General features: G+C 40.4%; 5 protein-coding genes and 1 long non-coding RNA gene across 7 annotated transcripts in view; 1 reads left to right on the top strand and 5 right to left on the bottom strand.

Moving 5' to 3' along the window:
• Positions 1 to 3,465: 3,465 nt before the first annotated feature.
• PSMC4 (proteasome 26S subunit, ATPase 4) lies at positions 3,466 to 11,034 on the bottom strand. The gene is made up of 11 exons (XM_072425692.1): positions 10,510 to 11,034; positions 8,963 to 9,061; positions 8,110 to 8,296; positions 7,759 to 7,905; positions 7,018 to 7,127; positions 6,826 to 6,919; positions 6,183 to 6,350; positions 5,461 to 5,537; positions 5,127 to 5,295; positions 4,421 to 4,476; positions 3,466 to 3,699 (listed from the first exon to the last, which is right to left on the bottom strand). Exons 1-11 carry the CDS (start codon positions 10,549 to 10,551, stop codon positions 3,586 to 3,588), a joined length of 1,263 nt encoding a protein of 420 aa, XP_072281793.1. The 5' UTR covers positions 10,552 to 11,034; the 3' UTR covers positions 3,466 to 3,585.
• Positions 11,035 to 15,377: 4,343 nt separating this feature from the next.
• TRNAU1AP (tRNA selenocysteine 1 associated protein 1) lies at positions 15,378 to 22,572 on the bottom strand. Of its 2 annotated transcripts, XM_072426418.1 has the most exons (7): positions 22,505 to 22,572; positions 20,276 to 20,373; positions 18,963 to 19,062; positions 18,479 to 18,531; positions 16,843 to 16,993; positions 16,536 to 16,569; positions 15,378 to 15,666 (listed from the first exon to the last, which is right to left on the bottom strand). In XM_072426418.1, exons 1-7 carry the CDS (start codon positions 22,526 to 22,528, stop codon positions 15,530 to 15,532), a joined length of 597 nt encoding a protein of 198 aa, XP_072282519.1. In that variant the 5' UTR covers positions 22,529 to 22,572; the 3' UTR covers positions 15,378 to 15,529. The 2 variants fall into 2 exon arrangements, with proteins under 2 accessions (XP_072282519.1, XP_072282520.1); XM_072426419.1 differs by lacking the exon at positions 16,536 to 16,569.
• Positions 22,573 to 22,806: 234 nt separating this feature from the next.
• LOC140340554 (E3 ubiquitin-protein ligase TRIM39-like) lies at positions 22,807 to 36,965 on the top strand. The gene is made up of 3 exons (XM_072425830.1): positions 22,807 to 22,938; positions 33,576 to 33,705; positions 34,828 to 36,965. The coding sequence occupies exon 3, from the start codon at positions 34,842 to 34,844 to the stop codon at positions 36,240 to 36,242; it is 1,401 nt and encodes a 466-aa protein (XP_072281931.1). The 5' UTR covers positions 22,807 to 22,938; positions 33,576 to 33,705; positions 34,828 to 34,841; the 3' UTR covers positions 36,243 to 36,965.
• Positions 25,566 to 27,500, bottom strand: LOC140340951 (chymotrypsin inhibitor-like). The gene is made up of 5 exons (XM_072426416.1): positions 27,463 to 27,500; positions 27,341 to 27,392; positions 27,180 to 27,206; positions 26,429 to 26,455; positions 25,566 to 25,818 (listed from the first exon to the last, which is right to left on the bottom strand). The coding sequence occupies exons 2-5, from the start codon at positions 27,375 to 27,377 to the stop codon at positions 25,640 to 25,642; spliced, it is 270 nt and encodes an 89-aa protein (XP_072282517.1). The 5' UTR covers positions 27,378 to 27,392; positions 27,463 to 27,500; the 3' UTR covers positions 25,566 to 25,639.
• On the bottom strand, positions 31,095 to 33,460 carry LOC140341035 (venom peptide SjAPI-like). Its single transcript, XM_072426537.1, has 4 exons — positions 33,100 to 33,460; positions 32,503 to 32,529; positions 31,977 to 32,003; positions 31,095 to 31,372 (listed from the first exon to the last, which is right to left on the bottom strand). Exons 1-4 carry the CDS (start codon positions 33,134 to 33,136, stop codon positions 31,194 to 31,196), a joined length of 270 nt encoding a protein of 89 aa, XP_072282638.1. The 5' UTR covers positions 33,137 to 33,460; the 3' UTR covers positions 31,095 to 31,193.
• A 7,937-nt stretch (positions 36,966 to 44,902) lies between the features above and the next one.
• The window catches only part of LOC140341224 (uncharacterized), a 30,036-nt gene continuing 18,183 nt past the window's right edge, over positions 44,903 to 56,755 (bottom strand). Inside the window, exon 4 of the long non-coding RNA XR_011922831.1 lies at positions 44,903 to 45,670. This is a non-coding gene — a long non-coding RNA (uncharacterized lncRNA). The remainder of the gene's footprint in view (positions 45,671 to 56,755) is intronic.

Here is a 56,755-nt window from a genome sequence, read left to right as displayed (position 1 = left end):
CTGCTGGAGGACTCTGCTCCTTCCTCTATAACTCTCCTCTCCTGAAATACTCTGCTGTGCTGGGGGACTCTGCTCCTTCTCAGACGCTGGTATTATTTAAGCTGCAAACATTTGGACAATCCATAAGATCCAGAAATACAAGTGGAGGAAAAAATGTTGGGTTTCATTCTGTTCCATCGCTGTGTGTTGATTGGCATATCTTCTGTGATTTGTGTAACCTTCATATGTGGCGTTCTCTTTTAATCATTTATCTTACTTATCCTAAATTCACAGAACACTCACAATCTGCATTGTTCCCTTTATGGAGGCTGTGAAAGCATCATTAGAGTCATTCTATTCTACTGCTGTTTAATGACAGAAGAAAGGAAATGAAGAATCTTTGATTTGTGGATACTTCAATGTGAATGTATAGAATTGGGAGATCAATGCGTCAAATATTATTCTGGGTGCGGTGACAAAAGACATGTACACTCATCTAGCTCTTTATTGTGAGTCTGACTTGTCAGGGAGTCACCCAATTGCTGATCTGTCTACTGTCGGATCTCACACTCTGCACAGAGGTCAGAGACAGGCAATAATATTATGCAGAGCCGGAATATTGTGCAGTGCTCAGAACCCATGGACAGGTCATTAACACTGCCAGTGCTCACACTCTACCACAGTTGTATTCTATAGATATAACAATATTATTTTCACCCTTTCTATTAGTTTTAGATTATATAACCACTCTAAGGCTATCTCTATAAAAATGTATTTTACTAGAGGGGAGTCATTTTCATTCAACCTATATCACAAAACTTATATTTATTCCTGGGAAAGTCTATTTATTTTCATTCAACGCATTTACCAGAATATTAATTCCTGAGGAAGCAGCCCAAGTTCTGTGAAACGTTAAGAATGAAAACGACTCCCCTCTACTTTGTCCTCTAGAGGGGTTATATAATCTAAAACAAATATAAAGGGTCAAATAATTATGGGCTATCAGTGATTTTATTGTGGACTTAGCCATTTTAACATGTTTAAATAATACATTTTTGTTTTTAATATTTTTTTAAATTCCCGGTTTCTGTGAACACAGTCTAAGGCTAAGTTTTGGGATGAAGCCTACTAACCTATCAGTATTTTTTTGGGATGTGAGAGGAAACCCATAAAATATAGGGAAAGCATATAAACTTTATCCAAATAATGCTCCTGCAAACTGCAGCTGTCCTTTAACGGTGTACAAAGCCATCTCCCTAAAGACATGGTTTGACCTGGTTTCTATGGAGTCACTGGGGTGTCAAAAACAGATCTCTAATCAAGTCCACAGAACACCTTTGGGACGAATAGGAATGGTGAGTAAGGTATCCCTATTCAACATCAGTACCTGGCCTCAAAAATGGGTTCCACAGGCATCAAAAAGTCTTCACAGAAGAACGGAGGCCAAGCCCATACTGATGCCCATAGTTTTGGAATGGGGTATCCAACAAACTCATATAGGTGTGATGTCAGAGGTCCACAAACGGGCAATATGATTCAGGAAGCAGACTGGTGCTAAAGAAAGAATGCTGTGCAATTGTCTATTTGAGCCAATATGAATTACACTTCCCCCCTAACATACTTAAGATACCACCTCCACATACTCTTTTAAGCCTTGACTATGACAAGGTCTGATCCTCACCTCATCACCAAACATTGGGATTTGATCTGTAAAATTTCCTTAATTTTACTTTGAATGTGGACTTCAAATTGTGCAGCATGGTGCATCAATTGCAGATATATTCCTTGCATCATATACCATGAATTGCCCTTCACAGCAGTCCTATTACACAATGGTAAGCTCATACCTTGGTAGTAAATATCCCAAGTTTTTAGGCTTTTATTTGCCTCCCTTGATGTGCTTCTCATGCACTGCTAGTCCGTGTGTTTATGTTTCACTAAAATCTGCACAGTAAGTAGATGCCAGGTATAACTAACCCTAAATGATTCATGAATATCACTTTTTGCATGGTATAGCTGTTACTTAACCAGAAGTCCTGCAGACTTCTGGGGGGATCTGAGATACTGAGTATTCAGAGAGGAAACATGTAAATTTGTTAATGTAATGTTATGTAATAATTTGTTGACCCTTTATAAAGTTTAAAAACAAGAAGTGTATGTCCAATCAAAACGTTACCTAGCTTTGGACAGAGTTGGAAAAGGTCCAATGAAGTGAGTCCCTGTCATAAAGATGGCTCCATTGGAATGCCAACCCCTTACTTTTCAAGTGGCCTCAGTGACAACAGCTGATTACCTACAGATTGAAGAGCCATAGTTACTCTTACATGAATGTTCACATATTTTTCCATATCTGCAAAAGAGTCAGGCTTTGTAAACGTCAGATAAGTAGTCGTAAAAGAAATGATTAATGATTGATGGAAAGATCGTATAGCGCAAAATGTATAGATAGATAGATACATAGATAGATAGAGCGCTGGAAAGGAATGGAGAAGGAGGAGGATAGGAAACAGCGCTGGAAAGGATGGAGGATGAGAACAGCGCATGGAATTAAAAAAAAAAAAAATTGATTATCTAATATACACCCAATGTCTAAACAGAGGGGGAGAGAGAGAGACAGAGAAAAAAAAATAAATAAAAAAATAGACAGAGACAAGATATTTATTACAAATCTTGTGTGCTGGTGTGTTGCAACAAACGTTTATTCTTCGTGCATGCAAGTTATTGTGCACAAAACAGTAAACAACTGTACACACGGTAGATAGCAACCCATCAACACACGAAAAGATCCGCCAGGATGGTCGTTTATTACAAGTGACATCCCTTGTTTTGCTGTCATTAGGCATTATTCTTGTCAACGATTGGTAGTTTATCGTTTGTTTCAAACAACTTTTATCTGACGTGTACATAGCCTTAGTGTTAATTTTTTTACTTTGTAGTAAATCCTTAGTGAATAAGGAGCAGTCATTGCCGTTATGCCTCCTTGTGCAGAGTTACTAGTCTTATATCATTTCCTACAGGCAGCCTGTAGTGGGTGGGCCTGGTGGGGTACCTCCAATAGCTTTGCTACCTCTCCCAGGTTTGTGCAGCTTTTTTATAATGTCACGGCTACTTTTATAAGGTAATATCTAGGTTTCATGCTCATAATATTATTACACAGTATTTATATAGCACTGACATATTACACAGCACTTTACAAAGTCTTTAGCCTTATAAGTGAGCATTACTCGATCGAGGAGTACTGTGAGCCTACAAATTGTGATAATGCAACCCCATAGAGTGGCAGGAATAAGTGAAGGTTAGGGACACCGCTGAAGCCCAATATGTTGGCGCTATATAAATCCTGTTTAATAGTAATAATAATAAGTGTGGAAAGGGCAGAGAAGGGATGGGGGAAGGGGAAAACCTAAAAAGAGGTTTTCTAAATACTAATAGAATGAGAAGTAATAACTAACTTTTGACCGACAGTACCAACAATGTAAAACCACGGACCTTCACCAGCTGACCAGAGCTTTTTTATTATTTGACATACCGCCCAAACAGACGCTAATAAAATGAAAGAAAACAGGAAAAACCAATCAGGCTTGACACAGAGAAGTCGGGTAACGGTTACTTGTAGAACTCGTGTTCTTGCTCATCCTTTTTGATCACGGTCTTGTATGCTTTCTCAAAGTCCTTGGCCAGAACTATATAGCGGTTCTCACGTACAGCGAGCATACCACCCTGGAAATGGAGAAATGCATTATGAGGAGTGCAACATGTCTAGTTGATCAATACAGGAACAGGACAGAATTCTCAGGCCTTTAGAATTGAGACACAGATATACTAGTCGATTGCAATCATTAAGTCATCCATGCAAAATTGCCATTTACCTGTTTTGTGGCGAGGAAATAGACCTGGTTTAAAGCTGAAGTATAGGAAATTATAAAAAACACAAATTAACCTGTGCTAAGAAATAGAATATAACCTAAAATTAGCCTCTTGCAAACCCTGTATAGCTGAACCACCATAATGATTCAATCAGGTGTGCTGATGTACAAGGAACAAGCTCCTAGGGGGGGAGTAATGACAGAGATGAATTCCTTAATTTGCTGCTTTTCCCTATACTGTCCTGTCACAGGTCTGTGCGCATTACTGAGCTGCAGAACAAAAAAAAGACCTAGATCTCCTGCAGTGCAGCATAATATGTTGGGTTGCAAAGCTGTGTAAATACTGGGAAAACAGAAATACAAATCCTTTGGCAGGTAAAAGAACTCCATATATCTATTTCACCTGTATTGTTTGGAGTTCACACCTAAATGTCATGACAGATTGAGTAATTTATATTTTCAGAGATAAGAGAGATTTTGGTTATAGCAGTAGGAACAAGCTAAAAGCACATCTCTTACAACTGAAGTATGGGTGATGGGTGATTTAGGTCACTTCTTGAGAAAATTGTACCTACCTCTTGGCAAATAGAGTTGATATCTGCTCCAGAAATTTTATCGGGACGCGCAACATCTGCGGAGCAGTCAAGGAGTTCAACTTGATTTAATCCACTCTACAGATGCTTACCGTATTATATCTAACACTGAGCGAACACACATGCAAAGAAGAAATTTAACATCCTTTATGTATATAGTTTCCTTGTTTACTCCTCCCATCTCATCAACATGCTGATGACATTTTTCATTACGTATCCATGGTGTCTTTGTGCTTGTCTATGCATTTTAGGCAGATAATGGTTGGTGATGGAGGCTAAGAGGGTGCTGTACATATCTTCAAAAACATCACAGCTCCCCAACAGGAGACACTATGATTGAACTAAAATGCAATAAATGAAAGGGCTGGCAAGAGCCAGCTGAGCTTGGGAGTGACAGGCTAAAAGAAGCTGAGCATCCTGGAGCCAGGAAATGAGGAGGGTTTACTTGTTGTCAAGCACTTTCACCCACAAACTGCTAAATGTGTAGAACTTCTCACGTCACGCAGACCACCTAAATCAATATGGAATATTTAGAACTAAATGCACGAGCTACTGAAAGTCAAATTTCTAACAGAGGGTCCCAGAAATGGGACACAGAGGATGAAAATATAAAATCATCCAGGCCTTAAATTTCCCCAAAGAATGCCAAGCAACCCAGCTCTTAGTAACAGCCCTGCACAAAGGATACAATCTTCCAGGTCCACTTCTTCAGACAAGTTCATCTTACTGGTGATGGTGGTAAAGATGAGACGTTTCTGCCTTCGGTCGGGCAGTGGGAATTCGATCTTTCGATCCAAGCGGCCAGGTCGTAGAAGCGCTGGATCCAAAGTGTCAGCTCTGTTTGTGGCCATGATGACCTGGGGGGTAGGAAAATGAAGGCAATATTTTAAAAAAGCTGCTCGGGATGTCTTTATATCAGCCCCCCTCTAAAAAAGAGTAGGTCTTGCACCTTAACCCATCCAAGTATTAAAGCATCTGATTCTTTTAAGTTCATTTGAAATCAGCAGACAAGGCTACCTTACCTTCACATTGACATTCTGATCAAAGCCATCCATCTGATTCAGGAGCTCCAGCAGAATTCTCTGTACCTCTCTGTCAGCTGTAAGGACAGAAACAGATGTGATGAAGCTAGTGAGGACTGAAGCTATAATCAAGCCTAAACCTTTCATCTTGAATTGGATAACACAGAGAAAGGTTTGCATGTTTTATGCTAGGTCTGTAAAAAGAATAAAAGAAGGAAGGAAGAGGTGAAAATCCCTATGGGTTCATTGTTGGAATTAAACCCACTCACTCAAAAACAAAACCAGGAAACTAGCAAAAACAACCTTTAAATGTTTTAATAACCCCAAAATTGGGTATATAAACATTCAAGTGGATGACTTAACAAGATGCAGACATATAAATGCTTCCCGTGGTGAGATGCATTGTTCACCATAGACATTAGTTCTGTAATCCAGCAGGAAAAAAGGCAAGGCTGTGCAATGAAGGCAGTTTTGTTATTCCTGCTAGAATTTTGTGGACATTCTCCCAATGTATGGAGCAAATAGGAAATTCTGTAGTTCAGCAGAGATGAACTGTGACAACACTCTTGGCATTTCAGTGCAGCTATAGCCATGATCAGCCAAGAGTAGTAGTTGGGGGGAACAATGAATTGTTGACAGGTTTATTTCAATCTCCCATATGTTTAGAGGGATAAAAATGTGGCACACAACACATTTACCTTTGAAGATTTAAATCTACTCACCTCCTGTCTGTGCATCAAACCGCTTTGTGGCAATAGCATCAATTTCATCAATAAATATGATGGCCGGGGCGTTCTCTTTGGCGAGCCTGAAGACGTCTCTCACCATACGAGGACCCTCACCCAGGTATTTCTGGACAAACTCTGAGCCCACCACACGAATGAAAGCAGCTGTGATTTTACAAAGGTGAGATTGTCAGTAGATATTCCAAGGGCAACTATACTCAAATTTAGAAAAAAAAAACAGACTAAAGTAAAGGAAGGTCGTGAGGAAGAAAGCTAAACCTCAGGCAACCTGATATGAAATAGGATGGTGACTTGACTTTTGCCTGCTGCTGCCAAGCAATTAGGATTGATCATTTCCAAACCCACATTGAATGGAATAAATGAATAGAACATGGATCAGTTTCCCTCTCTCATCATGTCACCCTGACTGGCACCTACCCCCCCAACCCACTCCAAAGTCCAGTCTGCTGCTGATTATTAAATAGGCCAAAGTTATACCTGCATTACAAAAAGACATGTAAAAATTTTCAGTGACATGTTAATACATGTTGGGAATTCATCTTTAAGTAGTAAAATGCTTTATTTAGGTCAGGTTGAACCCTGAAGAATACCTATGCAACCATTGTATATGTTAACACACCTGTAGTGTGATGAGCCACAGCTTTGGCCAGCATAGTCTTCCCACAACCAGGAGGTCCGTACATCAGCACTCCGCGGGGTGGATCAATACCGATCTGAACAGCACAAGGAAAGGAAAGCCAGTTTAGCATTGGCGTCATAATCATTTATGATTCCAGTGAATGTCCCCTGTATAACCTGGGGCAAAACCTACCTGTTTATAGAGCTCAAAGTGTGTTAATGGCAACTCCACAGCCTCACGGACTTCCTGTTTCTGGATATCCATGCCTCCGATGTCTGAATACAAGACGTCTGGTTTCTGGTCTGCGGAGGCAACAACACATCACTGAGACATGCGTGATACTGAAAGGTTAATAATAATGGAGAGCAGAGACCACAGCAAATTGTTCACAAAATGCAAGCCATGGTGTGAGGCCTTATGACGCTCTTGCCACTTCGGCATAAATAACACTATCTCTGGAAGAGAGGGTAGTTACCTGACCAGGGTCACGGTTCATATTAGTGTTGTAAGTGCTTAAGTCGCAAAACAAGTGAAGAGTAATGCACATTTATGGAGTTCTCCCCAGACCCATTTTGAGCGGGTGCACCACCCGGCAATTTTCAGTGACTACCCAGCTGTTTATGGGTGGTTTTTGAAGAGTTGGGTCACAATACAGGGGCTGACACCCACTTACAATTTCTAATATGTTCTATTTTATTAAAATATATTAGGCACTGGGCCAAATATATAGTACCCAAAAATAAAGGTATTTTTTTTTCTCAACAATAAAACCTAGACAAAATGGTATCAGAGATACAGCAGTACCTTTCCATATAAATATTAATTTACTGGTAACTTGCAAGGAACCTGTCAGACAGGGTAAGCTCACAACCAGATCTATCGTCCAGGCTTTTGCAGGATATAAACTATTGGTGCCCATTGAAGGAGTGTTACCTGATGTCAGCATCATAATACTACTGTCAGCCTCCGGAGGAAGAACATCAACCAGAGCATTGCTGTGCTTGTGAAGAGCGACGGAGGCATTTGGCTTAAGCAGCTCCCGATCGATGGTACTCAATATCCGCACATAATAATTGGAACCTATGGAAAAAATTTGCACAGCTCAGTAAAGATGGTAAAGAGGGAATTTTTACCTACTAAACTACATATTAAAGAGAACCTGTTACTTCATGATATACAGACTAGAAAAAAAATATAAAGACAGGTATACAAAACTTATGCCAAGGCAGAGGTTGTATAGTTTGAAACATCAGGATATTTGGTCAACAGAATGATGGTTCGTACCGGTTGTGGATCCTACAATGGCTGTGTTCTGATCCACCGCCTCCAGAAACTGTCCAATGACCAGAGGAATACTCTGGATACGCTTCACCTCCTCCTGGGCATGGAGGAATTCCTTCTTCAGGTTCTTCTGCTCATCTTTAATGTACTCTTCCTGAACCTCCAGGAATTCCAACTCTTGTTGCAGTTTCTGACACAAACACAAAAAAAAAAAAAATCGTACAAAGGCTTTACAATATTGTTTTGGAAAACATCTACCATTTTGGTTGGCAATCTATTAACTTTGTCCTGTGAATGTTCTCAAGCTTGATTGGTTCAGACCTGTAAACACTTTAAGAATCTGATTGGATGCATCAGTCATGTCACTAGCTGTCCCTCAAAGAAGATCACAATTTAATGTCCCTACCATAGTTATATGTCATTATCACAGTCTAAAGACAATTTTGAGAGGAAGCCAATTAATCTAACTGCATGTTTTTTGGAATGTGGGAGGAAACTGGAGCACCCGGAGGAAACCCACACAAACACAGGGAGAACCTGCAAACTCCATGCAGATAGTGTCCTGGCTGAGATTCAAACCTGGGACCCGGCGCTGCACAGACCAGAGTGCTAACCAATGAGCCACCATGCTGCCCTTTTTTTTTTATTTGGTTAACATGAGTAGTGCATAAAGTGTTATAATAAGTTCATATTTCAGGATAGCAGAGCCATCAGACCTCCATAAAGAGAATCTGTTGTGTTCATCATAACCCTTAGTTGTTGGTCAGCCCCTCCCCTTTGTGACAGTAATAAAGTTCACTGAGAGAACACAAATCTAAGACTAAGATTTTTTGTAAAATGTTTAAGGAAAGTTCACCTTGTACCGGCTGTACAGATCCTCCAAATCTTCCGGCTCCGGACCGAGGAAGGAGAGAGCCGTGACGGGACGAGAAGATGTCAGGGAGGGAACATCATCCTGGTATAGAGAAACAGGAAATATAAAGATGCTTCTTGTATTCAGACATTAAAAAAACATAATTTACACATCTGCACTCATTGGGGCATAAGAAAGAAATTTATAACTTTGCCCATCTGGGTTGCTTTCCTTTCTCTGTATAAGTCAATAGGAACAGAAACAGAGCACATAGGAAAAATCTCCAAAGCAATCAAGGGACGGCATTACACCCGATCTACATCTGAGCCTCAGCTGAGCTTCCCAGCCTTGTGGTATATTTATTCATGCCATGTGTATTGCCATGTATCAGCAAGAACCTGACGATACCTTATTCAGCATATTACAAGGTCACATACTGCATTAGGATAAGCAAAGCTGATATATTGCAATTGTTTTAAAATCTAGTTTTAGAGAACTCTTATGGGCGCCGTTATCTTCTTTTTTTCGTCTTCCAGCTTCTGCCAATGTCATCGGTTCTGGCATATTATGCAGCAAAATACATTTATTAGCCATGCGTGTGATGAGGTTATGAGTGAGGAAGTCATTAGCAGGCCATTGGCGGAGCGAAAAGAAGCTAGGGGGATATTTTTCTATCAGGACAGAAAGGTAAGTGGGATCTAGGAGGTGGGGGCAGTATAACACAACAATTCTATATACACATGCATACATACATGTATGTCATGCAATCCAAAGCTGTTGTGAATTTTAATAGACTGCCCAGTGTATAACCTGAGAATCAAATTCATCTCCTGTGCTTTGCCCTCAAATCCCTCCTTAGTTCTTGGCACCCTTACCTTTCTGCCCTGATAGGAAAATTGCCCCCTAGCCGCTCTCTCCGCTACTCCAATGACCTACTAATGACTTCCTCACTCATAACCTCATCACACGCAGGGCTCCAAGACTTTTCTAGAGCTGCCCCGACTCTCCGGAATGGTATTCCTCATCCTATTCGGCTTTCTCCAACTTTCTGCTCATTTAAAAAAAAAAAACAACGCTTCAACCTCATCTACCGATCTTCTTCTGTCTCCTAAACCCTCACTACTTCCCACCATTCCATATCCCCCTCCTATTGTGTGACACTTCCCCCACCTCCTAGATTGTAAGCTCTTCGGGTCCTCTCCTCCTCCTGTATCACTGTCATATGTCACCCCTATTTAATGTACAGCGCTGTGTAATATGTTGGCGCTATATAAATCCTGTTTAATAATAATAACCCCCTCCCCCCATGTGTTGCCCTCCTAGAAGTGACTGTACATTGTATGATTGGCTTAGCTGAGTCTGCACATTGTGAATGAGCCTTGCAGAAAAGGGAGGACACCCTCCCGGTATTATAAGACAGCCAGCCATGACAGCCCGGCCTCTGCTCTTCCTCCACGGGGTTATGTCAGTATCTTACTATAGGTGAATGGTTAGTTAGGACAATAGAGAATTCCCATAAACCCGTCCACCGCACTCCGAGTCCCCACTACCTGTCCGCTGCTTTTCTCTATCACGATACCGATCTCCTCCATTCTCCGAGTTTCCCTGTGTCACTGCGGGGCCGACCAATACAGACTACTTCCGGTGCGACGGTGACGTCATATGAACAGCGCCATCAAACTCTTCGTCATATGAACAGCGCCATCAAGCTCTTCGTCACGTGGTGTGCAGACGTTACTTGTTACTCAAGTGGTAGAGCTCAGGTCACGTGAGCAGAACCCAGAAGTAAACAACCCAGTGAAAATAAATGTATGGGTCAAGTTTTACAGTTTTGGGAGGCCTGGAGCTTACTGTCAGTGTTACAATAAATTAGCATCAGAAGGGAAACGTTGCAGAAATTTAGTTTCTCTTCCGGTTGTGTAACCAGAGAAATTGGACTTGTTTTGATATGTAAAAAAGTCAATATCTAGCGTTAATCCTGATTTGTACGTAGTCCGCCCCCAAGAGGGCCTGAAGACCATCACCTAGAGACTGTTACCTAGAGACTGTTGCTAGGGAGATACAGCTCCAGGGGCGGTGGAGCTGTATTGTATTGAGTTGGTGGAGGTTACCTGTGATTGGATGACGAGTGGATGACAGTGGAGGGGTTTAAACAACAAGCGCCAGGCTGCAGTCTGCCAGAGGAAGAGGAGAGAGAAGACGTGGGCACCGCCTCAGCACCGGGAAGAAGAGCAATTCCAGGACAAGGCGGGAGGACCCAGCAGGATTAAAGCTAAGTGTCATTCATTTGCTTTAGTTCCACTTTGAGGCCTTATTGCCACTCAGAGTGGATCGCCTTTAATCAGATGGGCATAGGGTGCTGCCATTAGTTTGCCGGTCAGCACTTCAGCTGGGGTCCCAACCTACGGCCCGCAGGGCACATTGGCCCCCGGAGCGGTAAGATCCGGCCCTCTCCTCTCTGCCTGCACTTGCATCTTCTATGTTTCTGTATTGAGATGGTGCTGCCAGCAGAGGGAGCTGTTCCCCACCCACCTTGTATAATTCCCTTTGCACCACTCCAGTATAAACCGAAGAGCTTACAATCTGGCAGTTTGCACCTCTCAGATCAGTTTAGGTGACACCAGTGATGTTTTTGGGTATCTGTAATGGTGACATTCTTTCCAATGGCCAGCAATGTAAGAGGAATTCTTCCTACTGACCACCACACTAATATATTGTGATCTGTGGATATGGGAACTATAGAAGGGGTTTTCCCTGAAGACCTGATGGGTATTTCAGGTCTTCAAGTCCCTTCACAGTTTTTGTCCCACTTACCTTTCTGCCCTGATAGAAAAATCCCCCCCTAGCCGCTCTCTTCACTCCTCCAATGACCTACTAACGACTTCCTCACTCATAACCTCCTCACACGCACGACTTTTCTAGAGCTGCCCCCTTTCTCTGGAATGGTCTCCTCGTCCTATTCCACTTGCGCCTACTTTCTGCTCATTTAAAAAACACCTAGAACCCAACGCTTCAACCTCACCTACCCGTCTCCTTCTGTCTCCTCACCCTCACTACTTCCAACCATTCCATATCCCCCTCCTATGTGTGATACTTCCCCCACCTCCTAGATTGTAAGCTCTTTGGGGCAGCGTCCTCTCCTCCTCCTGTGTCTGTCTCTGTCTGTCATTTACATTCCCTATATATTGTACAGCGCTGGTAAGATATTATATGAATCATGTTTATTAATATTAATCATTGGATGTGATGGGTGAAAATGTATCATTCGATGTCTCATGGCATTGCAGAGCAATTTGCATTGTGGGAGCACTAAATGACCGACCACTAAGAGGGCTTTTGTTGTCCCCTTATGGGTCACCGTCTGTTGGTCCTCCCCCCTCCCCGCTCGTCCTTTCTTCTTCCATCACTAAAGAACAGAACACGCAGCTTGGCAGTAGCAGAGCAATAAAACCTTCATAAAACTCATCCAATTGTATTGCGTGTCTATAATTGTGCGTCCCTACAAAGTTTCATGCCAGATACTCGCTCATAGTTCTCATAGATTCCAAACATCAAATGTAATTCCAAAAACATGCAGTTAGGTTAACTGGCTTCCCAAAATTACCCTTTTACTATGATATATGACTATGGTAGAGACATTAAATTGTGAGCTCCTTTGAGGGACAGCTAGTGATATTATTATTATTATTAATAAACTTCATTGAGTTCAGTATGTTAGCACCAGAGTAAAGGTGGGTGTAGGTCTAAGACCACACCTTGGAATATTGCAGTGGGGTGGGTGGTGTTTGGATGTATATTCAGAAGGGTTGAGGCTCCCGAAATTGTATTAGTTATGCCCCATTTTTACTCAGAAAGAGCAGATTTTCTTTAATGTGATGGGCTAAGGTAGCTGCCATATTGCTCGACAGACAGCAGAACCCTTATGCCCTCAGCATCATTTGAAGTAATTTTCTTCTCTTGAGTTATAGATGTCAGAGGCTTAACTACTTTTTTTAAATGGCAATGAGAGTGAAAATCACCCAAAAAACCATTAGTATGTTGTTAATGAACGCATCAAAAATGCAATGACTGGTTCTGTCATCGATCAAGAAGAGTAAGCCACTACCTTTACTACAAACATAATGGCAGACTTTGGCCAGGAGCCAGGCTTTATTTTTTGTGAAAATAGTGACTTTTTTTTTCATCATTTAGACCTACCTTTTTTTTATCCTTTTTTATCTTTTTGTGAACTAAGGATGGACCCAGTTGTCCTTAAAGTTTTGAACTTTCATCCCTATCTTTACACATATCATACAAGTGGAGAAAAAAAGGTGCAGTTGCTTACCAAGAAAATGTCACATCAGTGGCTGTTGTGAGTGACTGTAGCATGGCTGTGCTTTTGTCTAATATTCCAGGTTAATAAATATATGGCTTGATGAGACAGAGTTGAAGGAACACAAGTTTCCTCATTCATTTTCTCTCTCCCAATATGTGTAAGAAAATCCATAACTCTGTCTGCCATAAGATATTTTCTATGATCACGGCTCAGAGTTCTCCCCAGCTTCCTTTTGTTGGCGAACACAAGCCTCAGAATAGACTCCTGCCCATTATATTTCAGCACCAACACCAAGTGTAACCAGTTTGATTTGCAAGCAATTCAGTCTGCAAACTTAGTACTGGAACACACCACAACCCTTTTATTGGGGCTACATTACAAATCCATGATGCCCATTTGTGTTCTCTACAGCCCATTCATCAATAAAGCCATATTTAAAGCAGAACTAAACTCAAAAAAAAAAAACCTTATCTCCCGCAGATCCATTGGAAGGTTTCTTATTTTGGATCCTGTGTTGTCCCGCTGCAGAGGAAGCGCCAGACGCCAATGTTTTCTTCCGCGTTTTTCTAACTGCGTCACCCCATCTTGCACTGCACAGGCGCGAGATTGGGTGACATAGATGAGGAGAAAGATTGCCGATCTCACTGCGCATGCGGGAGATCGGCAAATCTTTTTTCCAATAAAGAAAGGACTCGATCCGCGCATGCCCAACATTAGAAGGAGCAGCCAAGAGCCTCCCGAGAGGCTTTGCTGCAGCAATCAAGACAGAAAGGGGAGGTGCTGCACCCTTTTATGTAAACTAAAAATTTTGAATTTAGGTTTGCTTTAAGTTTTTTTTCTCAGCAAGATTCATTATATAACATCAGAGGAAACAAAATTAAAGGGAAATGGGATGGGAACAGAATGAAGGGTCACATCCTGGTAATGAACACGTTAATAGCACCAGGTTCATGTAAATAGTGGATGGGTTGGAGGTAACATATGATATGGTACTAATATGACACCACATCACATATAAATACAGACTGCTCATACCAGGCAGAGGAGGGATCAATGGAAGCAGCCTGGAAATACAGACAGGGACCCACAAGGTGGAAAATAGTCTTACTGTGCAGAATCAGCCAGCGGGAAAATATTGACGTTCTTACCAGTGACATCTATCTACAGGTAGCCATTTAGGCAAATCTGCTCCACCTACGCATGACTACAGCTATGGGATCTCTCTGGATGTAATACCTGCAATTGAAGGAGGTAGAAGAAACCTATCACGGCAGCACGGTGGCTCAGTGGTTAGCAGTTTTGCCTTTGCAGTGCCGGGTCCAAGGTTTAAATCTTGGCCAGGACACTATCTGCATGGAGTTTGCAGGTTTGCGTTTTCTCCCACATTCCAAAAACATGCAGTTAGGTTAATTGGCTTCCCCCAAAAAAATTGACCTTGGAGTGTAAAAAAAAGACATGACTATGGACTTTGTACAGCACTGCATAATATGTTGGCACTATATAAAAACTGGATGATAATAATATGCTTACAATTATTAATATTTTTAAATCCAAACCTACAAAATAACCCTGTTGTTTATGGCCTTGTGAAGCTGCTTCCTGAGTCAGACAATGCTCTGTTCCTGTTTTCCAATTGTGTCCATGTGTTGTCAACATTCCAACAAGGACAAGGGATACACTTTCACCGGTGAATCTGGGTGATCAATCAAACCTGGAATAGATTTCATAAAAGTCATTTGCTATTTGTTAGCAAATGTTTTTAGTCCTGGACCGGATCCTTTACAGGTACAGATCACCCATTTTCCCAGATGAAAGTATATCCTCTCCAGTCTTTCAGTGCTTAAATAAATCAGGCCCCGTAAGTGAAGCTAGAAGGGGACAGCAGGGGAAAGTTGGGCTCCACATTTACACTTCCAAGCAGAGGGAAGAGAGTGGGGAATATGGGGGATAAGGATACAGGAGAGAGGGAGTCGTGTTCAAAATGAAGTCACAATAGGCATGGACAGGCTTACATTGTATGCCACCTGCTTGTAAGAACAGCGGGTAAATGCAGTATATTTACTAACCTAGAAAAGTTATGGAAGTTTATAACTAACTGCAAAATAAAAAGTAAATAATTTTTTAATAATATTAAATAACAAAATGCGTACAAATGACATTTTACACAATTTTTTTTAAACAAAATGAATTTTCCTTTTTAGGGGAATAAATCGCAAAGTACAGTCTATAAGACGGCAGTGCCAATATGGAGGTGGTCAGGCTTCCGGGACGACCTTGGAGGTGACGGTGTCCAGCGGCTGATATTGGCAGTCTATTAAAGCATCATACAGCTCTTCACTCTGTGCCATGAATTCATTGTTAGCCTCATCCACGTCCAGCTGTGGGATGGGATCTGGAGAAGATAAAAAAGTGTGATTGATTAAATTCATGCAAATCCCTGAAACAAAAGCTTGCTTGTGTATACACAGTATTCACCACAGACTTTTTTTTTGGGCGGGAAGAAGCTGTAGGTGGGTGGCGGCCCCTGTATTTGTAACCCAGTTTTTAATAAACACCCAAAATCAGTCGGGTGGTTACTAAAAAGTTCTAGGTGTTGCACCCAGCTAGGGGAGAACACTGATGTATAGGTATAATAATTATAATAACTTATAATTACAAATATGCACAACAAATTGGAAATGAATGCGAGTGTGTGAAGTCTTTAAAAACAGCCACGGCCCAAGCAGACATGTCCTCTGCCAGCATGCTGCTGAGATGCAATTAGTGCTATAATCTCAGCGTGTAGCATGAGCTTTGTTGATCCAAGAAATATAGTTTTAGCAAGGGATGTGTTAGACCTGTTGCAGGGAAATCACTGCTTCTGTACAGACAGCAAGGGTTTTTCTCTGCAGCATGCTTTTCTGCCATGGCTGTGCTGCTTCACAAATAAATCTGAACTGTTATAATTATAAATCCTTCCCCTGTCTATTCCACCTAGGCTGTTTTCACATTGGCCATGAGGTTGCGATGCAATTAGCACAATCTCATGCCAGGCAACTGCTACCTCTATAAGAACTACATGCAGCATGTCCCAGCAGCTCAATAAAGAATGAAAGTAGACTACAATGAAGAGTACCACTACCGCTCACTGCGGCGAGATGTCAAATGTATAGATGTGCTTTTAAAGACTTGTTTATACTCATTAACTTCCCTATGCTAAGAATCTAATTTCTGTAAATATTTTTATATTATACCTATAAAGCATCCAAAATCAAACCTTACCTTCTAGGGCCTCCTCGCTGATTTCTTCTGGTGCCTGTGACAATAAAAGAAAACCAATTTATGACAACTTATATAAAATCAAACAGAAATCTTCCAGACCATCGACCCCTTCTGGCCAATCCTACATTTACTCAATGGTCCAGTGTTCCAAAGAGAACAGGGGTGTCAAACTCAATTTTTTATATAAAATTCAAGTTTGGCCCGCGACTTTGTCTAAGTTTTTAATTTTGGTCCACTTTTGAGTTTGTCACCCCTGAGGTAGAAGGATGTAGAACTCTAGACACCCAGCACTGTCCCAGGTATATACCTGCCAGGTGTTGGCGGTGTAGCCGTACTGCTGATAGCTGTATGCATTGCTTTTAGGGTCATACTTCCAGTTGGAGAGCATTTGCTGGAACTGCTGGGTGTAGTAATTGAAGGCTTGCATGTATTCTGCTGCTGGGTCCCTTACTGGTGGGCTGGAAAAAAAAAACACAAAGTCAGATGGACAATTCTTTCATATCTAAAATACACTCATGTCCTGTGACAATATGGCCATAGGAGCTACAGGCTGGGCTCACAGAACTGCCCTCAGCTAATCAGTGAACACCAGAACTGTCACAAGACAAAAAAAGCGTGTGCCATGTACCCAATACCCCCAAAAATTTGGTATTTTCTTCTCTCACAATAGAGAGGCAGGAAAGACAAATAAAGGAAAAATCTGTTCTGCTTGTGAGGGGAGAATTTGGTGCTGCAGGCAGGACGTTGTGGTGCTGGAGAGGGTTTGATGTGTCCTACATGGTTTTACACATTAGCCATGTTGTATATGAAGAGATTCTTGTACTAGGAAGACAGAGTTCATCTTCTAACAGCTTCCACCGAATACGTCTTATAAACTCATATGCAAGATTTAAGATGGAACTATATCCTTATTATGAAACATTACTGGGAGGTAGGCTTTTACTAAAGAGAAGACCCCATCGGGTGTATGTTTAAAGAACTCCCATGTCCATTCCAATTGTATTCATTGTAAGCTACTCTGGGCAGGGTCCTCTTCCTCCTGTGTCACTGTCTGTATCTGTTTGTGATGTGTAACCCATTTTTAATGTACAGCACTGCATAATATGTTGGTGCTATATAAATACTGTTTAAAAATAATATTCATTAAAAGATAATGCATTTACTATTGTGCCTGCTGTGCTATTGTTATAATTAACCACTAGGTGACAGAATGAGTCTTAGTTTTAAAAAAGAACTAAATCCTTACCCCTTAAAAAGTAGCACCCTGGCAGGTCCTTTAATATTGATGTCCCTTCTGCAATAAAATACCTTTACCTCAATTTCAAATACACTTACCTGTCCCCATTCCTATGTGTGCACCACTCTCTTTTTCTAGGATGACATAAATCCCATGTATGGGATTTTACATACCAGTTTAAATAACAATCAGGCAGGCAAGTGTGTTTATTTATTTAAACATAACCTCTCCCCTCTGCAATAATGAACCTGTCTGATTATAGATCAATAGATCTACTATAATATGCATTCAGAAAACCAATGCATATGGATTTGCACGGTTGTGAACAAAATTAAAGCCAAAAAAATGTATGTGTTTCTCTAAATATTTCTTACTGGCTGCCAAAAATATTTCTTCTTAACATTACACACACAGATTAGTGTATGTTCTCGGCATATATTGGTGCCGAGATAAACTCTTGTGCATGAGCTTCCTGGCTGCCACTGACTTCTTAGCTTTATCTTCTTCAGCGTTAGGCATTCTCCTGCATACTGATTGGTCGGTCTGAGATGGCATAGCTCCATGGCATCTCTGACCGACCAATCAGGATGCAGGAGAATGCCTAACCTTGCATAAGATGAAGCTAAGAAGTCATTGGAAACTCATGAGTGTTGCATGGCTGTAAGAGGAGTACAGAAACATAAAATAAACCCACAATATGAATTACCTGGGGTCAACCGGCTTTGTATATAGAGCATGTTTCAGTTTGAATCTCTTGGGCTACAAAATAAAAAAAAATGTAAGTTCATTTCAAGACATCTTGGTTACAAAAGCATTCCTGAAAAAGTTCAACATTAAAAAATTTAAACAGATTAAAAAATAAAATAAAAATCGCTTAAATTCCTCCCTTATAATAAATAATGAAATCCCTGCCTGATAATAAATGTATGGGAAGAAACAAAGAAAAAAAAAAGGCTTTTACCCCTCATGCTAACCCCACACTGACCTTCTAACTAAAGATGATCTCCTTTCCTATCACACCCATATTCTCCCTTGGAATGTGCAGTAACACCAAGTTTCAGCATTTTCTCATTAGGTATAGCAATGATCACTAGGAGTCTATAGAAGCAAAGCGGAATCCCTTATAACTTTGGTTTTTGAACGCCACCAGTAAATTCTTTTTGGAGAGAATCAAAATGTTTTGCACTCACCGGGTTAGTTCCGGCGATCACTTTCCCGTTGATGTTCATCAGACATCGCGACGCTGTTTCTTGGCTAGAGAACTCAACAAAACAGTAACCTGCCAGAGCTCTGCAAAACAAAAATGTGGCATTCAGTGATTGGAATACCGATTGTCACCATCACATTTTATCTTGAACTTTTTGTTTTTCGAGTTGAGCAGGACCTATCTCCCCCACCCCCCACCCTAAAAAAGTAAGAGAAGACTTTGTCAGCATAGATCCTGCATATCGATTGGTCACTCCTTGCAGCCAAGGAATGCTGCCGCAGCAGACCCTCCAGCTATGTATTTAAGGAATTCAATTACCATTTGTGAATAAAGTGCACCTGTCATGACAGAAATAAGAAAAAGTGTTTTTGTTCTCCTTCTGAAAATGTAAGCCTTGTCTAGCTTCATTGTTTTTGGACTGAGGAACAAGAATGTAGCAAATACATGGGGTGATATCCCAACCCTCTATACCTGTTACATGTTAGTTACTCTGAAGTGCTGCATCCAATCAGCCAGGCAACAAGCATTAGAATGAACATCAACATTGGCCGTCCACGTTTCTCCCATGACATGTATCGTGCTTTAAAGGAGGAGGGAATCTGACGATTGGGTCTGCATATTATGCCAAGTGCTCTACTGGCCCTAATCCTGGCCAATTCTAGGCATTTATCCCTTTTCTCTTCAAGATCGCAGTACTTCCTCTGACAATGCCTTTGTCATTGTTAATGCATCTTCCAGGGTCACCATTTGCTACCCGAGTCAGCTCAGAAATAACAAACATGTAAATTCTGGGCAATTTTCTGCAAACAAATGCCAGCCTCTGCTACAGCTTTTGGCATTGTGATGTGAAATAACAATAAAATCAGTGAAGAGACTAAGGAAATGCTTATTTCTGCATGCAGCACACTGATTATATCACAGGCTGGGCAATGTTACTGACATTGTGACATCTCCCTGGGCCCTTTTTGTTGGGCGCACCACCTGGCACTTATCAGTAACCACCCGGCTGTTTTTGGATGGGTTGCAATATAGGGGCTGCCATCCACCTACAGCTTTTTCCCACCCAGCCTAAAAATATTTCTAGGGAAAACATTCTTAGGAATGTCAGGAAGTTATTAAAACGTCCCAGCTCATTATAAATCCAGCGATTTAGGAAGGGTAAAAGGGGTTCATAGACCTGGGACCCCAAATGCTGGGATCTCAAAACCAAGTAACCAGCAGTTTTTACAGTAGTAAAATGAAATATCAGTGGACAGATTTCTATGAACAGGGGCAGCTGCCGTCCACATGACTCACCCTGTGAATCGATTCCGTATGATCTTCACACTGCGCACACTCTCGCCCATCGTCTGAAAGGCCTGCGTAATGAAAGTGTCATTCATAGACTCATCGATCTGTGAAAAGGAGGGTAAAAAAACAACAAAATGATTAAAAAACATGGAAGTGTATTAATTATGTATTGATTTTTCCCACCTCACAATTTCATTATCACACAATAGGAAGGGGATATGGAATGGTGGGAAGTAATAAGGGTCTAGGAGACAGAGGACGGTAGGTGAGGTTGAAGCGTTGAGTTTTAAGTTGTCTTTTAAATGAGCAGAAAGTAGGAGCAAGTCAACTAGGATGAGGAAGACCATTCCAGCGAGTGGGGGCAGATCTAGAAAAGCCTTTTATCCGTGCGTGTGATGAGGTTATGAGTGAGGAAGTCATTAGCAGGTCATTGGAGGAGCTAAGAGAGCGGCTAGGGGGGAATTTGTCTATCGGGTCAGAAATGTAAGTGGGACAAGAGCTGTGGAGGGATTTGAAGGCAAAGCACAGGAGATGAATTTGATTCTCAGGTGTCTATGAAATAATGAGACTGATATAATGAATGACTTCTATTTATTTCTATGACAATTCTAATGTTTGTCGCCTTCAATATTCTCTCCATACACAATGAAGCGCTGATGCCGTCTTGTTTTCCACAGGTGGAAGGTGCAGATCAGTTTCTGATACTTTTTTCTTTCCTGCATCCATTGACACAAAGTGTGTGTTCCTTTAATCACTGATTTCAATTTAGGAAAAAGAAATAAATCACAAGGTGCCAAATCTGGTGAATATGGAGGATGTTCCAGTGTAGTCATGTGTTTGTCGGTCACAGAAAGTGCTGTGTGAGAAGGAGCATTGTCCTGATGAAGAATGAAACCATTTCCCACATTTCTGCTGTCTTTTCCTGACTCTTTGTTTTCCTTATAATAATGTTGGGTCACTATTGTGCCTTCTAGAACCCATTCTGCCAAAATGACGCCTTCATGTCACAAAACACGATGACATGGCTGTGAATTTGGACTTTTTTGATTCTTGGTGATGAAGGGGTTTGCAGTGACTGTGGTTTGTTTCAGGATCATACTGGAAGATCCAGGTTTCCTCACAAGTGATGACTTGAAAATGAAAAATTAAAATGGTTCCAGGTCCACCTCAAGTTGCTTCAGAATTAGTTACACCCCAAAGAATTACCCTTAGACTGCATTAAATACATATGACTATGGTAGGGATGTTAGATTGTGAGCTCCTTTGAGGGACAGCTGGTGACATGACTATTGACTTTGTACAGCGCTACATAATATGATGGTGCTATATAAATAATGGATAATAATAAAATGTCAGCGCAAATTTCCTCTTTTTGCTCTGGTGTGAAATTTTACTAATTGACTCATTACTTAACTTTTTTACTTTTCATGATTTTAGCACGAGGGGAAACACAAGGGCAATAAATAGTGCCTGACAAACTAAACAAAGAGAGTGCTGGCATTTGTCCTGCATATTTGGAGAAGTTTAATCATTCATAGCCAGAGATCAGAATCATCTCACTGCTTTGTGATAGAGACACAATCTCCTGATGTCATACACAGACCTCAGCCACAGTTCCTTGGCATCTTTACTAACCCGGTGCATTACAGTCCTATAGACTTCTATGGGACCGACACGGACTGTCCCCAGGTCACAGACCTATAGAAGTCCATGGAGAACCTGCAGCCAATGAGACTGCTAGATATAAGCAGATCAAGGCCATCAGATCAAGCTAAGTACATACCAGTGAGGTTAGATCAGGAGAAGGGATTTTATTTTAGGGCATTTATATATTACCCTAACAGCAAGAACATTTCTATTCCAGTGACAACTACACGTATATGACCTGTACAGCTTCCTCACTTCCTGTTGTGTGTTCGGTACAGGAAGTAAAGGGAAATCTCACCTAGTGGAGACACAGCAATAAAAACCAGACCATCCCCAATACACGTAGAATTACTACACTTGGAATTTATAAATAACATTTGGGCTTCACATTTGTGTCCTCTGTCCTTCTGAATTACACTAAAAGCTGTATATAAGCACCCAGATTAGGGTGCATGAGGCTCAGCATAGCTGTATGGGGGTAATAACGATAGTGTAAGCAGGAAGGCCGCGGCAGAGCATGGCGCTCGCTTAATAGAGCTCTGATACACAAAGCTCTCCCTGCAGCTTTTCTCCCCTCTCCATACTCACATCTCCCATCCACAGGCTCGCCATGTTTGCGACTCTTTCACTACTCTCGCTCTAGCGTCAGAACTTTTCTCCAACCAATCGGCGATTGGTAACACTCAGAAACGTGGGCGTCACAACGACTTCTTGTCCAATAGTAATCCGCTATTACTCAGTTTCCGCCTACAGGTAGGGGGTTAATCGGCTTGTAGAAATGTGTCTTCTGCTACGTCTAGGAGTGGAGCCGGCCGCCATTTTGCCTTAGTCTGGAAATGGAAAAATTCTGGAAAGTTACAAATTGCCAGCGACAAGAAGAAGGAGCTAGGCCAACAGACACTTTTAACAGGAAGCCTATAACATGCAGGAAGGGGGCTGTGTTAGGGAATTGACCCTCACTTGGCTACCAGATTTCATTGAATGTTTAAAGGCCCATTGCAAATAATCAAAACTCATGTATGGTAAGAAAAACAGTGTTTAAGCATTTCAAATAATGGGGCCTTGTGTGCTTTTATTATTATGTTTTATTTAGTTTGTTGACAAGGTCTCTTTAAAGTTAAGCAACCAGAAATAAAATTCCTAGCTCGGCCTACACCTTGCAACATTACTTTGGGTTTGCGGCAAATTTGGAATTCACACATTTTCCGTGAATTAATGTAGAAATTGAATTGTAATGCTTGACCATTAGCTGAGCTGAGGTCGGCTGACCCGGAAGGACCAATAAGGGGGCTTTTGGATAAGCCCACCCACTCACTATAAAAGAGACCAATTTCTTAGCAACCATAATAAGCTGCTTGACCTTTGAGCTTAGGTCAGCTGACCTGAAAGGACCAATATGGGGGCTTTTCGATAAGCCCGCCCATTCACTAAAAAAAAAAAAAATTCTGTACCAATTTCTTAGCAATTATAATGTGCCGCATGGTCTTCGAATGCAGGTCAGCTGACATGAAAGTGATCAATTTCTATACCCATTTCTTAGCAACCATGGCAGCGGCATGATCTTTGAACTCAGGTCAGCTGACCTGGAAGGGCCAATAAGGATTTTTTGGATAAGTCTGCCCTTTCACTAAAAAAGTTTCTTAGCAACCATAATGTGCTGCCTGGCCTTTAAATTCAGGTCAGCAGACATAGAAGGGCCAATAAAGAGCTTTTGGATAAGCCTGCCCAATTACAAGAAAAGTGACCAATCTCTATTTCAATTCTTATAGCGACCATAATGTGCTGCCTAGTTTTTGAACTTAGGTCAGCTGACATGGAAAGGCCAATAGGAGAGCCTTTGGATAAGTCACACCCACACTCAATATAAAAGGGTGAGGTAAGAGCGGCCATATTGATTTTGTGCTTCATCTGTGTTAGGTAATGTAAGTAGATAGGTCTGTGTAAGTAATGCTGCTGATAAACTGTGTAGAGATTGTAAACTGTGACAGAGCTGTTATAGCTGATGTAAACCATTACTGAATGTCATAAGAGTAGTAAAATTCTGTTGGAAATATCATGGTTTTCCATCCTCTGCTATAGCAAAGTTCTGTGGCCTTGTGTAGATGTAATATAATGTGTTACCTCATGTCTGCGTGTACCCGATGTGAGCAGGCTGCATGTGATTAGTATTTTTTATTGGAACAAGCTTTGATTTAAATGGTGACAACATCACGATATGTCTACAGCATGTGTCAGCACAGCCACTTGTCGTTTCCTGCACCCCTCACCCCGATTCTCTATGATGCCCTGATATATTCCCTCCTTTGGCAGGTCCGCCAAACCAGACTGTAGGCTCCTATGGGGGGGGGGGATGCTAGACTGAACCGTAGGCTGGTATAGGGGGACTTCAGACTGGACCGTGGGCTGGTAGGGGGAGGGGGTGGATGCCAGACCGGACCACAGGCTGGGGGGGGGGGTGCCCAACCTATGGCCCGTGGAGCTGCCCTCTCCTCATTCTCTCTTTGCTGGTTGTCTTGCAGGGAATGGGGCACTCACATTTCCTATTCTCCTCTATGAGATGGTGCTGCCAGCAGAGGGAGCTGCTCCCCACCCACCTTGTACAGCAGCAGCAGCAGCAGCAGCATGTGAGCTGTGTCTGTGTCCATGCAGCTGTCATTATCCCCATGTATAAATCCTCATATCTCCTACACTGAGTGTCATAGAAATGTGACATTTTCAGGGTACACAGGGGACCCTAAGAGATGCTACTAAACCAAATTCAGGGCTGCATAGTAAGGTTGCGGTGTGGTTACCTCTTCCTCATGCCATAGAACCCTGGCTTGGGGGGACCCTTAGTACCACTCACTGCCACCTGGAGTCAAATCTGCAGATGCTGTGGTGCTAGGGACTGAGAGGCTGGCGAGCTGCCTGTTACACATAGTTGACCACTTACCTTTTGGGAACTCCAATTTCTCTGGAACTAAGGGATGTTGGCAATTGAAAATGTGGGAGCCAATAGGAAACTCTAAAATGTTATACCCATCATATCACGCTACCCTGTCATACATGACTATCCCCTTACTATCTATGAATCCCTATTTCTCTCTAGGAAAAGGGAAATGTAACTGCAAGAGCAGGACTCTTATAGCTAACTCGCCCTAAAATTTAATCACTACTTTGCCATCACAAGATATGAAAAATTATACCTGTCATACAGTGCTACCTGTCATACCATGCTTCCCTGTCACACATAGCTGGTTTCATTTCTCAGGAACAGGGAGATGTAGGGCGCTGAAAATGATCCAGGAAGTATCCGTTGCAGAGATTCTTGATTCGTCTTTTCCTTTATTTGATGCATGTGTGTTATGGCAATTAGAAACATTTCAATTTCATTTCCTTTTAAATGAAAACTATTTTAGTTTTAAACATACATCTTTAAGTTTATTTGCATTGTGGCTGGCAAGTTTTATCCTAATGTCAACAGCTGCTCCTAGGTGAAAAAAAAGGTTGGGCACCACTTATCTAAAGCAATCAGCAATGTTTATGCAGTGATTGGTTCTACAGATCAGCTGCCTGCCTCATGGTTGGATCCTTCAATCACAATCTCAAGTCTGCGGTAACCTGAATATTTTATACACAACAATCCAATAATTCGGAGACTCAGAAAACACAGATTGAAGATATTTTATTTCTATTCTCAGATGTCACAGCTGAGGAGTCGTTACCCTACACAGAAATAATGCATCAGTTGCAGTCCTGCTCCTGGACGCAGCTGCCAGCACTATTCCGCAGGAATCCTCTCTTGCAGTCGCAGCCTATGAAGCACCTGCGGTCGCATGCTAGTGGCTGGATGTCACGGCTCCTACATGAAGTCAGGCATTTGCTGCCGCATGTTACAAATTCCTCATTATCCGGACATCCATCTGGTATACAAAGAGAAAGACATGAATACATTTTTAAAGCTTTATTACCTAATTTATAAAAAGCATCCCAGAGCTCCCTTCCTATGACTCTTCCTAGGCTGAGATGTCATCAGTCTGCTGCAGGCAAGAGCAAGCATTTTCTTAGTCCCCCCCCTACCCTGGTGATCAGACTGGAACATTGAAAAAGTCACAAAGGGCTCTATTGATAAATTATTTCCCTGTAAATTAATCTTAAACTGGCTGACAGGTGTTCAATCCCTCTAAACCTAAAACAATGACTGGCCAATTGTCAAAATGCACAGCTGTCACTATCGAAAATGCTATATGTTTAAACAAAAAATTAAAAGCAAATTTGCAGGGGAATAATTAACGGGCTCCATGCTACCAGCTCGTATCTTCCCAGGGCAAATTGAATTAGGGAATCAATATGGACAGGTAAACTAGTATTTTGGAAAAAGATTATAAAAAAGAAAATATTTTCATATAAGCTTCCTGCAACCTAAACCCAATTTTGCATTCAATCAGCAGTCACACCTTTAAAGAGGATTTGTCACCCTTTAATAATTAAGTATGCTATCGAAAAATTCCCAAAATGAAATTGTGATATTACCAGCTGGGGGAGCTGCACGACCTGATGCTGTTGGAAAGACAAAAATAATGATAAATACCCTGCATTTAATTAGCTTTCAATTCAAGGTTGTGGGACCTGTGTTGAATTTTGATTGGTGTCTATGAGATGAGGTCTTTAGCAAGATATTCCATAGAGTAAAATTTGTAAAAAAATTGATTTCCAATCAACAAGTGCAAATGATTCTGAACAAGGTGAATTGGTCAAATTGATAATCCGCTGAAACTAAGGTCAACTCCAGCTTCAGCCACAAGGGGTCAGCTATCTACCCCACTGTTCTGATAAGGAGATCACAGAATAGACCACATTAGCGCTAAACTTTATTAATAATAAATAGGATTTAATTAACGCCAACATATTACGCAGCGCTGTACAATAAATAGGGGTTGCAAAGTGACACAGGAGGAGAGGACCCTGCCCCGCAGAGCTTACAATCTAGGAGGTGGGGGAAGTAACGCACAATAGGAGGGAAGATAAACATATTTATAGAACAATGCGAAAACGCAGGGGGGCGGAGAGGTGATCTAAGAAGCCATGCCGCGGGCTGTGATTGGTGGTGTCCACTTCATGAGCAATTAAATATAATTTATTATTTTGGCATTATTTAAGTATTCTAATTAATAGATACTATTTATTATTAGTAAATTAGTATTAGTATAAGTATTTCATCTCCATATTTAGCTATTTAATTAATTTTTAAAGCAATTTGAAAAAAAAAAAGGATGACACCTACCTTTCCCGATCAGTGACACGCATACCACTAGAAGAAAAATACATGAAAAAAATACATGGAGATATTTGCTTATTCTGAAGTTCTGGGATAAATCTATAAGAAGAGGAAGGTCAGAGAAAACCTCAACGTGATCATTTGTAGGAAAGATCTGCAGAACTTACCCAGGCTGCAGAGCAGAAGTATCACCCTGACCTTCATCTTCCTGTCCTAAACCTTTATGGGAAGAAAAAGCAGGTCACATGACTAGATAGATAGATGAATAGATAGATAATCGATGACATACCCTCTACTCTTTAGGCTGTAGTGTATCCTGTAGGTTTTTGCTGTTTTGTATCCTTTTATACCTCTAGTTTATGTACATTGGAACAGCAGCCACCTCTTTGTTGTCAGCCCAATGGCATGGATTGTAAATATTTTACTCGATATTGAATTTCTAGGAAGCGTTAAGATCACGTTTAATCCTCAGTAATTATCATCCTTTATATTTTTTCGTTCCGCTTTAAGATTGTTTAAACAGCGGATTTAAATAAAGTTCAACTCTGGCCAAAACTTCTCTTTCTAATTTTGGACATGGGAAGAGTAAATAATTCCTTTATATCTTCATTGCTGCTCCGGTTCCCATCGGGGTGTTGCCCTATTTATTGGTAAAAATGATTATGAAGATTGATGCTACTGTACGCAATGGTCAAAATTTGTCACTGCCCAATCGGATATATTTATCAGTCCATGACCAAGTGGGACCCTGCTACCCCTGAACTCTGCATCATGTGATATAGGGAAAGTAGACCCCAATGGAAGCCATGTCCTCTACAAGCTTGGATGGTTTCATGCTGGCTCTTGCAGGTCCCAAGGAACATTGCTCTACATCGCATCTGGATCATTTGTAGACCAGTCAAGTCATTGGTATCTTTAAAGAGTCATCTGACATTTGTTGCCCCCCCTCTTCTGATCTCCTTCAACCACATGGTCATCTCCTGTTGTAGTGTAGATCCCATGGAAAGAGCTGGCCCGATGTTCAGAGGGTTCAATTCAGGCAAGAGATTCGTAGAGCGAAGGTAACGTCTGCTGATAAGAAGGATGAATCTGTAGGTCAGAAGAGAACAAAGGGTCTACTCTTGTCAGTTGGGGTTGCAAGGAATCCAAGGGTTCCTCCTAAACAGCCTTTCCCAACCTTTTTACAATGGGGGAATAATTACTATATCGACAGCTCACAGTACATTAGCATGGTGGTCATTGGTAAGAATGGTCATACAGTGAGCCAAAAAGATTATTCGCATTAATGGTAATTGACCTGAGATGTCCAAATGGCTCATGGCTCAGGCAACCTCTAGAAAAACTCATGTGTTCCACAGAAACTTGGTTGAGAAACAATGCTCCAAAATTTGCAAGAATTCCCTTGAACAATGGCTGATTAACATGCATAAGTTGGTGCCTGCCTAGTTCTGGGGCCAACACTGAGAAAAGAGCAAGCGAGGATATTAAATTCAATCTCGCGGTTAATCTGGCCTTTCTCGCTTACCGAAAATGTAAGTGAGAACGGCCTTCTGATTCGTCGAGAGGTCGAGCTCTTGCTGAACAGGAGGATTTCCAGAGCTGCATCATGATGCAGCCCTGGAAATCCTCTGCGGTCCCCGGACACTAGAAGTTAATTAACCTCTAGTGCCCCGGATATCGCACACTCTTCTCAATGAATACAGCTGCAATCGGTGAGAAGATGCCCAGTGTAGGAGAACCTACTGACATTGCAATATAAGTATCTCTTACAAAATATACATTTGTATCTGTATCAAATGTATCATTTGTAAGAGATACTTATATTACAATGTCAGGAGGTTCTCCTGTGCTGGGCATCTTCTCAATGTTTGCAGCTGTGGCTGCATTCATTGAGAAGAGTGTGCAATCCCCGGGGCACTAGAGGTTAATTAACCTCTAGTGCCGGGGATCGCACACTGTTCTCAATGAATGCGGCCATGGCCGCATTCATTTAGAAGATCCCCAGGCACTGGAGGTTAATTAACCTCTAGTGCCCCAGGGATCGCAAACAGGAGGATTCTTAGGGAATCCTGTGAATCCTCCTGTTATGATTTCCATGATCTTCCGATAGTTTCGCAAAATCGATTTGCCCAAATTTTGCGGAACCATCGGAAGTTCGAGGAAATTTTTGTAAGAATGCCAGAGGCATTCTCACTCATCCCTAACCAACACCACTTAGCAGAGCCAGCTACATGAGATCAAAGACTAGTATGTGTAAAGGTGGCACTTAATTATAGCAGTTTCCCAACCACTAAAAAATATTTGAGGGCTGCCTCTGGGGTAAAATCGTTAGAAAAGGCTGTACTAAGCACTGGCCACCAGACTGCTCTGTGAAACTGCTCACCACGATCCAATCATACAGCCATCTCAGCACACATTGAGCACCATAACTTTAGTAGTCCAGGGCTGCATGTTTAATCTGAAAAGAAGAAGGATGTCACAAATCCCTGCAGGACCAGGGGATCCATGCCCTCTTCTGTGTAACCCACCTGTGTACTCCGCAGCTTTGCCCAGGAATCCTATCCACTGGTTGTTTCCTGGTCTGAATTATGTGATTTCCTGAGAGCTTCCCATTTACCCAAGAGGACCAGACTATTCCGCTGCTCCAGCATTCTCTGGTGGTGGGTTCTGTTACCCGCTGGTCACATGATCTCCATTTGCAACAAGACCTCCCCTTTATAAGTGACTGGCAACAAGATGTTGTCTAAACAAGGAGTTTTTCCAGGCTCTGTTTTCAGGTTCCAACTTGCACCTTCTGATCTTGACACCTTGGTATTATGATCTCTGTGCTGACCTAAATAGTCTCGATTACCGCCTGCGCTGACCTTTGGCTTGTCTACGTTTTTGCCCTTTGTACTGCCCTTTGGTCCAACTGCGTCAGCAGGTACCAGCCCTTGCTTGTACGACAGCCACAACCAGGGCCTTGCCTCCTAAAATGTATCCCCCCTTGCGGGGTGCACTGGTGAAGCCAGAGGCTGGTCTCTTAGACTCTGCACCCCGTACACGTCCCTGCCAAGTGGGCTGGTGACGCAAAGGGTCCACCACCTCGGCTGTGATTACTGTGACAGAGGTTTTGCCTCCCAAAAAGTGTTGGCATTCCATATTGTCATGAGGTTCTTTCATATGCTGCTGGCCTACCTCTATACTTTTTTGGTGCTGGACCCTTCAGACTAAGATTGGACTCAAAGTTCCCAAGTGCTGTATTGGCCTTCTGACTGGCTCCCAGTCCATGAGTTCCTATACTTTTCCAGGAAATTTTCTGGAAAAAACAGCTCATGGACTGGGAGCCAGTCAATAAGTTGTGCACACGCAACTTCGTGACATCAAAAGTTGCATGATAGCTCCTGGACAATAATCTCGGGGATTGGAGCCAATTAGTAAACTAGAAATAAGTGCATTGTGTTACAAAACACTTGGTACATAGATGTTTCACCATAGTATATTCAGCTTTGTGTCAGGATCTTTCTTACACTTATTTCTGAACTGAAGGGTCTGCTGGTGTTATCACCACTTGAGCAACCCCAGTAATGACTTGCCATTAAAATTGTTTTAAAATCTGCTACTTTCATTAAACTGAAGTTACCATCCAAAAACCAACCCTGAGAAATGCGCCCTGGGCTCCCGTAGCAAACCAACCCTGGAGAAGAAATGGCGCCCTGGCTCCCCTGGCAAACCAACCCTTAAGACGAAATGCGCCCTGGGCTCCCGTGGCAATTGAACCTTGAGAAATGCACTCTCGGCCCCAGTGACCCACCCATGGTTGCAGTAACAACAAATACTGTTAGTTCACTTTTTATATTTGACAGATGCATCCTGCTGTAGTTTTATTCTTGCAGGCATTTTTCTTTTTACATTGAAGTCAATGAACACAAGCGAAACATATTTGATTTGATGAAAATGCTTTATTTATTACATTTTATTGCAGTGCCATTCATACTTATCAATGCTGGACGCCTGCATGCGAGTAACACACAAAAAGGTTTAGCTGCATTCTTCAGGCCGGACGCATTTTTTGGCGCTGTTATACATGAATCCTGACTTACAAGTGCAGCCTACAAAGCAGCTGGACATGCAGAATGTTGGGGGGTTGGCACGGTTGGCACACGTGACTATGCATGGGATGCCACATGTTACATATTCCTCATTTTCATTACAAGGAACTGTAATACAAAGAGACAATGTCACAGACCGAGGAAGAACAAAACACCTAAGGAGACCCTGTCACCCAAAAAGTAATGTAGACAACAAAAAATCCAAGTCTGAAATGTTTTTATAGCTTTTATATGCATCCTAATTCCTTAGCACAGCCTCCTCCCTCTTTGTTCCTCTTATCTCTTCTGAGAGTGTCTAACAACTATCGTTGCAGGCCCAGCTCCTTCACCTCTTCCCTCACTTCCCTATTTAACCTTTTCTGGTATTTTTTAGTTATCTAATTATCAATTTTAATAATTTTCGAAAGGCGCTCCCTGGATAAGCTGTCCCTCCTGTGCCTTTCCCCCGCAATTTTGTGAAATTTGATCTCCCATAATTAGCAGTTGGTTTATGATGTAGAAAACTGCTGTTCTATTATTGAAGCTTGACAAAAACTGTAATCTATAAAATCTTCCCCACCAATGATTCCCCTTGTGTGATATTACTGGGTCACACAAGCATCACTGGTTACCTTGAGAGCTCCCAGGGGGTGGGCAGTCAGCTAGCCCTAAGTTCAGATTGGTTTGTCTATCTCTAGAGCACCACTTAAAGTTAATCTCTTTGTAGTCTTACCTTTCTGTGGAAATGGATAACTGGATCCTGTAAAACAGATAGTGAAAAATCAAAGTGCATCATGGAGGGATGGGATAAATAGTCCCAGTGCACAAGGGGCATAACAAAGAAGATGAGTTTTAATTTGATGGTGAGGATTTACTGTACAGCCCCATATGTTTGAGCTTTAATCTAGAATAGACGTTTTCCCCCCAAGTACCACAATAGCGTATTATTATACTGTATCTATAAAGCGCCGTCATATACTGCAGCCCTGTACAAATAAATCAGAGTTGAAAAAAAGAGACAGATACAAACAATGACACAGGAGGAGTAGAGAACCTTGCCCAGAAGAGCTTACAATCAAAGCAGAGGAGGAAATATCACACAATAGTAATACACTCAATAGCAGATTGAAAGAGTGTTAAGGATGCAAGAAACTACAGGCATTGCTCATGTATGGCACCCTATCAACAAATATGAAAGCTGACTAAACAGAGTTTTAAATCAAAATAATAAAATAAAATAAATGTATATGAAACATTACCTTCTCTAATGAATGATGCACAGATCACTAGAGAAAAAATGAGAATATAAAAAAAACAGAAGCCAACAACCAAATGTGTTATTGCAAAATAATAAGAGGTAAACATTTTCCTAAAATTGGGCAAATATTGTATAGGCAGCTAATAATTGTGATACTTGTTTTTTTTTTTTATTATAGTGGATGATCCCAATACTTATTGTTTGCCCAATGTTTGAAATTACAATTCATTCCAATTGGACAGTCTATGTTTGTCAGAATGTTTTCTTGTTAGGCTGTACAGAAAACACATCCTGCAGTGTTTGTAAAAGGTGTAAAAAGAAAAACTCTACGCACCGGAAAACACTTAAAATGCCAATAAACACTCTAAACTAATGAAATAAATGATGCATTTATAAATATTTTTAGGTGTTTTGGGGCATTTTCCTCTATTCTAGCACATACCTTGGGCTCTATTTATTATTCCCCTCTCAATTTGCTCTAGATACCTTTACCTTTTCTGTTACACAGATGGCATTTCCTATAGTGACAGCTTTTAAAACTATTACATGCAAAAACCATGATAAAAAATAAAACGAAAAAACATTTTGTGTAACTCACCGAAACCCCAAAGAAGAAGGATTGCACCAACCTTCATTTTTCTATTTTTCCGACCTTAATAAAAAACTTTAACTGAAGAAGGAATACAGAGGGTACACGGTACCTTCTCACGCTGAGCTGTTTTTTGTATATTTAGCTACACTTCATTCTATTTATTGCTCTTATTTATGCAGATTGGAGGGCAGTCACTTATTTGTTTAATGTCCTTTCAGCAAAGCTGAATTACCGTAAGACATTACATGTGTCAGATGTTCGATGTTTAGAAATCTTTTAAACAAAAGACTGAAACCAAATAATTATTTCCTTTGTATATTTTCATGCAAGCATAAGGAGGTGTCAACACCTAGGAACAGATATTTTATATTCGAGTGGCAGATTTCCAAAGCTATCACCTCAAATAACCCAGGTGATATTTTCCATGAATTAAGGGAATGTGGCAAATTTGTATTGTTTTTCCTTTTATATTTTGTCATTAGAAATCTTTGGCCCAGTCACAAGACACACCAGGTCTTCCTCCTCTTCCGTCCTTGATAGTGCCGTGAGCCCAGGAAGCAATGATGACTCACCCATGGAAGGTGTGCTCCTGACACCCTGGGCTTAAATTAGGTAAGTTTGTTGATGTTTGGTATCTTTTGTTCTGGAAGAGGGTCAACTCTGAACTTAATGGGGGTAAGTCCATGGGGGAAAGCAGGGGCAGCTCTGGACCTCATGGTGGCAAGTGCTGGGGGAAGAGGGGGAGTTATGGATTTCATGGGAAATGTCAGGGAAAAGAACAGCAGCTCTATGCATAGGTTTTTTTTTATATGCTGTCATTAGAAATCTTTGGTTTGGTCACATGACACACACATGGCTTACATGTGGTACGTTCATTGTTGTTTGGTGTTTTTTGATCTGGAAAAGAGGCAGCTCTGGACCTCACTGAAAAGTCCCGGGGGGGGGGGGGGAGAACCAAGGAGAAGAGGGGCAGCTTTCGGCCTCATAGCAGTAAGGCTATAGGAGGAAGTGCTGGGGAGAATAGTGGCATCTTTTGACCTCAGTGTTGGGTCCATGGGGAGAAGAGCCGGGGAGAACCGAGGCAGCTCTGGACCTTATGGTGGTAAGTCCATAGAGGGAAGTGCCTTAGAGAATGTAAGTACATAGGGTTGGGGAGCACAAGGGAGAAAATGGGACACTCTGCGACTTAAGTTGGTTAGTCCATGTGGAGAAGTGTAGGGGAGAAGAGGGTTAGCTCTGATCTTTTAGTGGTAAGCAAATGGGCAAAAGTGCCAGAGAGATGTGGGTCGGTATTGGACCTCACTGTAGTAAAGTAATAGGGGAAAGCACGTGGAAGAAGTGGGGCAGCTCTGGACCTCATGGTGCTAAGTTTATGGGGGAGCACTAGGGAGAAAAGATGCTGCTCTGGACTTTATGGCGGTTAGTCCATCGGGGAAGTGGAAGGCTTTGAAAAGAGGGGCAGCTTTGGGCTTCAGAACCAGAAAATTTTAGATTTTTCGCCATAAGTTGCTGCAAGCATACTCCTTTAGTAATTTCATATGCAATATTTAGTAGTGCAATACCATTATTTTGGTTAAAGGTGACAACTTTTCCCTGTGGCAATAATGTTTGTTTAGTGAATAACTTCAGCTTATAAAAGATGTTGATTGTCATTGATGGCTTCCAAAGTCCATTGTCTGACTTGTCTCACACTAACCTAAAATTATATTCAGTTTAACTTCTATCTTTTTTCAGTTTTGTTCTATGTTATGGCAGCCGTGGGTGTGAAAGATGAGCTGGAATGCTCCATCTGTCTATGTATCTACAACAATCCAATTACTCTAATATGTGGACATAGCTTTTGCCATGACTGTATTGATATGCTCTGGCAAGACAAGCAGAATGGAGACTATGAATGTCCTGAATGTAAAAAGAAATTTCATGCAAGACCTAAACTTAACAAGAACATTGCTCTATCGAACATAGTTGCCAGAATCAGCTCCTCTTGCTCTGATGAGGAAAATTCTTTATGTACTATTCACAACAAAATGTTGAAGTACTTCTGCTTCAATGACTCAATTTGTGTTTGTGGCTTATGCATCATAGTAGAACACAAGGGTCATCAGGTGGAACCTCTGCCTGAAGCTTGTGAGAAGATGATAGAAGAAATAAGTGATGTCTTCCAACAACTAACCCTAAAGGAGCAAGAGATTGACAAAAGAGTTATTAATCTAGAATCCTACAAGACAAAAGTGGAAAAACAAGCCAGCAATGTCAGAGAACGTATTGATTCCATGTTTTATAAAATCAAAGAACAACTGGACCATCTGCAGAAGCAATTCAATGATGAAGTGACCAATCAGGTAAGACATCTGACACAGCCAGTGCTGGAACAACTACAAAAGCTGACAATGCTCAAAGATGACGTATCAAAGGGAATTGATGGAATTGAAGGGCTTGAAACTATAACAGAGCCTTTGAATTTCCTGTTGGAATGTTCTACTTGTAAAAAGAACATCAATGATATCCAAGATCCACCATTATTGGGTGACCTGGATGAAATGCAACTAATTTTGAAGCTACAAAATAGGATGCCGGGTTTCATGTCTGGGTTAAAAGCTCAAAAATTGTTTTATCTCCAACCAATCGCTGACATATCATTGGATATGAACACATCTGGTACTTATGTATATGTCTCACCAGACCTAAAGACTGCTACTGCTCTGGGCCATATACGTCAGCCTGATTCCCCACATCGCTTTCAGTACAGTCAAGTTTTGAGCACCACCAAGTTTTCTTCAGGACGACATTACTGGGAAGTGGCCACCAGCCAAATCGGGAGGTGGAGGGTTGGCATTGCCTACAACAGCATTGAGCGGAAAGGTGATGACCATTTGCTTGGCAACAACAATAAATCGTGGTGTATGGACATGTACGAAAATGTTCATTTAATGATCCATAACTATCAGGTTACCCATGTTGTACTATCCACTCCCAACCCTAAACTGGGAATATACCTGGATTACGAGGCTGGACGTCTGTCCTTCTTTGAACTGGGTCATCAGGTGAAGCACGTGTACACATTCACTACAAAATTCACCGAACCTGTTTATGCTGCTTTTGGCGTTTATGTTGCACATGCCTCACTGACTATTTTAACGGAACACTAACACAAAAATGATTGAACTAAGAAAGGGTAATACCTGTCAGCTTAATTTTTTCTTTCGGGTTACATTGAAATTTCTCCTCCTTTGCTGTCCTGAAGGTGCAACAAGAAGTAAATATCTCCAATTTTGATCATGAGACCATCATGAGAAGAACCTGAGTCATCCAGCAAGCCCAAAAAATTATTCTCAAGAATCCAATGAAATGAGTTGGCAAACGTTTCAACCCTGTATCAGATCAATTCTTTGTGTGCTAGATCACCCAGGTTCTCCCATGATCGCCTATCTACACCATCCTTGGAGAGCTTTTAGTAATCAGTCCCAGTGTGTTTTACTCCTCATACCTATTTTCTGGCCTTTTCTGGACTCTTGATTCTATTGTATCAATTTATCTTTTGGTAATTGGGTTCTCTGGAATCGGACACACTATTTAAATGTATCTATTAAACATAAATATACCAAAAAACAATGTACACAGAAATCCTGCAAAGTGTAACATTTATATCTATTAAGGTATAGAAAATTTGATGTATATAAGCCGGTAACAGTAGCACAGCAATCCCTTGTGTCTCAAAGTTTTATTGTCTGTTGATCTCACTGGTAGCTCTTTTTTTATGTACATATATATGTTATATACAGTGTATTATGGTTTGTTCCAACCCCTGTAACTACCATTTTTGCATAGTCATTGTAAATGTAATCTTTAATTGAACTACTTTAAATGCTAAACTCCCATAAAAAAAATTAATATACTCAGCTGTATTCAGACATTATTAGCTTATCCTGGTAAAATAGATCTTTAAGTGAAACAATTATCTTCATGATAAAAAAACATCTTTGTGAACTTACCAAAACTGCAAAGCAGAAGGATCATCCTGACCTTTGTCTATCATATATATATTGTAGACAACACACCTCTTCTATTTTCTTTTAATATTTTTAATTTTTGATGGATGTAAACAGTTCTGTACAATCCTTATTGCTCTGAAATCCAGTGACAACATTTCAAGAGATAAGGGGATCAGTTGTCAGCAGGACAGAAACACAGTTATGAACAAAGCTTCTCAATTTTCCAACATTACATCCAAGATGGTTTTGCAAATCATCCGTCAAATGACCTATTGCAGCAAACTCTAATGAATTAATGTCAATACTTCTTCCTCACTGTATAGCGGCATATCAGTGGCCAGATCTAAACACCTGTATTTTGTAGCCAATGAAATACAAATCAAAACTGACAATTGAAAATGTTTTATTAGTTATGATTTAGTGCAGAACTACAGTGGTACCTCAGTATAAATCTGCTTTGGAATAAGTCTAACTTGGTATAAGTCCTGTTTGGACACGAAAAGTTTTGCTTGGTATACAACCTTTGTGCTAGAACTTGTATGGGTCAAAATGAGTCGCAACACCGCACGCTACCCTTGTTTACCTCTCCCGAGACAAAGCCACGACTACCCATGAGCATCAGTATGCCAGTTGCTACCATTCAGTGAACAACCCGCGCTATAACTCTCTGTGAATTACATACCATCTCCTCCTCCTCCCTTCTCAGCACCATCCTAGTAGGAACGAGACTCTTCTCAGCAAGGTAAAGTGAGGTTACATTTTCATTTATTTCATCTAATTGCTTTTGTATTTATGCATTTTAGTATAAAGCAATGATTAAATTATTTTATACAGCCCCTTCAATGTATAATATGTCAATACCAATAGGATTTTTATTCATGGGAACAGATTGATCATTTTCCTTTAATTGCTTATGGGAAAAAAAAGTTGTTTTGTATACGTCCTTTTTGGTATAAGTCCAAGGATCTGGAACAGATTAATGACTTATACCAAGGTACCACCCACTGTATTTGTATATATTACTGTTGGGCAATCTTTCTCCAACCTGATCAGACAAAAAGTTTAGCTGCATTGGTGAGGGGGTTGTGGCACAAATAGATGAGGTTATGGGCTGAGGAGTATCTAAGAACCGTACAGACTGTGCAAAATCGCCAGAGGACATCCTGAAATGTATGTATGTGTGCATATAAATATATATATATATCTACAACTTCAGCTGTTTTGTGGATTTGAAGGCAGCTATTTCAATTTATTGCCCTTTTTTGCCCCATATTAAAACCTACTGGCTTCAGCTCCTAGCATGAGCTGCAATGCTGTATGCAGGCAGGGATACCTACTAAAGGGACCATCAAAGAGGTAATTATAGGGAAAGATATCTAAACATGTCTTGGTTGATATAACAGTATATCTACAGGTCACATCCCTTTGATATTTATTGGGCAATGTGTAAAGTAGAAAAAAGTGAGTTAGGGAAATCGTCAATGAGGGATGTCATTGGTTTCCTGTGGGGAACCAGAGATCTCTCTAAGGCTCTCCAAGAAAAAAAAACTGTTAAAGTCTTCCAAACAAAGCAATGAGCAGGTAAAGTGCACAAGTAAGTCCTAAAGTATGTAGAACCCCCATCCACCAGATTATTTAATTCTGGTGTCACTGTTGAAGGGTCTTACCATATCATTCAATTACATTGTAGACATCTGTGCTCTTCCAACCTTGTGGTCACAGTGTGGCGAAGATCTTTTTCTGTTTTTTTCTGCTCCTGTGTACAAAGCTAGTTCCAAGACATGGGGCCACCAGTTGTGGAGGAACTCGGAGTGTCATGCGCAGAACCATGACGTCAACCCTGCTGAACACTACTCTGATGCATTGGAAAACTGGTGCGCCTGATCTTCTCCATCATCAACACCTGACCTCACAAATGGGCACAACAATTCCCACAGACAAAATATGTGGCCCTCCCAAAAGAGTGGAAGCTATTGCCGCTGCAAAAAATAGACAACACAGGTGGCAACATGAATGACCATGCCTTTGGAATGGGATAACCTCAAACACTTCCATATATACTTCCCATGCTCACCTGCAGCAGAAAGCAGAATGAGGAGGAGTGTTTTGCTACACCGACATTACAAAGTGCAAGTTTCAGGCTGCGGGGTTAGTATGGGAAACCTTTGCCAGGTGCTTGGCACCCTTTCTGTAACCTAATAGGAAAAAGGAAGGTGACACAGGAAGCTGCAAAGCTGATTTCCCTCTTTGGGTGAATTGGCTAAAAAGATTTTAGGAAGTTAATTGGATAACGTTTTAAAATAAAATAAGTTATTGCAGTTATTTCTGTCTCAATTGTATATTTAGCTATGTAGACTATAAGTGGTCTGTCTATGAAATTATGAGCAACACAATGGAAACACCTTTATCACCAATGTTCAAAAAAGTCCAAATTCACAGCCATGCTCATCGTGTTTTGTAACATAAAAGGGCGTCATTTTGGTAGAATGGGTTCCAGAAGGCACAACAGTAGTCCAACATTGTTTTAAGGAAGTTCTGACAAAACTGGGAAAAAGAGTCCGGAAATGACGGCAGAAATGCAAGAAAATGTTTTTATTTTTCAATCGGGACAATGCTCCTTCTCACACAGCACTTTCTGTGACCGACAAACACCAACAAAATACTATGCTGGAACATCCTCCATATTCACCAGATTTGGCAGCTTGGGACTTTATTTCTCCTAAATTAAAATCGGTGAATAAAGGAACACACTTTGAGTCAACGGATGCCGTAAAGAGAAAAACATCAGAAACTGATCTGCTCCACACCTTCCACCAGTGGGAAACAAGATGACATTGGTGCTTTATTGGGAGTGGAGAGAATATTGAAGGGGATGAGCACTAGAATTGTCATATCAATAAATAAAAGTTATATCAGTCTCATTATTTCTTAAACAGAGCTTATACCATATATATACAGCTAGGTCCATAAATATTTGGACAGAGACAACTTTTTTTTTTTAATTTAGGTTCTGTATATTACCACAATTAATTTTAAATGAAACAACTCAGATTCAGTTGAACTGCAGGCTTTCAGCTTTAATTCAGTAGGTTGAACAAAAGATTGCATAAAAATGTGAGGAACTAAAGCCTTTTTTTAACACAATCACTTCATTTCAGGGGCTCAAAAGTAATTGGACAAATTAAAAAGCTGAAAATAAAACGTTCATTTCTAATACTTGGTTGAAAACTCTTTGTTAAGCAATGACAGCCGGTAGTTTTGAACTCATGGACATCACCAGATGCTGGGTTTCCTCCTTTTTAATGCCCTGACAGGCCTTTACTGTGGCTTTCAATTGCTGTTTGTTTGTGGGCCTTTCTGGCCGAAGTTGGGTTCAGATCAGGTGACTGACTTTATTAAAGTCCTGGGTTTCGTTGGCTGTATGTTTTGGGTCATTGTCCATCTGTGTTATGAAACACCTCCCAATCAATGTGACTGCATTTAGCTAGGTTTGAGCAGACAGAACACCTTTAGAAATCATTTGGCTGCTTTTGTCCTGTGTCACTTCATGGATAAACACTAGTGTCCCAATGCCATGGCAGCCATGCAAGCCGTCACACTGCCTCTGCCATGTTTTACAGATGATGTGCTATGCTTTGGATCATGAGCTGTTCCACGCCTTCTCCGTACTTTTTTCCTGCCATCATTCTGGTAAAGGTTGATCCTGGTTTCATCTATCCAAAGAATGTTTTTCCAGCTTTGGTACTCAATCTGTTGATTCTGATTTGTCTATCTCTAGAGCACCACTTGAAGTTCATTTCTATGTAGTATTACTTTTCTGTGAAAATGGATAACTGGATCCTGTTAAATAGAAAGTGAAAAAGTCAGAGTGCGTCATGGAGTGATGGGGAGAGTAGTTGCAGTGCACAAGGGGTGAACAAAGAAGACGATTTTTGATTGGACAGTGAGGATTTACCGCACAATCCTGTATATGTTTGAGCTTCATTCTAGAATGGACATTTTCCACCCAACTACTACAATAGCAGCAGATTATTATTATATTGTCTTTATAACGTGCCAAAATATTACACTGCGCTGTACATTAAATAGGGGTTGCAAATGACAAATACAAATAATGACACAGGAGGAGAGAACCCTGCCCAATGTAAGAGGAGGGGCAGATAAGAGTAATACACACAATAGCAGACTGAAAGAGTTATAAGAATGCAGGAAGCCGCAGGCATTGATCAGGGACTGCATCCCGATCACCATATGTGAAAGGTGACCGAATAGAATTTTAAAACAAAATAAAAAAATAAGTCAAAATTATTTATATAGCATTGTAAAAATAAATAAAAACATTGGCTGAAACATTACATCCTCCAATGAAACTTTACACAGATCACTAGGGAAAAAATTAAAATTTCAAAGAAACTGAAGCAAACAACCAAACTTGTTCAAGATAATAATAAAAAAATCCTTAAAATTGGGTTAATGGTGTATGAGCAGTGATACTGACTGACACTAATGAGTTAAAATAAGAGAAAAATTACACTAGGTTTTCTTTTCTTTTTTTTAGTGGATGATCCCAACACAAAAATGACTGTCAGTGAGTTTCAGACACATTGGGCATGGTTTATTAAAGCTCTCCAATGCTGGAGAGGATACACTTTCATCAGCGAAGCTGGGTGATCCAGCAAACTTGGAATGGATTTCTTTAAAGTCATTTACTAGCAAATGCTTTCCAGGTTTGCCCATCTTCAGTAATGAAAGTGTATCCTCTCCAGCCTTGGAGAGCTTTAATAAATCAGGCCCATTGATGGGGAAATCATTTATAAATGGAGCCCTTAAAGACTCATACCAGTGCCATATGGACTGTAGCAATGTAGTAATTTCACTGCCTATTTATGCATTAATGAATTCTATGATAATTACTACAGTGTGTTTTGCCATGTTCCAAGATGGCTGCTGTACCCTCGGCACTTTGAAGATGAGGTCATCAGTACTGACCTAGCCTGGGGCAGAGATTCTTGGGTAAGCCCTTGGGTAGGACATGGTCTGGAGAGTGAGAGACTCAGATTCTGTTGTAAGCACAGAGAAAGTATAACTTCAGACTGTAAGCTGAATTAAATTGCAGCATCTCGTTGTCCCCTGAGGAAGCCCAATAGGGTGAAACGCGTCGGGATAGACCGTAATAACTGTACTAATTATTCTCATCTTTGAATCTAGTGTTGGATGAACATCCTTTCTTAAAACACATCAATACTATACATTGCTAGATTTTGTATTATGTATAGTAAACACAAAAGGTTCTCTCTTATTGTGTTTGCATGATTCATGTATACCGTTATGTTTGTAGGATTGTTTATACGACTTAAATAAAGGATTTTATCTAGTTTTAATCAAGTTTGCCATAAAGAGCCACTCATTTTTCTATCCTTTGCTTGTCTATTTTATCTAAACTTAATATAAAAATAAACAATGGATCACCAGCACTGAGACAGAGTAACCGAAGAAGGAACACAGAGAGTACACTGTACCTTCTCACGCTGAGCTGTGTTTTGTACACTTCATTCTATTTATTGCTCTGATTTATGTACATAGGAGGGCAGTCACTTATTTGTTCAATGTCCTTTCAGCAAAGCTGGATTACCATAAGACATTAAATGTATCAGATGTTTGATTTTGTTCAAAAGATTTCTAAACAGACTGAAACCAAATAATTATTTCCTTTGCAAATTTTCATGCAAGAGTAAGGAGGTGTCAACACCTAAAATAAGCGTAACAGATATTTTATGTTCTAGTGGCAGATTTCCGAAACTATCTCCTCAAATGACACAGGTGATATTTTCCATGAATTAAGGAATTGTAGCAGATTTGTATTGTTTTTCCTTTTATGTTCTGTCATTAGGAACCTGGTCTTCCTCTTCTTATTTTCTTGGTGGCGCTGTGAGCCCAGCGGGTAGTGATGAAGCACCCAAGGAAGGTATGACACCCTGGGCTTATATTAGGTAAGTTTGTTGATGTTTAGTGTCTTTTGATATGGAAGAGGGGCAGCTCTGAACTTCATGGTGGTAAGTCAATAGGGGAAAGTGTAACATCTGTACCAGGTAAGGTATAGAAAAATTGATGTATATAAACCCGTAACACAGCAATCCCCAGTGTCTCAGAGTTTGTTTGTCTGTTGATCCCACTGGTAAATCTGTTTTTTATATGTATAAATATCTTGTTGTATACAGTATATTATGGTTTGTTACAACCCCTGTAACTACCAGTTTTGCATAACCATTATATATGTAATCTTTTAATTTCTCCAAAGTTCCACTTTAAAGCTAAACTCCCATAAGATAATGAATGTACCTAGCTGTATTCAGACATTATTAGCTTATCCTGGTAAAATAGATCTTTAAGTAAAACAATTATCTTGATGATAAAGAAAACATCTTTGTGATATTTTGTAGCAATAAATTTGCACAACTTACCACAGCAGCAAAGCAGAAGGATCACCCTGACCTTTGTCAGTCTATCATAAATATATAAAATAAATATATGCATATGGTGGAGATATATGGACAACATACCTCTTCTCTTTTCTTATCTGGAGCCTGACTCCAACTAAATCTTTTTAATTTTGGATGGAATTGGGAATAGTAAACAATTCTGTACAATCCTTATTGCTCCGGCAACCAGTGACAACAGGTCAAGAGATTATGGGAATTAAATATTATATAGTCTATTGATTTAGGCTGAATAAATGCTTTAGCTAATGTATGACTGGTTCTCTTATCAAAGGTGGTTGAGGGGACACAGGTGGCAGTTATCATCTAACCTTGGCAGAGTCGGTTACGATAATAGTTAGAAATATGTCTCCAATTTATTGTAGTAAAAATGAATGTAATGTAATTTTGATTCTACAATGCTGATGTAATGTAACAAGAACAAAATATCTTTTTGGGGCCCCACTTGGCAACTGATCAGAATTTCAGCGTAAATGGTCCTCGCTTGGAGCTAGTAGTCAGATATTCTGATCTAACCATTGGGTCTCCACACATGTGTGCTTTGCTCTATCTCTTCTATTCATCTCACCATGGAGGTATTTTTTTTCCTTATCAGTTGGTGGAGAATTTTGCAGTCCGTCCTGAGAATCAGTTGCTTCTCTCTTCTGTGTACCACTGGACCTGGAGGACCAGGATGAATTATTGCAGCTGCAGGTGAGATTTGCTTACCAGTCTCTCCTTTCCTCTTGATCTGGGGGATCGCTCGTACTGCCAAGTGACTGTTATCATCTAAACTTGGGGGAGTTGGTTGAGATAATAGTAAGAATTATGTTTCCATTAGTTGTAGTAAAATTGGATGTAGTGTCATGTTGATTCTACAATGCTGATTTACTGTAATAGGAACAAATTATCTTTTTGGGGCCTCACTTGGCATCCATTCAGAATTTTGGATTAAATGGCTAGTATTCAGACCTTCTGATCATGCCATTGGGTCTCCACATGTGGGTTTGTTAAACTTTTACTTTGTAACATTTTTAGTAAAGTAAACCCTCTAAATCATCTTATCGTGGACAGAGGTATTGTTTTCCTTATTATAATAAACCTAACAAAGCTTTAAAATCTTTCCAATTTTCTAGCAATACTACCAAGATGGTTGTGCACATCATCTGTCAAACCACCTATTCCAGCAAACTCTAATAAATTGATGTCAATACTTCCTCCTCACCATATAGACGTGGCATAGATAACCAGATCTGAATTTTCATAATGTGCATTTACAGGTTTACACTTTCTGTATCTTTACTGTTTGTAACTTGTACCTAATGAAACACAAGTCAAAACTGACCATTGAAAATGTTTTATTAGTCATGATAAAATGCAGAACTATTTGTAAAATATTACTGTTCGGCAAAGTTTCTCCAACCCGATCAGACAAAAGGTTTAGCTGCATTGGTCAGGGGGGACACAGGTTCCGGCACGGTTGCGCAGATATCCATTTCCACAAATACATCCTTCATAGCAGACAGCCATGCACATTTTAGGAGGGTTGAACCGGTTGGCACACGTGATTGGGCAAGCTGTGCCACAAGTTACATATATCTCATTATCACCGCAGAGATCTGAAACACAAAGAGATCAGGTTATGGACTGAGGAGTAACTAAGAACTGTACAGAATGCAAAATTGCAAGAGGACCTCATGATATGTTTATATATATATATATATATATATATATATATATGCAAATCCAGCTGTTTTGGGGAGTTTCAGGCATCTATTCCAATTCATTACAATTTTTTTGCCCCATAATCAAACCTACTGGCTTCATCTCCTAGCATGAGCTGCAATGCTGTGTGCAGGCAGGGCTACCTACTAAAGGGACCATCAAAGAAGGTATGGTGGTGAAGGATGTCTAAATATAGGTCTGGGTTGCTATACAGTATATCTACAGGTCATATCCATTTGATATTTATCAGGCACACAATGTGTAAAGTAGAAATAAGTGAGTTAAGGAAATCATCACTGAGGGACCTCACTGGATCCCCATGGGGAACCAGGGATCTCACTTCAGCATTTTTGGTACTCTTACCATTTATGGCATAACTGGATCCTGTAAGGAAGAAGAAGACAAGAAAAAGCTGTTAAATTCTACCAAGCAAAGCATGGAGCAGTTAAAGTGTACAAAGTATAAATCCTAAGGTATGTAGAGCCCCCTGCCCACCAGAATAATTATTTAATTCTGGTGTCCCCATTGAAGGCTCTTACCATATCATACAATGACATTGTAGACAACTGTGCTCCTCCAACCTTGTGGTCACAGTTTGGTGAAGACCTCTGTTCCAGCATAATTGTGCCCCTGTGTACAAAGCTAGCTCCAAGACATGGGGCCACCAGTTGTGGAGGAACTCAAATGTCCTGCACAGAGCCCTGACTCCAACCCTACTGAACATGGGATGCATTGGAAAACCAATGGTAAGCCTGGTCTTCTTCATCATCAGCACCTGACCTCACAAAGGGCACAAACTCCCACAGACAAAATATGTAGCCCTCCCAAAAGCGTGGAGCTATTGCAGCTGCAAAAATGGAAATCATGGGGGCACGAATGACCATGGTTTTGGTGTGGGATAACCTCAAACATATACTTCCCATGCTCACCTGCAGCAGATTTAGGGGGAGCATTTGCACACCAAGACAATGAACCTATACCAACATTGTAAAGTGCAAGTTTCAGGCTGCGGGGTTAGTATGGGAAGCTTTTTCCAGGTGCTTGGCACCCTTTTTGTAACCTAATAGGAAAAGGGAAGGTGACACAGGTAGCCACAAAGCTGCTTTCTCTCTTTGGGTGAATTGGCTAAATAGATTTTAGGAAGTTAATTGGATAACAAATAAAATAAGGTATTGCAGTTATTTCTTTTTAAATTGTATATTTAGTTATGTGGTTTAACTTTAAAGAAAGGTGCAAAGGAAAAAAATGCTGAATCTTACCTGTTGTGATGAGAGATGCACAGATTGCTGGGGAGAAAAACAAGAACATTTATTAATGGGAAATAGTAAACCAACGATATGTATATTATTGTACAGGAATGGGCTGTACGTGGTCTGTCTATGAAATAATGAGCCTGTGTTTCTATCTCTATCACAAAGCCACGAGATGATTATCAGCACTTGTGAGGAAATCTGGATCTTCCAGTATGATCCTGAAACAAAACCACAGTCACTGGAAACACCTTCTTTACCAAGGATCAAAAAATTCCAAATACACAGCCATGCTCATCGTGACATGAAGGTGTCATTTTGGCAGAATGGGTTTTAGAAGAATATATAAATAGGTTCTGAAATGTGGGAAATGGTTTCATTCTTTATCAGGACAATGCTCCTTCTCACACGGCACTTTCTGTGACCGACAAACACATTACTACGCTGGAACATCCTCCATATTCACCAGATTTGACACCTTTGATTTAAGACTTTTTTCTCTTTCCTATACTGAAATCCTCGATTAAAGGAACACGCTTTGTGTCAATTGATGCAGGAAAGAAAAAAACATCAGATAAGAGAAATTGATCTGCACCACACCTTCCACCAGTAGAAAACAAGACGGTGCTTCATTGTGAATGGAGAGAATATTAACCAAGCATTGGAATGACCATATAAATAAATTTGTTATTTCATAGACAGACCTTATATATATAAATGATGCTCCCGTTCTGTTTAATACATTACATATCTGTTTTTGGAGTTTTGTTTTTGGAAATTGCAATCATTTTACAAATAATAATACCTAGAGTATGGAACTTACCAAAACCAAAGAGCAAAACGATTACACTGAGCTTCATTTTTCTGTCCCTTTAATCTTAACAAATTTTGATTTGCAAATGTTCTATAATGAGAGAGAGAGTAACTTAGGAAGGGTTGCAGAGGAGATACCATGCCTTCTCATGCTGTACTAAGTTTTGTGTGTTTTGCTATACTTGCTCAGGTTAACCAATAACATTCTAAACAGAAGTTGTAAATTGCAAGGAAAATCTGCAAACTCAATGACATATATTGTGCAAGTACAGAGAACAATCAATGGTGGTGCCATGGACAACTCTAAAATTAGACACCATTGAGTGGAAGGTTATATAACCCATGAAATGGGGGAATGGTGTAGGAGAATGCAAGAATGAAAAGGAGATCAGCAATCGCTTGCCTATTGAGGTTGTGTGGTGGAATCAATGGTGAACATGGATTTTAGTGAGGTATAAAGGGTGTCAACAAAACTTTCCAAAGTTACAAAAAATGTTGGGTTTTGGTCTTTTTGCAGAATGCCTCTATCCCCTCCATACTAAATAGTTGCTGGATACCTCATTTCTTATATTGTTCTACTTTATGTACATTGGAGGGTAAGTACTTATTACATGTTTAGGGTTCTTTCAGCAAAAGCATTGACAATCTGATACCAGCTATTAGTTTTTCCAATTTACTTCTAAAAGGTTACGTATGAATGTAAGTATGTGTCAATACCTAGGACTATCAGAACAGATATTTTGCATGGGATTGCCAGATTTTTTATTGCCATTAATTGAAATGACAGATGAAGATGGGTAATAACATTTCAACATAACAAGATGTGGTAAAAAGGACAAGAAACGCTGTGCCAAACTACTACTACATCAAGTACTACTTCAATGGCTCAGCTTGTGTTTGTGTCTCGTACTTACCTTGGAGGAGGACAGTAAGTTCAACAAGTTGATCCTTCAGCTGAATCGTTTTGAGTAGATGCAAAGGAAATAAGTATTGTTGTCCAAAAACTAACCCTAAAGAAGCAAGAGATTGACAAAAGAGTTATTTTTCTGGAAACATTCAAGATAAAAGTGGAAAAACACACCAGCAATGCCAATGAACGTATTGATTTCATGTTTTACAAAATCACGGGACAACTGGATCATTCCAAGGATGAGATGACCTACCAGCATAGACGATGGACACAGCCAATGCTAGAACCAATGCAAAAGCTGAAAATACCTAAAGATGTCATATCAAAGAGAAAAGAACTGAAAGTTTGCATTTCCTGTTGGAAAATTTTACTTGTCACAAAAACATCAATGATGTCCAAGATCCACCATTATTGGGTGACCTGGATGAAATGCAGATAATTTTGATGCTATAGAATAGGATGCCAAGTTTCATCTCTGGGCTAAAAGCTCAAAAATTGTTATAACTGTGGCCAATTGCAGACATGTCATTGGATATGTAAGCTGTGTATCGGGGGCTTTCTAGGGGACAGCGAAGTCACAAACGGGGAAGGCAACACAGACACCAGCTTATGTAAAACAGAACGTACTTTACTGAGTAATATAACAATGAACAAAATTCCAAATATAAAGACAAAGAAAATTACATTACTTACACTCAGCCCAGAGGACAGCACAGCGCCCTCTTTCAAAATTGGTTCTTATGACCTGCCACACACATAGACCCTAACTTACTAACTACTGCAGGTCCAATCTCAGTCTCTGGTATTTTAGGCGCTAATCCTATAATGCGGTGCGTGCACAATTTTACTGACCCGGGTCTTGTTCTGGATCCAATGATGTCTTTAAACTGAACAACAACAACAGGTCTCTTCAGCAAACATGAGGTCCTGCAAGACAGACAGCGCTCCGTTCCTCAGTCCCTTTCAACCTTTCTGGAAAACAATTCTTTTCCTCTGGACAGGATCTGCCTTGGACGATGGTCAGCCTCACTCAGCCACAGTTCCTGAGACTCTAGGACGCGCTGACACTTGGATGCGAGCGGATTCTGTTTCACACACCGTCCTTGCAAGATGTCTGCTCTCCTGCTTCCTTTTCTTTCTCAGAACAACCACACCTCCTACCAATATACAAATACTGGGAACCTGTTTAGCTGTGTTAAGAAACAGCGGCATCTTGTGGCCGAAATGAAGAACGACAGTCCTATATTTAATTACAAACATTGAACAGTGAGTGCCGTTTCTCAATCTCACAGATACAAACACATTGGGTACTTATGCCTACGTTTCACCAGACCAAAAGACTGCTACTGCTCTGGGCCATTTATGTCAACTCGATTCCCCACATCGCTTTCAGTATAGTAAAGTTTTGAGCTCCTCCAAGTTTTCTTCAGCGTGCCAGTTTCTCTATCCAAGATCACAGGAGTCCTGTGTTCCTGGATAGAGAAAATCTATCCAGAGGTTTTGAATGGGGAGATTGTCCCGGGGATTCCACACTGTTCTCAATAAATGCGACCTGGCCGCATTCATTGGGAAGATCCCCGGGGCACTAGAGGCTAAATGGGGCAAGTCTCCCCATTCTTTCACCTTTACTGATCTGTGATTGGCTGGGGAAAGGAAAATCCAGGTGACGCCTTAGTTGTCATCAGGGTTTACCTTTCCTCAGCCAATCACAGAGCACTAGAGGTGATGAATGGGGAAACTTGTCCCCATTTAACTTCTAGTGCCCAGGGATCCCACACTCACAGGAGGAATCATCCTGTGGGAGCCGTGAGAATCATCCTGTCATTGTGGGATAATCTGTAAAAAAATAAAAGCTAGTAAAACAAACCACACACATTCAATAAACTACTTTACCATTAATTTTTTTTTTTATCACATTTTTTTTACGGGTCTATCCGAATTCGAACAGCCATATTCGAAACGAATATTCGGTCAAATATAAAATCAGGACCTCCTTCCTCCTGTTGGTGACCACTCTAGTGATGGTGACCCCACAATTCTATCTATATAGAGGAATCAGGACCTCCTCAGGATCTATATAGGAGACCAGCAGGACAGTAGTAATTGTTTAAACTGTATGCAATTCATGAAAAGTTTCTTCAGAATTTATTGTGCCTAAAATAGCTCTGCTTTATTAAGTTTAATTAGTGATAGAGATAATATCATGGAGATAATGATGTCCCTACCATGTATTTTGCATGTAGATTTAATAAAATTCACACAGGAATGTCGAAACTAATTTGCATTTAAACAATAAAGAAAGATTGCAGAGTGTGATGTGGATTACAATGCTAATCTCTCAAACCTGCTGAATGTGGTAAAGGTGAAAGAAGGACAAAGCTTTGAAGTGAACATCAGCTGACCTGGCATCTGAAAGGATCTGCTTCTACTTCTAGTTCCTGGAATGCACCGTGACTTCTCCTTCACCAGAGAGACGTCTGGAGAGATATCCCAATAACACACACACAGTATGGTTTTAGGAATATACTCTGATCTCTATTTGACGAGGCGGTCTTTTCATACAGAGGGGGTTGTCATTATTCACATATAGCCTTCATCACCAATATTCCAAAAAGTCCAAATTCACAGCCATGCTCATCGAGTTTTGTAACATAAAAGGGCGTCATTTTGGTAGAATGGGTTCCAGAAGGCACAACAGTAGTCCAACATTGTTTTGAAGAAGTTCTGACAAAACTGGGAAAAAGAGTCAGGAAATGACGGCAGAAATGCAAGAAAATGTTTTTATTCTTCAATCGGGACAATGCTCCTTCTCACACAGCACTTTCTGTGACCGACAAACACTGACAAAATACTATGCTGGAACATCCTCCATATTCACCAGATTTGGCACCTTGGGACTTTTTTTTCCTCCTAAATTAAAATCGGTGAATAAAGGAACACACTATGGGCCTAATTTATCAATGAAATTCGCGCTCGCTGGTTGCGCGTTATTTCGCGCCGTTATATCGAGCCGGTTTACCGCGTGCTGGAGTCATATGCGCTCGTTCATTCGCATCTCACTGCCAAGCTGGATGCTTGCCTTCATAACAAAATGGGCAATAGGGGTCGCGAATCCGCCAATTAAGGCGATTAGATTTCAGCTGCGCGATTAAGGAGGATCTGTTAAGATCCCTCTAAATCATCTTATCGTGGACAGAGGTATTGTTTTCCTTATTATAATAAACCTAACAAAGCTTTAAAATCTTTCCAATTTTCTAGCAATACAACCAAGATGGTTGTGCACATCACCTGTCAAACCACCTATTCCAGCAAACTCTAATAAATTGATGTCAATACTTCCACCTCACCATATAGACATGGCATAGATGACCAGATCTGAATTTTAAAAATATGCATTTACAGGTTTACTCCTACTGTATCTTTACTGTTTGTAACTTGTAGCTAATGAAACACAAGTCAAAACTGACCATTGAAAATGTTTTATTAGTAATGATAAAATGCAGAACTATTTGTAAAATATTACTGTTCGGCAAAGTTTCTCCAACCCGATCAGACAAAAGGTTTAGCTGCATTGGTCAGGGGGAACACAGGTTCCGGCACGGTTGCGCAGATATCCATTTCCACAAATACATCCTTCATAGCAGACAGCCATGCACATTTTAGGAGGGTTGAACCGGTTTGTGAATGGAGAGAATATTAACCAAGCATTGGAATGACCATATAAATAAATTTGTTATTTCATAGACAGACCTTATATATATAAATGATGCTCCCGTTCTGTTTAATACATTACATATCTGTTTTTGGAGTTTTGTTTTTGGAAATTGCAATCATTTTACAAATAATAATACCTAGAGTATGGAACTTACCAAAGCCGAAGAGCAAAACGATTACACTGAGCTTCATTTTTCTGTCCCTTTAATCTTAACAAATTTTGATTTGCAAATGTTCTATAATGAGAGAGAGAGTAACTTAGGAAGGGTTGCAGAGGAGATACCATGCCTTCTCATGCTGTACTAAGTTTTGTGTGTTTTGCTATACTTGCTCAGGTTAACCAATAACATTCTAAACAGAAGTTGCAAATTGCAAGGAAAATCTGCAAATTCAATGACATATATTGTGCAAGTACAGAGAACAACCAATGGTGGTGCCATGGGCAACTCTAAAATTAGACACCATTGAGTGGAAGGTTATATAACCCATGAAATGGGGGAATGGTGTAGGAGAATTCAAGAATGAAAAGGAGATCAGCAATCGCTTGTCTATTGCGGTTGTGTGGTGGAATCAATGGTGAATATGGATTTTAGTGAGGTATAAAGGGTGTCAACAAAACTTTCCAAAGTTACAAAAAATGTTGGGTTTTGGTCTTTTTGCAGAATGCCTCTATCCCCTCCATACTAAATAGTTGCTGGATACCTCATTTCTTATATTGTTCTACTTTATGTACATTGGAGGGTAAGTACTTATTACATGTTTAGGGTTCTTTCAGCAAAAGCATTGACAATCTGATACCAGCTATTAGTTTTTCCAATTTACTTCTAAAAGGTTACGTATGAATGTAAGTATGTGTCAATACCTAGGACTATCAGAACAGATATTTTGCATGGGATTGCCAGATTTTTTATTACCATTAATTGAAATGACAGATGAAGATGGGTAATAACATTTCCCATACAAGGACTTACCAGATCCTTTTTGGCTATCTGTAAGGATGGCAGCCTTCCCAATGCCTAGCAATGTAAGGGGCATTCATCCCACTGACCACCACACTAATGTACTGTGAGCTGTTGATATAGGAATTAAAAATAGGGGTTCCTTAAAGACCTGAAAGTTATTTTAAGGGGTTTCCCTGTGGTAAAAAGGACAAGAAACGCTGTGCCAAACTAATGGAAAAGATAGAGGTACATACCTGTATGGTGTTGGCAGCAGACGGAGGGTGATGGAGCAAGTATGACTGGATACAGTGTTATATAGGGATGTGGGTTGGAGATGTCATTATACAATATGTAGATTATTTGGCATGAATATTGACAATCAGAATACATTTGCATATGATTTTGTTCTTGCCAGGAAATCATTGCAACACTTTCGGCAGCATGATGAAATTGGTGACTCCATGGAGGAAATGTGGTGTATCTAATTGATATTTGCACAATGTGTACCTGCAACAAACTTTGGTAATAATGAGTGCCTAGAATGATTACAGTGCAAATTTGAACACAAAGCACATGTTTTGAACATGTTAGCACTTTTATTGCAGCCATTTAACACCCTAGGCGTTGCTCAGATCTGCTCCTAATCATTTCACCAGAAAAAAACTTTGACCCAGAAGAGTACCATCTACATCAAAACGTACTACTTCAATGGCTCAGCTTGTGTTTGTGTCTCGTACTTACCTTGGAGGAGGACAGTAAGTTCAACAAGTTGATCCTTCAGCTAAATTTTTTTGAGTAGATGCAAAGGAAATAAGTAATGTTGTCCAAAAACTAACAATAAAGAAGCAAGAGATTGACAAAAGAGTTATTAATCTGGAAACCTCCAAGATGAAAGTGGAAAAACACACCAGCAATGCCAATGAACTTATTGATGTCATGTTTTACAAAATCACGGGACAACTGGATCATTCCAAGGATGAGATGACCCACCAGCATAGACGATGGACACAGCCAATGCTAGAACCAATGCAAAAACTGAAAATATCCCACACTGGGATAGGAGGAATTATCCTGTGGGAGCCGTGGGAATCATCCTGTCATTGTGGGATAAGAGTCCCGGACCGCGGTAATCCGCGATCGCGGGTCGCGCGTATTATCGCGCTTCCCGCGATCGCGGATTTCAATGATGAATCAGGGGCACAGTCTATACAGCAGGTAAATCTAATTTGGAATGTTGTCCTGAACCCAGTAGGGATGCTTGTCGCTACACATACTGGTGTCTCTGTAAAGCAAAACTCATACTTGGAGAAAAGGGAACACTTAGAGTCAATCAATGCTCACAGGGGACATGCTGGCAGGAGGAAGGGGCTGAGTTGATGACTTACGAATGCATTGTATTTGTATAATTTGTATTTTCCTGCTCTGAATATAATTAGTCATTTAGCTGATAAGATGATTTCTAAATGTTATGCACACTGGGATCGTTAGATAAAACTAGACTGTCTGTATACATGACACTCCAAGGCTCCAATCACAATTAAGTTTGGTTATGGCCCTCCCCCAAGGAACTTACAGGTAACAGTGGCCACAGCCAATCAATGATATGATTTGCTCTCTCTCTGAATGTTGTTGCTTCTGATTCCATTGATTACCGCCAATTTATCATAAATTCCAAGCAGTGCATTAAGTGATAATAAAAAATAATAATAATCCATTGTACATACCTTTTAAGAATCAGTGCATTGTGTGATGACGATGACTTTGATGAATCAACAAAGACAACAATACAATAAAAATGACCTTTTCTGTAATTCAAGCCCCAAATCTATGCCGATCTTTTTCAGAATGTATAACCATCTCACTCTCATTACAGATGAGTATGTTTTGATTCATGTGACACAGAGTTTATGTAGTTCATGCAAGAATATTACAGTGACAATGAAATGCGTGTTTGAGAACATTAATTTTTATTAACAAAATACAAAAAAACACTTTGGAGGGCAAACACATGCTTGATTTTATAAGCCAAAAAACTATTAAACCAATGACAATGCAGATTGAGTCTGCTTAGCTGCTACATTGCCCCTGATTCATCAAGCAGAATCGGATTATCGGTCGCGCATTCGTATTAGCGATCCGGAATCGTACGCGGTCGCGCTATTCAGCAACGGCTTGTGTTTGTGTCTCGTACTTACCTTGGAGGAGGACAGTAAGTTCAACAAGTTGATCCTTCAGCTGAATCGTTTTGAGTAGATGCAAAGGAAAGTATAAGCATAAGTAATGTTGTCCAAAAACTAACCTTAAGGAAACAAGAGATTGACAAAAGAGTTCTTAATCTGGAAACCTCCAAGATGAAAGTGGAAAAACACACCAGCAATGCCAACGAACGTCTTGCTTTCATGTTTTACAAAATCACAACTGGATCATTCCAAGGATGAGATGACCCACCAGGATAGACGATGGACACAGCCAATGCTAGAACCAATGCAAAAACTGAAAATACCTAAAGATGTCATATCAAAGAGAAAAGAACTGAAAGTTTGCATTTCCTGTTGGAATATTTTACTTGTCACAAGGACATCGATGATGTCCAAGATCCACCATTATTGGGTGACCTGGATGAAATGCAGATAATTTTGATGCTATAGAAAAGGACCCAAGTTTCATGTGTAGGCTAAAAGCTCAAAAGTTGTTATAACTGTGGCCAATTGCAGACATATCATTGGATACAAACAGTCCTGTGTTCCTGGATTGAGAAACTCTATCCAGAGATTTTGAATGGAGAGATTGTCCCAGGGATTCCACACTGTTCTCAATAAATGCGACCTGGCCACATTTATTGGGAAGATCCCCGGGACACTAGAGACTAAATGGAGCAAGTCTCCCCATTCATTCACCTCTAGTGCTCTGTGATTGGCTGGGGAAAGGAAAATCTGGATGATGCCTTAGCTGTCATCAGGGTTTACCTTGCCTCAGCCAATCACAGCACACTAGAGGTGATGAATGGGGAAACTTGTCCCCATTTAACTTCTAGTGCCCAGGCATCCCACATTGACCGGAGGAATCATCCTGTGGGAGCCGTGGGAATCATCCTGTCATTGTGGGATAACCTGTAAAAAAATAAAAGCTAGTAAAACAAATCACACACATTCAATAAATTACTTTACCATTAATTTTTATTTTTTTTATCACTTTTTTTACGGGTCTATCCGAATTCGAACAGCCATATTCGAAACGAATATTCGGTCAAATATAAAGACAACCCCAATTCGAACACCAACACTGTTGCCTACAACAGCATAGACCGAAGAGGTGATGGCAATTTGCTTAGCAACAGCAATAAATCGTGGTGTATGGACATGTATCAAAATGTTCATGTAATGATCCATAATCAGCAGGTTACCCATGTTGTACTATCCACTCCCAACCCATAATTAGGAATATACAGGGATTACAAAGTTGGAAGCCTGTCTTTGTTTGTTTGGGTAGTCAGGTGAAGCACATGCACAGATTAACCGCAAAACTCACCAAACCTGTTGATGCTGCACAGGCCTCACTGTTAATTTCAAAAGAACATACGATATGTATTAGGTAATATTTTACCACTCAATAAACTAAGAAAGGTTATTACCTGCCAGTTTAATTTTGTGGGGCCATCTGGCCTGATGACACCCATGACAATATTGGGTAAAGACTTTTGTACAATTGTATATATACAAAGGAAATCAACCTTCTTTGTGCTGGTGACCCCACAATTCTATCTATATAGGAGAATCAGGACCTCCTTACCTCTGCTGGTGACCCTACAATTCTATCTATATAGGGGAATCAGGACCTCCTT

Source organism: Pyxicephalus adspersus, chromosome 11 (assembly GCF_032062135.1).
Source record: "Pyxicephalus adspersus chromosome 11, UCB_Pads_2.0, whole genome shotgun sequence".
Classification (NCBI taxonomy): Eukaryota; Metazoa; Chordata; class Amphibia; order Anura; family Pyxicephalidae; genus Pyxicephalus; species Pyxicephalus adspersus.
Note: the sequence above shows the minus strand (reverse complement) of the source record. Positions and strands in the feature narration are given on the sequence as shown.

Coding starts and splice junctions, on each gene's coding strand:
- TRNAU1AP (XM_072426418.1), bottom strand. CDS start 22,528: ATGGCGAGCCTGTGGATGGGAGAT. Junction 20,374..22,504: donor CGAGCCTGTGGATGGGAGAT/GTGAGTATGGAG, acceptor TCCTTTTCACAG/ATCGATGAGTCTATGAATGA. Junction 16,570..16,842: donor ACACCGCCAACACCTGGCAG/GTATATACCTGG, acceptor TTATTGTCACAG/GCACCAGAAGAAATCAGCGA.
- LOC140341035 (XM_072426537.1), bottom strand. CDS start 33,136: ATGAAGGTTGGTGCAATCCTTCTTCTTTGGGGTTTCG. Junction 32,530..33,099: donor CCTTCTTCTTTGGGGTTTCG/GTGAGTTACACA, acceptor TTTTTTCTCTAG/TGATCTGTGCATCATTCATT. Junction 32,004..32,502: donor TGCATCATTCATTAGAGAAG/GTAATGTTTCAT, acceptor TCTGTTTTACAG/GATCCAGTTATCCATTTCCA.
- PSMC4 (XM_072425692.1), bottom strand. CDS start 10,551: ATGGAGGAGATCGGTATCGTGATAGAGAAAAGCAGCGGACAG. Junction 5,296..5,460: donor ATCAGAATGTCAATGTGAAG/GTAAGGTAGCCT, acceptor CCTACCCCCCAG/GTCATCATGGCCACAAACAG. Junction 4,477..5,126: donor AGAAGTGGACCTGGAAGATT/GTATCCTTTGTG, acceptor ACTGCTCCGCAG/ATGTTGCGCGTCCCGATAAA.
- LOC140340951 (XM_072426416.1), bottom strand. CDS start 27,377: ATGAAGGTCAGGGTGATACTTCTGCTCTGCAGCCTGG. Junction 27,207..27,340: donor ACTTCTGCTCTGCAGCCTGG/GTAAGTTCTGCA, acceptor TTTTTCTTCTAG/TGGTATGCGTGTCACTGATC. Junction 26,456..27,179: donor CGTGTCACTGATCGGGAAAG/GTAGGTGTCATC, acceptor TCTTTCCAACAG/CATCAGGTCGTGCAGCTCCC.
- LOC140340554 (XM_072425830.1), top strand. CDS start 34,842: ATGGCAGCCGTGGGTGTGAAAGATGAGCTGGAATGCTCCATCTGTCTA.